This window comes from Pinus tabuliformis, chromosome 8 (assembly GCF_031772625.1).
Source record: "Pinus tabuliformis cultivar Carrire ecotype Pingquan chromosome 8, CPIR1, whole genome shotgun sequence".
Lineage (NCBI taxonomy): Eukaryota > Viridiplantae > Streptophyta > Pinopsida > Pinales > Pinaceae > Pinus > Pinus tabuliformis.
Window position 1 is genome coordinate 1,615,694,086 of NC_142294.1, and position 72,089 is coordinate 1,615,766,174.

At 38.3% G+C, this 72,089-nt stretch overlaps 1 protein-coding gene across 1 annotated transcript; it reads right to left on the bottom strand.

Moving 5' to 3' along the window:
• Positions 1-6,032: 6,032 nt before the first annotated feature.
• Positions 6,033-49,644, bottom strand: LOC149242252 (uncharacterized). The gene is made up of 2 exons (XM_089374194.1): positions 49,401-49,644; positions 6,033-6,509 (listed from the first exon to the last, which is right to left on the bottom strand). The coding sequence occupies exons 1-2, from the start codon at positions 49,599-49,601 to the stop codon at positions 6,330-6,332; spliced, it is 381 nt and encodes a 126-aa protein (XP_089230320.1). The 5' UTR covers positions 49,602-49,644; the 3' UTR covers positions 6,033-6,329.
• Positions 49,645-72,089: the final 22,445 nt, after the last annotated feature.

Genomic DNA, 72,089 nt, shown 5'->3' on the forward strand with positions numbered 1-72,089 from the left:
CAACAACAAATTTTCGGTCCTCCAGCTACTACTGCAACTTTGACCCCCAACTACTTCTGCAACTTCGATCCCCAACTATTTCTGCAACTTCGACCTAGCAGCTTCTCCTGCAACTTCGACCTAGCAGCTTCAGAAACCCTAAATCTTCTTTGCACGTGTCTGTGTGTGTGTGTGAGAGAGAGAGAGAGAGAGACCAAAAACTTTGATTCCAACTTCTTTCTTGAACTTCGCTTGCCCTTTAGACTTCTTTTCCTTATGATCGAACTTCTTTTCTTGCTTGATTGAATGTCTTGGATGTGTTCTTCAAATGAGGTCGAATGCACTTATATATAGGCTTCCAAGGGGTATGAATTGCCTTCATGAGGCCGACTTCATCTTTTGTAGGTCGACTTGTTCTCTTGTAGCCAAACTTGGTCTTGGAGGGACTTTTAACACAATTTTGACTCAAATAAATTCTTTTGACTTGATACAAAATGCCCAATAGGGTCTTTTACATATGACAATGACTCTTTTGACTTCTTGACTCTATGACAAACCCTAGAAGCACACAATGGGTGTTTTGACCTATAAATAAATTGATCTTGAACATGAAACTCATGCTATAAAATAACTAATAAAATTTTATTTTCTCTTTACATCAAATACACAATCAATAGTACATAAAATATTATGGAAACCGAACCTAGTTACAAATTTCAACAAGAGGGTTCTTTAAATTTAACCTTTGTTGTAGAATTAATGTCTTCAGCTTACTATTTTTTTGTTAGCTTTGAAAGAACAATTACAAATTTCAACAAGAGGGTTCTTTAAATTTAATCTTTGTTGTAGAATTCATGTCTTCGGCTTACTATTTTTTTGTTAACTTTGAGAGAACATTGTATAAAGGGGCTATTATAAAATGATTTATCATGTTCTTGTTATAAATCACTAGAATGTCCTCATATTGTTTTGACTTTGTAAGGGTGGAAAGTTTGTAGATCCTTGTGGTGAGGACTTGTGTGTCATATAAATGTACTCAAAAGTTTGGAATTTTGTGCGGTTTTGGGTAATCATGCCACTATTAAGACACTTTTCTCATATATTTTGTTTGTTATAAGATTGAACATGAAGTTTGTTTAGCATTTGATCAATCTATTTTTACTTTTAAGAAATAAAGTTACATTTTTTTCTCTAAAAAAGAGTATTAGAATACATGAAGTGAAATTATTCAAGATCTTAGGTGCAACAAAAGTTATAAAATGGATTTTCTAACACCCATCAAGATAACCAAGTACATTTTACTAGAATCTTCATATTTGTATACACCTACTTAACATAAAGGCATTATTAAAAAGAATTGTTATAGAAATCAGGGTGATCTCAACAGATATAAGTATTAACTCCACAAATGAACCTAGCTTTTGGACTAAATGTCATTTTAGTGCAAGGAAGTTCAAGCATATGTTAGACATTTTAAAATAAAAATATCCTTGCCACAATTGTCAAAGATTATATACTGCAAGGGAGTATTAATGTAACATGAAAACATATACATTTTTTAAGCCACAAAATTAAGAAATTAGGACCATAATCAACCATATTCAAAGTTTAGTTACTCAAATCTAGATGTTGAAGAATGGGATGAAGTCACAACAAGAAATGTTAGAGCAACTTACCAATGAAGAAATAATGATCAATAAATAAACAATGAGCAAACTCATTGAAATATAGAAGTCATCAAATGTTAAAATACAAACTTTGAAGAAGAACCAATACAATTCCAATCAAAGTATTATCAATCAATAAATCATCAAAATGGTTAAAAGGCATAGGTTCTAAAAACATGACACAAGACATAAAGATGCCTTATGGTCATCTTAGTTATAAAAGTCTATCATATTATTAAGTGAAGTAACCACAATGGATATCTATATGAGAAACTAAGTGAAGATCCTATCATATTGTAGAGAAGCTCACAATGAAAGCATAACATTTTTACGCATTTAGGACAAAGAATTTGGAAGGATAAGCAATGTCGCATTTAGGACAAAGAATTTGGAAGGATAAGCAATGTTATATATATAATGAAGGCAAAGGTCATATTTAAAAGACTTGACCAATCAATCAATGTAACTAGTCAATGCTATAAGTACATCGTCATATGGCATTGTAACATTATTCATTCAATTACGTCATGTAATATTATTATTGAATATATTTATCAATTGTCCTATATAAATTTTAACCTATTATCCTTTTTACGTTGAATATTTAGTAAAAGAACTTTGCTCATTCATATAATAATGAGTTAAATAAAAGAACTTTGCTCATTCATATAATAATGAGTTAAATAATATTTAAGTCAATATAGGGTTTATGCAAAGTTTTTGTCATTCCTTGAAAAGGACAAGAGCTTTCTTCATCAGTGCTATAAGTACATCATCATATGGCATTGTAACATTATTCATTCAATTACATCATGTAATATTATTATTGAATATATTTATCAATTGTCCTATATAAATTTTAACCTATTATCATTTTTACATTGAATATTTGGTAAAAGAACTTTGCTAATTCATATAATAATGAGTTAAATAATATTTAAGTCAATATAAGGTTTATGCAAAGATTTTGTCATTCCTTGAAAAAGACAAGAGCTCTCTTCATTTTACAATCAACATTATTTATCTATGTGAAGTTCTCTCAAGTTCTTGGTTTCTTTGTATTCAAATTCACATGGCTTAGGGATCAAATAGTCCAATAAAGAGGTTTTCATTTCGTAAAGAAAAGTACAAAGTACAAACAAAACTCTCATCCAAATGCCTTCTATTGATGACATCGAGTTCAAATCATTGCCTCTAAATTGAGTTACATGGGTCCACATCTTGGCCATTATGCTAGGACTATTCCAAAATTACATTATTTTAAGTTATATGTTCTCATGTATAAGCATGACTCAAGAAATTTTATTGCACATTTAATGCTACTTAGTCAAACTACCAATGAGAAATATGGCATAGTTGTTTTTATTTATTCATGTTTGTAAGTAGTGATGTATTCAAAATCTAATATTAATTGAATTTTTCTTCTATTTTTCTTCTATAGTTGCAGCTATGTATTTAGGGTTTTTTTAGAAGTTTGATTTTTCCATTAAAAATATATTTTCTTCAATTCAAAATATTAAAGTAGTTTCTTCCATTAAAAATATAGCTTTATTTGGATTTTTTACGAAGAAGTTATGATAATTTTAATTTGGGCAAGAAAGCCAACAAGTCCTAATTGTTGCAACAATTGTTCAATGGGAAATAGGAGATAAGAGCCCAAGTAATATGAATTATTATAAGAGAATTGTATGAGAAGATATAAATATCAAAAGGAGATGCATCTTCAACAATAAGAGTCGAAAAAAAGATGATTTCCACCTTACACAAGCTAAAAGAGATTTTGAAAAAAGAGTTGCACCATTAACTACTATGTAGATAGATTTTGTTAGTCTTAAAAAAATTGGGATACCAAAATCACTCAATAACTATGGTGCTGAATAATTGACTAAAACAACTCATTTCATTCCAGTGAAATCCATATATAAAGTGTCGACAATAACTAAGAAATCATAAGGAATGTGGTTATATTGCATGAAATCCCAAAAATATTCGTTTTTTTATGGAGACCCCAAACTCAATACAAGAACTCTCAAAGCCTTGTTCACCAATTAGTGAAACTTGCTTGGAAATCATTCAATGTCTTGCACATTATTGTCAAACTTATCCCAATATCCCGAAAGAATATCATGTATTAAAAATCAACTTCAATATTTTTTATTTATAAAATTCTTTCGTTTAATTTATGTATATATCCATGTTCTCCTTCTTCACCTTCAACTTAATGTGTTCCCACTCCAATAACTAGTGTTGCTAGGGAGTTTGTAGGCCATATATGTTTACCACATCCTAAGCTTTTCTTCCACTTTGTCATATTCTAGAATTTGTGAGGGTTGGAATCACACTTCCTCCTAGTGATATTGATGTCCACCTAATCATTGAACATTAAGAAATTTAAATGGAAACTTAAGCCCTCAAGTAATCTCACAATAGCCTCTTTGTAACTGAATATGAATTAGAAATCTCACAAAAGCGAATAAAAGATGCATTAGAGTATCCCATGCCTTGTTCAATACCCTTAGTGTCAAAAAAGTTAGTTGAGGAGAGGAGGTTTACTTTTATGCCCAACTCTTCAATTCTACTATTTGAAGCATATCCATGCCACATCCAAGATCCACTAGAAAGATTAAAACCCCTTGCCAAACCTCTTCTAATAAGAAATGGAACCATAAGCCCAATGCTAAATTTGACAATATTATAGAGTTTGACTAAAGATCAATTCCACCTACATAAACCCATCTATCATGCATTTACCATGTTCTCTTGAGGTTGACGCAAAGCTTTTCTATTATGGCTAGATCTGCCATGAGTTTTATATTTTTGAGCTTTGTTATATCCATGATGACTATGGTTCCAATGATCTAGAATACATGGATAACTTGCTCTAATCTTAAGGCATCCATGTGATCTATATTTTCCACTAATCTCTTTCAACTTTCTCAAGGCACTAACATCAATATATATATTCAAAACACAGTGGATTAGTTCAATCAACTTAACATGTGTCAAGTAGAGATCATTGAAAAGTCATAGGTTCAAGTTCAATAGTCCCTCTAAGTTAGAAGTGTGTGTTGCATTTCAACAACATTTACCCTAGAACCACCCCATTAATAAAACGTAAAGAAGCACTTGGAGGGAATGTAAACCTAGTGGTTAGGAGCATGCGTTTCCTCCTAAAAGATTACAGGTTCAAATCCGGAGGGAGGTAGAGTATGTAGAACAACATAGGCTTTAGCAATGAAATTGTTGCAAGGAGGCAGGTCCTTTATCCCACACACAAGGGGGTCTGATACACCAGTTTAGTATCTAGCTTGGCCGTAACCTTATTATTATTATAATTTTGAAGTGTAAAATATATTTTATTATTATAATTGAAGCACTTGGAGTGCATGTAAACCTAATGGTTAAGAGCACATGTTTCCTCCCAAAGGTCATGGGTTTAAATCTAACGGAGGTAGAATATGAAAAACTCCATAAACTTTAGCAATCAAATTGTTGCAAGGAGATAAATCTCTTATTCCACAAACAAGAGATCTCATACACCAAATATTACTTTCTAAATTTAATTTTATTAATTCCATATTGGTCTCATTAGTATACTCTTAGCAATATTATTATGCTTTTTTTACTATTTATAATTATAATGCTCTCGTGATATTGTTATGTTCTTTCTTTCTATTCATAATATTCTCCATGAGATTCAATAATGAAGTGAGCAGCTTATCAACAGTTCTCCAAAATCACATTAACGATTTTTTACCCAAAAAATTAAACATGGAATTAAAGAGAGGACCTACCTTCTCTCGACAATCTAATCTTGAAAATGGAGTTCACACCTCTTTCCCAGTAGAATGAACCCTGCATTACAGGTGATGAAATGATTAATCTTTAATAGAACAATTCTCGCATTATTCCAATCGCTCTTCAATTTTTAAAGAATTTTAAGAAAATACAAAATATATGTGTGTTGGAGGAAGAAATACCTGCACTTCCATTTACTCGCATAATGAATGGAATCATTGCAGCCCAGTCAAATAAATGGTAGGTGACTTTGTCCAGGATTCGAGATCAAAGATTAAAGCTGTTAGCTGACACCTGATATTTTCTTTTCTATGACAAAACTAATTATTTAGATAGGGCATATGAATGATGTACTAACACGTTCAAAACGTCAACAATATTAGGGGTTGGAAACAACTTCATGGACGTCAATAATATTAGGGGGGTTGGAAACAACTTCATGGTAGCCAACACGGTGAAATTGAGTGCAGCTTAGAGACCATCAACCTACTTTAACTTCGTTAAAAAAGACGTACAAAAATTTCTTAAAGAACTAGAGCGCTCTTCTTAAAGCACAATACTATAAGTCTATAATATAATCTAAGGTGGTTATTTGAATGCCCAAATGGTACCCTTGGCCATTAAAAACTTTGCAAGCACTGAATATTCTCTAATTTTTCAAGTTCTTTCTCACAGAAAAATTACACAATAAAATTTGATTATGGTGACCCAGGGTTCTAAGTACTTTCAAAGAACCAATAGGAATATGACTAGCACCTCAAAGTAACAGAAGAAACATAAAATAGAAATGAGAATAAGATGACTGAAATGATCATCGGTGAATCAATCCAACATTCTTCTTTGACTGGTATGCTCCAAGACCAGTTAACTTCAAAGTGCTAGTTGTCATTCTTCAGGATTTTCAGGTTCTTTATCAGGATCCTCCTCCTCCTCTTTCTGCTCCTCTTCTTCTTCATCTTCCTCAAAAGGAGGGTCGGAAGGTAATGGGGGAGGAAGAGGTGTCTTCATAGGGCTAAATTGAGGGAATATATCAGGCCGGCGACCAGGTCTTGGTCTTTCCCACTCCTGCAAAGCAATAAAAAGCCTTCTTAGAATTTACAATTCAAAGAAAATGAAATTTGTAGATAGCTACTGCCCATATATGGTTTCACTGAGAACCCACAAACAACTATTAAAATTTGATCAATGTTGACCAAGTAATGCTTCAAAACGCCAATGGCATCTTTCCAGTATACATGTAATAATCGATAACTGCATTGCACATATTCAGAGTTGGAAGTATGCAATTGAAAGGACTATAAATTGGAACTTATTGTTTTGGTGCGTGGCCATCTCTTGATCAGAGGCCACTAAAAAGCCATTGTTCAATTAAAATGATACATCACCATAAGCAATCGAATATTCAACGAGGAACAACCCACTGCCATTTAAACAACAAAACATTCAAAACATTGGCTTAAAGATTTTTTCTTCATCACATGAAACAATAGACAGGAAAAATAAAGTCAGAAATAGAAATCAAAAATATATTAATGTTACTGATTACCGAAATAGGTCGAAGGGGCTGTAAAGTACAATAAATCAAAATGGCAGTAACGGGAATGCAAGTATCATCTCCCATAAGTATGATAGAAAACCTAAAGCTGAGAGGACAAGAAGAAAAAGAAAGCCCTATATATCTAATAGAGCCAGCTATAGGTTCAAGCAAAAAGCGTAAGTAAGATGGGCTGTAGGAAGGGATCAGTCATCGTTATCAGATCAATTACTGGCAATGTCCACCCCAAGACCTTATCTGATAATGTCCTCTGTAGAGTGACTCAGACTGACGGGCTTAAATGGAATACAATGGCAATGCCAATTACTCGCATACAAAACAACATGACATCAAGTATGCAAGTTATGAGAAGGGTGGATATTGTTGTAAACTTGTATGTACAAGTGCATTCATTTGAATTATTATACGTAAAAGTATAAAATTGTAGGAAAGTGATTGAAGTTGACCAAGTCTCCAATAAAATACAATACAATAAAGTGGGTGTGTGATCACATTAGAGTAAGCCACCCAGACTAGATCAATATAAAGTACAATACAGAAAAGTACAAATATTGTATGTATTCACTGGACTAAGTCTCTTAAATTTCTCCCTGGTAAGTGGAAATAATCCCCGATTACCACCTAAATTACAATATAGAAAAGTACAAATATTATATGTGCTCACTAGACTAAGTCTCATAAATTTCTCCCTACTAAGAGGAAATTATCCCCGATTTCCACCTAACAGTGGGAAAGTATTACTCAAAAACTGATTGGGATAACCATTTACCTTCAGTGGGCAAAGTGCCTTTGTGACCCACCAAGCGAATGGTGATTTGACAACACCTAGTGGTTATGGTGCAGATGTCAAGAAATATATCTTCAGGAAGGGGAGGTTGAAAATCTGGAATTGTGACCTCCAGATGTGTGATTGAACACATTATTCTTCTATTAGATTGTCATCAAAAGTTTAACCAGAGAGGTACAGTGTACAAATGTCAACAGACTATCCATGGCTATGACTTGTTCACAACTTCGTTTGTGAACAAGTCTTATCACCAGACTTTCCATACGATATTAACATCAATAACAGGATCTCTGCATATCACTTGAAGATGTCAGGGAATATCAAATGTTGTCATACACAAGTGTAGTGTCAAGTGTAATGATTCAACAGAAGTGATGCAACTGTAATACCAAGTGGCGCCAACTACAGTGCTAAACTGTAGAGCTAACTGCAATACCCAACATAATTGTGATGCCAATATTAGTAAGATGCCAACATAACCATTATGTCATATATATTGTAATGCCATATCAGTACTGCCCATACACTGTACTTATACCGCTTAACATACCACACATTATACTGTTCCTCAATAAAACTGAGATGTCCATGTTACCATTCACATATTGTTAACATAGAATGCCATACATACAATATTGCCATACTGTCATTAGGGTTTCTCTTCAGGGTTTCAGGTGCCAAGGGGTTTACAAATATAAACTATGCCTCACCAATATGGGTTTGCCAGATTTACCATTGCATCAATGCAACGCTGCCATGTATACTAATGTGATTCTGCCCCATACATATATATATTGCTCATACACGTGACAATACTGATCTGCCTGAATATATATGTATATGATGCCATAATAACATACTTATAATAGCTGTGGGAGAACAGAGTAATGGGACTAATGCCATGAGGCTCAAATATATTGCAGAGATGACATTTATACCAAACCTAATACCGTGATCTGAAACCATACTTATTATCATGATCTGAAATCTTACAGTGATACAAATACATTACTAGGGATGCCATATGCTATTGCAGAATCATAGATAAGAGTCCTCTGCGATTACAATTTATATAGAGAGCGAGAGAGACCTGTGCGTTTACAATTGTGCCAAGAGCTTGTACAAAGAGTGATAGAGATGTGTGCAATGCCATATGAGTGAAAGTCAACATCCATGAGATGTCAAACTGAGAAATAGAATAATGTCAAGCCTGCAAGTTAATGTGATGCCAGAAAGTGAAGCCAAGGATGAGGAATTGAGGGAATCGATTCATAAGGAAACCCTCTGCAACTATCAGTTGATCCTCTGCGATGAATGATATGCATCGAACCTCCTGTGATGAGTACTGAACCTCTGCAATGAATGATATGCATCAAACCTCCTGCGATGAGTATTGAACCTCTGCAATAAACGAAGAATGAACCTCCTGAGAAGAGTATTGAAATTTGAACCTCTGCGATAAACGAAGAATGAACCTTCTATAGCGCACGAACCTCAGATCGATATTTTTCATACATTGTCGATGTAGGAGCTTTGACAAATATATAGTTGAATCTAAAGAGCAAGTGGGTGCAATCCTTTGAATTTGGCTGACATAAGTAAATTGGAAGTAAATTTAAATTCAAATTTCGTTCTTAATATTTTTCTTTGGATTCTATTTGGGGCAAAAGGATTCCCAATGGAAATTGATCCCGAAGCTGCCATATTTCAACATTCTAGGCCTAGCAATAGCAAGCAAGGCTAATTTCCCATAACCCCTCACCAATTCCAACTCGTGATATCATAGTCCATATCGACGCTCGCATTCGAAGTATGCTTCTCAACCTTTACATACACATCATTTTTAATCATTCAGTTTGGTTCATCATAACAATGACATCAAATGTCACTATTAGCGATAACAACATAATTAGTTACAGTAATCTTGGTGTTCAACATGGGGTTGTTACATGGAAGATTTCACTGAATATTCTCTAACACCATGTTAAATTTCAAACAAAGATCAAAAAAAATTGCACTTAGAAAATAACATAAACACTAGGTAGCTAGAAAACCAAAAACTCCAACGAAAACAACAACTCCTAAATACATTATTCTACAAAAAAATATTGTTGGAATACATAGAAAATACACAAATTTGAACTCTTAATCACATCTAAATTCTCTAACCAACACAGTGATGTACCCTACATCTCCTTTTATAGAATAAGAAGAACGAAAGTATAATGCATCTAGACATATGCAAAAGGAACTTAGTTTGACTATACCAAACCCTAACCAAAATCTAATCACCTAGTGTACCCTCCCACGTGGACAAGAGTGCCAAGAATGGAGCACTCCAAAAAGAGATGATTAAGTCAAAGCATGCAATAACTAGAACTCTAAACTTACAAACGATTGCATGTATCCTTGGGATCTACATCCCTCCTCCCAGAAGAGAACCTCTCATGCAATGCACCACGGATCTAGACCCTATGTTCCCTAGGGATTTGCACCCTATCTAAGAATAGACCATGTATGCAACCTCAAGTTGAATTAAAGATCAAATTGAAGATTGTTGCATCCATGCTTGAGGCATGCACACACCCTCATAACTCACACCTTCATAACAACAGCCCCCTGACCTAACCTAGAATTGTCCCATCAATAGCTCTACAAAATTCTTGAGGTGACCACTTGAACTATTATGCAATGAAGAAGAAGAATCAACCACTATGCAACCAAGTAAAAATCTAATGCAACTAGTCTCGAATACGTGGGCCTCACTCAATGTCCTTGCCAAGTCAATTTACAATAATCTACATAACCCACTTTACACTATATGCCATGCTCGAAACGAGGGGAAGTGCCTAAGGGTTTTCCAAAGATACATTTTCTGAGGAAAAAAAGGCTCGATAGGCTAGCTCAAGTAGTTAAGAGTTATGAATAACAAGTAAGAGGTCAAGGTCAAGTCCCCGAGCTAGTTACCTCTATGTATGTGGGCCTCAATCAATGTCCCTACCAGGTCAACGTACAATAGACTATGTGGCCCACTTTACATCGGGTATCATCCTTAGAATAAGGGGAAGTGCTCAAGGGTTTTCCAAGGATGTCTTTTCCAAAGGAAAAAAAACATAACAATAAAACATAAAACAACAAAAATTATCAAGGAAGGATTCTCTTAGAGAATTTTGTTCATTCACTTTTAAATTTCAAAATAATTTGATCTTTTCAAGTAATCTTCATGGAAAGTTTCAAATTCAAGGTGCCTAGGGGGTATAAATGCCAAGGCAACATTCCAATTTTCACTAATTTAGAGTCATAAGCATGTTCAAGATATTGACTGCTTGATGTGTAATATCCCAAGGGGATTTTTCAATCCTTAGGGCTTTAATTTTAACTAGGGTTTCAATAAATCAATAGTAGAACATTTCCATTCCTCCATACAACAATAGGTATCTTCCTATGAAATGCACCAATAACATAGAAGATTTATCTAATAGAATATGATCAATCACAATAGACTAGGGCTAAACAATAGATTTATCCAACCAACTTTCCATCAGTATAATTGGCCCTAACAATTTGCACAGTATTCTTTCTAGGCAAAAATATCACAACAGTAAACCTTACAACATATTGATATTGAATTTCCATGACCTTGGGTCTAGGTTAGAGTCTTAAAATCACTGATGCTACCAAACCAAGAATCTCAACCATAAACTACTTTGCATAGCAGAAATATAAAGCAGTAAATCACATATGCACAATATACATAGTTTTAAACAAAATTGTACAATAATGTACAATCACCAATCTTCGTTATATTAAACCAAATTCTGAATAATACAACAGTCTATGGTATACAAGATACAATGACAATCTTCGTTGCAGCTTCTATGTCGTATCTCGTCCTGTCGGTCCTTCGCTTCTGTATTGCTCACTAGTAGTGCCTTAGTCCATCAAGGCATCTACACATCGAGACTCCAAGAGGGCTGCCTCCTATCACTGTTGCAAGTCACGTCTACTACAATGAACACAGCTCATCAACTGCTCTCTGGGCAGGCCTAATTCCTAAGCTCCAATCTGCCAGGCTAGCAACAACTTTAGTCCATCAAAGTGTTGCACTTCGGCACTGTCCTTCACCGAACCTTCAGTTGTTCTTCGTCCTTCAAGATAGCTTGTCTAGGGCTACTTTGAGTAGACAACACACTGCCCTCCAACAACTCTATGACACCCAATCAACTCATTGTTGATTATGCTCCTAAGATGACACTTCACCACCATAGAATGTCATCCACATGGCACCAACAGGTTGTTCAACAACTGATCCAAACGCGGTCAAACCTTGACCCAATACATCCCTCCAAAATTGTTGTTGTCACCACACTGCACTGCTGCATTGTTGCGCTCTGCTTAGGGCATCACCTACAACCTTGTTCCTTCACACAACTCAGCAACCAACCCTACAAAAGATTGCGGTTTACTCTAGAGAGGGTCCTCCACCCCTACGCTCCTCCTAGCCTTGTTTGACCCCAAACATAGCTCTTAAAGGCAACCTAGCACATCGGTTGTTGTAGCTTACTTCCCCCTCAAAACTCCACCAAACAGCCCTTTAAACAACAGTCCTATGCTCCTTCAACCTTTGGCCCTTCTACCCTGCAAATGCACCCAAGAACAGCACCAAATCACGCCCAAAACAGCCCTAGGCTTCCACGCTGTCACCTACAGCAACATGAAATCTTCCACGTTGTTCCTAGGCTCCTCCACGTTGTCCCATGGCTCCTTTTGTTGCAGCTTCCTCCACGAAATTTTAGAGCTCCTCTTGGTGATGTATTGCCACAAATGGATGCCTTAGTGACTCAACTCGTCCTCAATATATAGGCTTTACTGCCTCCAATGAGTTCACATGAAGAGACAAGTCTACTTGGAATTTTCTTCAAGTCGTCCTACTTGAAAATCCAATATTTATTATGTCAACTTCAAAAATTCATATCTCTCTAACGACAACTTGGATTCAAACGTTTTTGGATGCGTTGGAATAGTCTTTCCAAGCACTATCATCCTCATCCATCACATGGCATAAATCCATCATGGTTTTGCCCCAAAAACACAATGGGTGCCAAAACCCCACACTTGGGTTCCAAACCCACAAGCTGCCTTTGTCCTCCAAACCCTGAACCCTAGGGCTTAGAGCACCTCCCAAGCTACACAATTCAACACTCCCTCTTAGCAAGGGAGGTACTTCCAAGACTAGGAAGTATCTCGTCATCATCATCACTGCTTGCAACACTTGCCCAACTCTTGGCGCTCACAATCACAGCAATCCCTGTACGGTGAACTACACCCTTCTTAGAAGTGTCGTTGTCACTACCAGAAGCAAGTTGCTTCTTCTTATCCTGTAACATATTCCACTCTTTCCATGATTCCTTCTTGGCAGTTGTAGGAGCACCCTTTCTCAACACTGACCACGCGCTCCTCTTGGGTTGCAGAGTCTTCTTCTAAATCTGCAAGCTCCCTCTCGAACTAGACTCCTTCTGAGTCTCTGGAACCTAGACCTTCTCGGAAAAGTGTACCTTCTTCTCGGGAACCTGTGCCTTCTCCTCTGAAGCCTGCACCTGCACCTACACTTTCTCCTGCTTCTCTGGAACTTGCAGTTGTTCCTGCTTCTTTCCATGATCCTCAGGCTTGGCAGTCCACCTATACAAACCATGCTCTCTAACTCTGAGTACAATCCCATTGGACTTAGAGCCTCTGAGCCCGAGTCTTGCCTTTCCATCCTGGAACAAGACCTCAAAGCCCTTCTTCTCCATCATCGAGACGAAGAACACATTATATCTGAGTCCCGATACAAACAGTGCATTCTGGACCCGCATCATACGTCCTGTCTCCATTCTGAATGGCACAACACCTGATCCTCAGATCTCCAACTGACTCTTGTCGCCCAACACCATGTGCAACTTCGAGTCCCATCCAGCTAGAGTCTCAAAAATATCTTGTGACCTTGTCATATGTTTCGTCACACCACTGTCCACATACCATCCATCCTCTTTGATAGTACTCTGCGAGAAATGAGAAATCATAGCAAAATCCTCCTCTTCATCTTCCAATCTTCTAGCGAGCTCATCCATCTCTACTTTATTGGAAATAAGGGCGACCTGCTTCCCTTTCTTTTCTCATCATCTCCCTTCTTCTTCTTCAGACATCTTGATGAAAAATGACCCATCTCGCCACAGTTGAAACACTTGACTTTACTCAAGTCCTCCTTTTTCTTACCCTTCATTCGTGATGCAAGTGCCACGTCATCATCTGAAGCTTTCTGCTTCAGTTGAAGATCCTCATCTCACAACTCTCCCTGAATGAAGTCATCCCACAGCCTATCCTAGTCTAGCAGCTTTTCCTTGGCAACGATTCCTTTGATGAAGGGCTTCCATTCCTCGATGAACCCTTTCAAGGCAATCCTTACCATATCTCCATCTGAGACAGTCACACCGATGGCAGCAAGCTCATCCTTGACCTGAGACAATCTCGTCAAATACGAGGTCACGCTTTCACCCTTTAACATCTTGGTGGACTTCAACTTATCCTCCAATACCAATACTCGGTTCTTGTTCTTATTCTGGAACAAATTCTAAAGAGACACCCACATCTCATGAGCAGTGTTCTTCCCGAATAAATGAGGTATTAGGGCATCCCTCACACCATCTAGGATGATCAGTCTCGCCCTCGCATCCAAATCTTCCCATATTTCCAGCTCCTTAGGGTCGGTTGGCTTCTTGATCTCTTTCTCAGCAAAATCCTAGATCATGTTGACCTGCAATATCAACTTGATCCTTTCCTTCCATGGACTATAGTTGGACAACCCCTCCAACCTGTCCTCATATCAGATACCTACCTGCAACTTCGACATTGTAGTGAACCCTTCACTCACAATGTGACCAACTCCCTCTCACGTTGTACTTCGCTGCACACAACTCTGATTTACTCACTTCCAAAGTAGCTCAAACACGCTCTGATACCATGTTGAATTTCCACGACCTTGGGTCTAGGTTAGAGTCTTAAAATCACTGACGCTACCAAACCAAGAATCTCAACCATAAACTACTTTGCACAGCAGAAATATAAAGCAGTAAATCACATATGCACAATATACACAATTTTAAACAAAATTGTACAATAATGTACAATCACCAATCTTCGTTATATTAAACCAAATTCTGAATAATACAACAATCTATGGTATACAAGATACAATGACAATCTTCGTTGCAACTTCTATGTCGTATCTCGTCATGTCAGTCCTTCGCTTTCATATTGTTCATTAGTAGTGCCTTAGTCCATCAAGGCATCTACACATCGAGACTCCAAGAGGGTTGCCTCATATCACTGCTGCAAGTCACGTTTGTTGCAATGAACACGGGTTCATCAATTGCTCTTTGGGTAGGCCTAATTCCCGAGCTCCAATCTGCCAGGCTAGCAACAACTTTAGTCCATCAAAGTGTTGCACTTCGGCACCATCCTTCACCCAACCTTCAGCTGCTCTTCGTCCTTCAAGATAGCTTGTCTAGGGCTACTTTGGGTAGACAACACGCTGCCCTCCAACAGCTCTATGACACCCAATCAACTAACTGTTGATTCTACTCTTAAGATGGCACTTCACCATCACGGAATGTCATCCACATGGCACCAATAGGCTTTTCAACAACTGATCCAAACACAGTCAGACCTTGACCCAATACATCCCTCCAAAATTGTTGTTGTCACGACACTGCACTATTGCACTGTTGCTCTCTGGTTAGGGCATCACCTACAGCCTTGTTCCTTCACACAACTCAGCAACCAGCCCTCCAAAAGACTGGTTTACTCTAGAGAGGGTCCTCCACCCCTACGCTGCTCCTTCTAGCTTTGTTTGACCCCAAACGCAGCTCTTAAAGGCAGCCTAGCTGCTGGCTAAGGCCTACAGCCTAGCACAGAAGTTATTGTAGCTTACTGCCCCCTCAAAACTCCACCAAACAGCCCTTTAAACAGCAGTCCTATACTCCTTCAACCTTTGGCCTTTCTGCCCTGCAAATGCACCCAAGAACAGCACCAAATCACGCCCAAGGCTTCCACGATGTCACCTATAGCAACCTGAAATCTTCCACGTTGTTCCTAGGCTCCTCCACGCTGTCCCTTGGCTCCTTTTGCTGCGGCTTCCTCCATGAAATTTCAAAGCTCCTCTTGGTGATGTATTGCCACAAATGGATGCCTTAAATGACTCAACTCGTCCTCAATATATAGGCTTTACTGCCTCCAACGAGTTCACATGAAGAGACATGTCTACTTGGAATTTTCTTCAAGTCGGCCTACTTGAAAATCCAATATTTATTATGTCAACTTCAAAAATTCATCTCTCTAATGACAACTCGGATTCAGACGATTTTCAATGCGTTGGAATCGTCTTTCCGAGCACTATCATCCTCATCCATCACATGTCATGAATCCATCATGGTTTTGCCCCAAAAACACGATGGGTGCTAAAACCCCACACTTGGGTTCCAAACCCACAAGCTGCCCTTGTGGCGCTTTGTCCTCCAAACCCTGAACCCTAGGGCTTGGAGTACCTCCCAAGCTACACAATTCAATAGATATGTCACTAGGGCCGATATACCACATATCAGGGTGACCTGTTAGAAGGTCATGTTTCCTAATGATGCCCTAACTGGGTTGTCATCTGTCTTCCCAGCTTGTCTATTGCATAATCAACAGACTGTGGAGTAATGCCCTGCTGCTACAAACACTGATCGATGCCCCAGAATTTCCTTTGCTGCCCCAGCTTCATAACTGAACCTTTGGTCCTGCGGTTCCTGCAAACTACGGTTGTGGCTACATACTAATGACTGCGGATACAAATTGTGGCTGCGGCTATGGCTGCGGCTGTGACCTCCATATCTTTTTGTCAGATGAACCTTGCTGTCAGAATCTTGCTGAATATGCTTTTAATGCTTAAGAAACCGAGTCTATTGACTTAACGAAGAAACCAGAGAAAGCTTCTTATCTAGGACTTAATCAAATTTGCTCCAAGGAATGTGTTGTAACAGAACAGTGCAGAAGAAAGACTTGTTCACCAGATGAATAATATTAGAGGGTTGCTTCCAAGATAGATCTGAGTTGCTTCAAGCTGAGTTGTTGTGCCAGAACAAGGAAAAATAGGGTGTCTAGATTCGGTGAGATGAGCTCCACCAAAACCAGACACAAGGATTAGATAGGGCAAGATCACCTCCACCAAAGTTAATCAAGAAGAAAGGGTCTTAAAACCCTCAGAACCTCAGCTCAACAAAATAGAGATATATGATCCAAATCGTGATGAAAATGTGATTCCAACTCTCCTTTATTTATAGATTCCCTCGTGGGGTTTCTCAAATGTGAGGGGTTGCAGTGCAACCCCCAATTTGAGCTTTCTGCCCTACCCGGCCGAAAATTTACCCAATGTTGCCCCAAAACATTGGATAATTGAGTTTTCCCCCTTTATCAAGACTATAGCCTATGGGGTTGGATAGGCTACTTCGGCCTCCTATGGGCAATTAATCCATAGGTGACATTACATGATGAAACACTTTAGGCATCAATGAAGGGCCTAGCTTAAACAAGACGAGTTTTCCTTCCACGCCACAACTTTCATTGACAAACAAATACCAACAACAATTTTCAAAGTCCTCCCTCCAAATAACATGCAATAAAACTAGCATCCGAACTTACACAAAAATGGAGCAGTAAAGTACCAATAATAAGCAATGCACATATTTAAAATTGGGCAAGAAAAAAATTTCCAAGTACTACAATAAAAGAAATAAGGTACTTCAAGCTACCAGCAGGATTCTGCATCCATAATACAATCCAGGTTTTGTGTTTAAATAAAATGGTGGGCCAAAGGGTCCAAATCTCTAATGCCTTACCAAGCTACCACCTTTAGATGGTGATAGAAATGTCATTCCAATCCCTTCATACATGCTAGGCACCAGAAAGAAGAAATCAAGAAACAAAATTATGTCAAGATACCTTATCTAATGGAAAGGCCTACCAATGTAAGAGGCAATATGGGAAGGACCAGACGTTGTGACTCCTACCACATCGAGTTCTATAGATGATTTGGGGCAAAGCAATTCAATGAAGGGGCACTATTGTGAATCATGATAACTAAGAAAAAGGGACTAATGATATTTCCAGCTCATAATATATTTCCAAGCCTAGAAATACATGAACAAGAATGCTCTTCCATGGCCAAGAATATTATTTCTTATCTTCTCTAAAGATAAAATTATCTTCACTAAATTAGCATTATTCTCCTCTGAGGATAGTTGTCTTATCTAAATCAAGATTCATATCGTCACATCTTCAAAATAGTATCTCAACTTAGCTTATCTCATCTAGTTGCACCAAGAGAATCAAGGTGCATTCTACAATACAGTATAAATGAGATGCATAACATACTATAACATTAATAAATTGAAACAAAAGAAAAGTTCATATCTGTAACATACATATAAATTGAAATGAAAAAAAAGTTCAGTTCTGTAACACACACACAAGGATAAAGTCCCAAGGGTTACCTCAAGTGGTCTAGGGCCAAAAGTGAAGTTCTTTGATATTGCTGCTACTTGTTGCTGATCATGGGTTCAACTCTCTTCGATTCCCTTAGGGCGAGGCCCTGTAATCAGGGCCGACAGTTTACCCCATTTACCATCTACAAAATGTGGGGAAGTACTCCGGGGTTTCCCGTGCTTTCTTTCCAAGTAAAAAAAATAAATGAAATAATATACATACACACACACTTGGATAGATCCATCTTAACCCCTGACAATAAAATAAACTAGCATATAGATGGTTTGTGTCTCGATTTCTTTTTCATCCCTCTCAATGCTTAATAGATTTGGGGTTAAGATGGATCCAATGTTGCAAACATTGGCATCGGGATAAAATCAGAAAAGATCCAGAAAACCAAAAAATCGTAAGAATCAGGAAAATATCAATAAAAATCATCAAACATTGGCAGAATTTTAAAAAATATAAAAGGTCGATAAAAAAATCACTCAAATCATGATTTTATCCGCAGTCTACAATAAAATCACTATTTTTTTGCCATTGAAAAAATCGCTGATTTTTTCAGCTGATAAACTCAACTAGGCCAAAAAATCATGATTTCACATTCTTTTCACGATAAAATCGGGATGTTTGCGACACTGGATGGATCCACACTAGTGCTATTCTTAGAATTGTTCTGATCTTAACCTGTCCTCATCTCGTCTATTCTTGGAGGATAAGAATCTATTTAAACACACTAGTACAAAGGTTGAAGGAGGTTTTCAGAGAATCCATTCTACATGAACTCTCAGAGACTTATTCCATGGCCAAGTGCAGTGTCCATACTACCTTCGAGGCTAGGCCTGATTTGGCACCCAGGCCTCATCAAAAAAGCTAATTAATATTATGTAATCATCTGCAATAATAAAATGAAGAAGGCGGCTAAACGTTCTACGATATTGACCTTTTCCACTTTGTTATCACTGGAATCCGGCCATAAAATATTTGCTGAAATTTTGGATTGTTGAAATTGTTGTTTTTAATGCAAAAAGGGATTCAGCACCCTCGAATGCCCCTACTGCAACCTGCTTTTGCTATGTTAACAATTGATATCGGCAATTCAATCAAATTCAAAATTATTCTTTCTGGATTTCAGGCCAAAAATGCCAGTTGCCCTTCCCATTATTTTAAGTGCCCAGAAAAGAGACAATTTTAAAAAGTTTAGACTATGGCCACTCCATTGACCAGATTCAGTATTGTTCCCTTGGCTGATATTTTCAGATATCTGTTAGAAAATTCCCTTTCTGTTTGGCATACTTATATTTTTGCTTTAGCTGTAACATTAGATTCTACAATTTTCAGTTCAGATTTCAGTTATAGCTTTCATTCTTCAATTATAACAGCAATATTTTCCACTTGGTTTAGTGGCAGCTATCAGGTTCAATTCACAAAAGATGCATTCATATCAGATTTCAGCCATAGGATAATCTTTCTATTTGGCTTCATAACAAGTTCTATTTGTTAGTGTAGTATCCAATAATGTTGTGAAATAAATGATATAGAACACTGAATAATCAGTTCTGAAGACTGAAATCCAACAAGAAAATGATTGATCAAAGGAAAGATCAAGAGCTCTCCTTGCCTTTCAGGTTCTTTTATTTTTAAATACGAAAGTGGCAGCAAATGTCATACCAAAACTTTGCTGCCAAGTGGATCAATTGTCATAAAAATTTCTGAGTCAAAGGTCCTTAAGCATTTTCACAGCTCCACCTAAACAAAAGTCAATTTAAAGTTTCAGAATATTTTTCTGGAGTTGAAAGAATGACTTGATTGAACTGTTTTGGGTGTTTAAGGTAAAGTCGCTCCTGAAAACTTTTTAGACCCGTCAATGGTGGGTTGGGTAGGTGAAAAAGGAGGTGGGGGGCGGTGTTATCACCCCTCCCCCACCCCACCTGGGTTCAAGTCTATACAAGGACGTGCCTGTGCTTGTGTGTGCCTATGCTTGCGAAAATGGGTAGAGCCAGGTGCAAGCCTTAAATGACTTTGGCAGAACAGATGCCCCTCACTTGTGGCTTTCTTAGCCAAACAAGATTTCTGTAGCATGGCAGGACATTTCTGTCCCAGTTTAGAACCCATAGTAGAGCACTTGCCACTTGCTCATGTTGACCCGAAGCTTGAATCAAGAAAAAAGACCTAAACTGGCCTCCTATTGGACAATATGTCACCACTCTTTCACATGGTCCCTTTTTTAAAAAAAATAAACTTTTTCCATTTTTTTATCATCCTATCTTCAATGCAGCCTTGGCTCTCCTCTCCCGCACAAAAAAGAGGGCCAAGGCAAACACAAGAGTCATAAAGAAAAAAAAAAAAAAGGTGTTTATAGACTATAGATAATTACAAAGATATACTAAGGGCATAATTTTTTGTAGTGGAGCTTCTCCTCCCGGCAGACGTGGCTAGGGTTTACCCTAGCCACTTGTTGTTCGAGCTCATGTTTGTTAGTTTTAGGTATGTTCTATGCTAGAGCAATTATTTCAATTTCTTTTCCACATTAGCAATCACATCAGCATAAAGTAAACTGCAGATAGAACATAAATATAAATCATAGAAGACAAGCCAAGACAAGAGGACACAAGATGTGGCGCTAGCCAGGGAGAAACCCCAATGTGGAGAAACCCTTGATCAATTCTTCTTTTATGTTCTTCAAAGTTCAGCAGAGAAAGTGAGAGAGATAGTACATTTACAATAGAATGTTATGTAAAAAACTAGTTAAGGTTATTAGGTTTAGTTAGACGAAAGGGCACGATCATAAGATCATGCCCTTTCCCAAAGGGTGTCCATGGCGATATATAAGCCAGGAACCACGTTGTAATCATTCATCATCTGTAATTTCATCTCTTTAATAAAATATTTATAGATATAAAATTCTGCGTATCTTAAAGTTCTCTGCTCCATTGGTATCAGAGCGGGTTCGTTATCCCCCACTTCCGTTGTGCTCGTTGTTCAGCGCCACTGCTCACGCCAATTTCTCATCGGACATACCATTCTCCACCCATACCCGTCCACTCCAACACTCTCCGCACGCTGCCGCTGTCCATTCCGTACGCTATCTGTTGCACACGCATCTGCATTCTTTTCCGCCCACCGTCTGCTGTCACTACGCCCACCGTCCGCTGACCCTAACCATACGTCTATTGATAGATTGATAGTTTCGATTTTCCCTAAACACTGTGCGAGTGTCGCTCCATTTTTGATATATATATTTAATATATATATATATATGTGTAAATTATATTAATTAACTATATATTATATAATTATTATATATAATTTATATATACATATAGTATATATTTGGAAACGATATCGGTCAAACCGTGGTTATATATATTTATAATATATATATATATATATATATAGTTATATTATATATTATATACAATACAAATAATTTAATTAATTAAATTTATTTTAATTAATTAAAAATTACATATATATATATATAGTTAATTTAATTAATTAAAAGTTATATATATATATATATATATATATATATATATATTAATTTAATTAATTAAATTTATTTTAATTAATTAAAATTTATATGCATAAAATTTATGTTAGTTAAAAAAAAAAAAAGAGGGAGGAAAAATATTTTAGCTGGCAAATAAATACACGCCCCCGCAAACCCGCTCAATGTCGACAATGACAATGGCGGATTTCCAAAAAAAGTTGTTGGATGCAGAGCATAAGATAAATAGCAACCACGATGAGGTCAATAAAATATTAAATGAATTCCATATCAAGCTTGGGGAGCAAGCTGATGAAATCAAAAATCTTCACGATACGACAAATCGAATAGAAATAAAGATGGAAAATTACCATGTTCAGACAGAAGCAGGCATCAGAGAGGTCTTAACAATGCTGAAAACTCTGTGTAAAAGGTCGAATTGTACACCCGAACAACTACTAAAAGAAGGTGAAGAGAATCAAGAACACATCTCGTCAGATTCAACAAAGTCCATAGACTCTCATGACAAAGTTGAATCCCCAAAAAAATCAGCGACACCCCACCAAGAAGCAAGTAACACAGCCTTTACAAACAAACAACTCTGGGATAACTTTACCAATCAACACCCTTTTTTCGCTCAACCAGTAGCAACATACCAGCGAAGGGCAAAAGTCGAGATGCCTAAATTCGATGGAAACGAAAAAAACAATGTTGCATGGATAAATAAAGCAGAAGAATACTTTGAGATATATGACATCAATGACGATGACGAAAAGCTCATGCATGCATCCATGAAAATGGAAGGAGAAGCATATAACTGGTATATGTGATGGAAAAAGACAACACACGTCATTAGTTGGAGAAAATTTAAAGATGCATTCTTCAAAAGATTCCAAGGTGTAAAGGAAGAAGAATTCTTTTCAAAACTCATCAAATTACGACAAAAAGGAAGTGTGGATGAATACACTCAAGAATGGGAGACCTTAGTAACACGAGTACCTGGGTTATCAGAATCTCGTCTAATTCAGTCATACATCTCGGGACTCAAAACCCATTTACAAGCAGAACTTGAGATGCATGACATTACATCTATAGAAGTAGCAAGACGAAAAGCAAAAACAGCCGAAAAGAAATCCGAACCAATATTTTGGTCAAAAGCGGAAAAAGCTTATGCAAGACGAAAGATACCCCAGTATGTGGACTCAAATAATACAAGATATGTTCCACCACATCGTCGTGAAGATGAAAAATCTAATGTGGAAATGCAAAGGATAAAAGAGGGTAAATGTAAACGCTGTGGTGAGAAGTGGGACCCCAAACATAGATGTGCTAAAGGAAAAGAACCAAAGAACCTATATAATTGTGAAGCAACCAATGATTCAAACAGTGAAGATTATGACATAGAAGACACAGAAGACGCCCCAGAATTCTCACCAGAATTAGATGATGGAAGTATTCCACAAGTGTCATTATCAGCTATGACAAGTATATCACAACCTCAGACTTTAAAGTTAAAAGGACACATAAAGAAGAACAACGTAGTGGTTTTCGTCGACTCTGGAAGCACACACAATTTTTTAGATGCAACCGTGGCAAAGAGGCTCAATATCTTTTCATTTCCCTTACCAAACATGAAAGTGATGGTAGCTAATGGTAAGAAGATTGAAAAGGTAGGGAAATGCCATAAGGTCAATTTGCAGATTCAAGACTTTAATCTAGAGTCTCCATTCTTCACGGTACCATTAGGAGGAGTAGATGTAGTCTTAGGTATCCAATGGCTACAAACTTTAGGTACTTATGCTGCCAACCATCAAGTACAATTTCTAAAATTCAAATGGGGAGGTCAGAAGTACAAGCTACACGGATTCCAAGCACCAGAAAATCAAGTTACATCATCATCCCAGATGATGAAGCTGAGTCGAAATGGAGCACCTGCTTATGTAGTACAATGTCACCAGTTGGAGATGTTATCTGCAAATATGACCAGAGAAGAGTCACCAGAGATACAAGATTTGATTCGGAAGCATGAAAAAGTATTTCAAGACCTACCTATGAAGATGTCGCCTAATAGGGAAATTGAGCATAGAATAGAAGTCAAGGTAGGGTCAGACCCCATCAACATCAAGCCATACCGATATCCACATCTCCAAAAAGCGGAAATTGAGAGATTAATCCAAGATCTTTTAAAGTGTGTGACTTTGATCATCTTGGAGTATCTGATCAAGTGGAATAACTTACCTGAAGAAAACGCTTCTTTAGAGAATGAATCATTTTGTCAACAACGTTCGTCGTTACATGTTCTTTGAGGACAAAGCATTCTTTCGAGAGGAAGGCAATGTTATGTAAAAAACTAGTTAATTTTAGGTTATTATTTAATTTTAGGTTTAGTTAGACGAAAGGGCACGATCATAAGGTCATGCCCTTTCCCAAAGGGTGTCCATGGCGATATATAAGCCAGGAACCACGTTGTAATCATTCATCATCTGTAATTTCATCTCTTTAATAAAATATTTATATATATAAAATTATGCGTATCTTAAAGTTCTCTGCTCCATAGAAGTCAATCATTTTGACTTTTGATATCGGCATGAGATCAGTTGAAGACATATTGCTTCAACTGATTATCTAAGGTGACTCGTTCACCTATCATAGTGTTGCATCTCGTCTATTTGCTGCACATTACTGTGTGACACCTTGTTGTACTATCACATGTGTTGAACCTTGATGACTGAGCTACTCTCATCTTCATGCTACTCATCATGCTGCATCTTCCATGGTCTTATTCATCATCAAGCTGCCCATGCTTATATCATCATGCTTCTTATTATGTTGCCCATGATCTCATACATCATGTTGCCTTCCTTCGGAGACAGATGCTCTGGCTGTTTCGACAGTTCCCGATAGTTCCGGCTTTTCCGGCAGTTCCAGCTTTTCTGGCATTTCCAGCTTTTCCGGCATTTCCAGCTTTTCCGACTTTTCCAGCTTTTCTGACTTTTCCAGCTTTTCCGACTTTTTTTTCCGGCGTTTCTGGCTTTTCCGACAGTACTGGCTTTTCCGGCTTTTCTCTCCTCCTACTAAAACCCAAACACAACTAGAGAGAGGAAGAGATCCAAGTGTGTGTAGAAATGGCTTGAAGTCCTCTTCTCTTTATACTAAAACGTAGAGGTTGAATAGACATGACTGTTGGGCTTCTGAGCCTACATAAGTTGTTGGCCGACTTAACAATTTGTCCATAACTTAAATAAATTCATAACTTCATAAATACTTATCGAATCGGATGATCTCTAGATCAATCCTACACCTCTCAATGAGAGGGATCCAATAAAAATATCAACTGCCATAAATAATATGACCCACATGGAGTTTGGTCCTAGTTGCCAATTTTAACACTCCATCTCAACTAGGGAGAACTCCATCCGCTAATCCATATTTCCAACTGTACTATCTCTGCTATCAGTGCCCTGCACTCCTCTGCTCATCTCTACTCAGCTCTGATAGCTCTGCTCAACTCTCTTGGCTCTGCTCTGCTCTACTCAACGCTGCTGACTCTGCTCTGCTCTGCTAGCTCTGTTGGCTCTGCTCTGCTCTGCTCAACTCTGCTGGCTCTACTCTGCTCAGCTCGGCTCTGCTGGCTTTGCTGGCTCTGCTCAGCTCTGCTGGCTCTGCTCTGCTTTGTTGGCTCTGCTCTGCTCAACTTAGCTCTGCTGAACCATGAAGAAGAAGAATTGATCGAGAATGTGTCATACCATTCTCCACTGACCTGAAGTCAGTCTCAGAGTGTGTACCACTGGTCCCAGACCAGTCCTCAACCGACCCGAAGTCAGTGTCATAGTAGGTACAACTCCTACCACTGGTCCCAGACCAATACTCTACTGACTCGAAGTCAGTCTCAGAGTATGTACCACTGGTCCCAGACCAGTCCTCAACCAACCCGAAGTCAGTGTCATAGTGGGTACAACTCCTACCACTGGTCCCAGACCAGTATCATTGATCCTAGATCAATGAAGGTCATCCTAGCATAGGGAGTACGGTAGATAAAACGATGCGTCCATCAGTACTACTATGGTCCCTATCCTCATTTCCGTGCTCATTGATCAGATGAGAGGTACTTCCCATGAGTCCCAGACTGCATGGGTAGGATGCCTCGACATGAGAACTTAATCAATCTTGTCCTGACAGGAGAACTAATCATCCTGCTACACAATCGCCATGGAGAACACATCACCCAAGCCTCACAGGAGAACTAATCATCCTGCTACACAATCGTCATGGAGAACACATCATCCAGACCTCACAGGAGAACTAATCATCCTGCTACACAATCGTCATGGAGAACACATCATCCAGACCTCACAGGAGAACTAATCATCCTGCTACACAATCGTCATGGAGAACACATCATCTAGACCTCACAGGAGAATTAATCATCCTGCTACACAATAGTCATGGAGAACACATCATCCAGACCTCACAGGAGAATTAATCATCCTACTACACAGGGGCGCGAATCATCCTGTCCCACAAGAGAGCGAATCATCTTGTCCCACAAAAGAGCGAATCATCTTGTTCACAGGAGAGCGAAATCATCCTGTGCACAAAAGAGCGTATGATCCTGTCCCACAAGAGAGCGAATCATCTTGTCCACAAGAGAGCGAATCATCCTGTCCACAGGAGAGCAAATCATCCTGTCCCAGTGTGCACCACCAAGGGAGGGTGAGTCACCCTGTGGTCGTATGTTGCTCCAGTGAGAACCACAAGCCCCCAGAGCTCCCAGAGCTCAATGTATACAACATGCAAGACCCTTGTACAAGGGTCTCTTGACGACTCCAAGTCATTCGGGAAAATCACAGATTTGATCTTTCCCCCAGGGCTTAGACAAAGTGTAGTGACCTGTACGTCATCTCATAGCGATGGAGCTTCCTTGCTCATAGACTTACCATATCCCAGATATCCCAGATAAGGTAGTATTTGATGTCTATCTGCTGGAGCAATCATCGAATTCGGGATTCCTCAATAATCGAATCCCACCTTTGGTTGTCACAGAGAATCACAGTGGTACAAACAGCTCACTTGAAGAGCTTCCCCAACCAGGCAGCTTCATACGAGATCATACTCGTAGATATGTATCCGATCTCAGCGGTGCTTATAACAACCGACTTCTGCTTCCTGCTCATCCATGATATCGAAGCATAATCCAAAGAGAAACAACACTAAGAAGTGCTCTAGTGATCCTCCACACTGCCTACCCAATCAGCATTCGAATAATCATGCAGTTTCATATTTCCGGCAGTGTATCTCAATCCATGAGAGATTGTGCCCCGAAGACATCTCAGAAGATTCTTGGCACCAATCCAGTGAGGTTCAACCAAATATGAGCTCACCATGCTAACTGCAAAACATATGTCCAGACGGAAGTTCACCAAGAACATCAACGCGAATGAGTTTATGAGATTCAGAGGCATTTCCCAAATCTGGTCCGACATCACTACCATATAACTTCTGAAAGTTAAGATCCTTGAGGTAGTCACAGGCTTGCAGTTCACCATTCCACATCTGGAATCCAACTCCCTCTTACTTCTGCAAATGAGAGGGTCTGCACCTGTTAGAAGTAGGTCATCCTCATAAGGTGTTGGTATGAGAGGTCTATCATCCACAACCTTCGGATGGTTTGGATCCGTTTCACTCCTAGTGAATCTCAGCTTTATCAGACAGCTATCGATCCTCTCATACTATGCCCGGGGTGTTTTGCTTCAAGCCATAGAGGGCTTTCTTCCACCTGCATATGCGAGATTCCTGATTATCAATCTCAGACCCCTTGGGTTGTTCCAGACCTGTGGACCTGCTACATGAGGGGAATGGTCCCCTTGTAAGATTTTCCTTCGGTACATCTCAGACATGTACTTTCATGCTCCTTTTGAATTCAGGCATCCCTGTCACCATCTGACTCACATACCTTCGGTGCTACGTGACAATGGACATGGTCCCCAGTGGACTTTCTACAATTTGATACAACCCTGAACTCAAAAACATCTTTGAAAATTATATTTCCAAAGACGTACCTTTCCATCGATAAGTGCCACCCTGAAACCTTTGACTTCCATTTTTGAGATGGACACCAGGTTCTTCTTGTGATCAGGTACATAAAAGTGATTTGGGGTTCCTTGCTTTCTTTGAAGAGTCGACCATTTCCTTGATGACCTGCATTACCTTCGGACACTCCTTCGCATAATGGCCAAACTTATTGCAACCAAGGCATCCGCCTTTCCTTCCACCCTTAGATCTGAACTTCCTTAATGAAGTGATCTTTAGATGGGCCATCAAAAACTTCCGCTACGATATTTTGATAATATGTTATGCTTCGACTTCACCCTTTGTGAACTTAGAAGAGAGATGTGGAACCAATCGATCCTTTTATCTTGTCCCTATTGTCTTTGGTGATTGCTCTTTCACTCTTGCTTGAGCATTGTCTTCACCTCAGCTCTGATACCATGTCAGTTTTAGGTATGTTCTATGCTAGAGCAATTTATTTCAATTTCTTTTCCACATTAGCAATCACATCAGCATAAAGTAAATTGCAATTAGAACATAAATATAAATTGCAGAAGACAAGCCAAGACAAGAGGACACAAGATGTGGCGCTAGCCAGGGACAAACCCCAATGTGGGGAAACCCTTGATCAATTCTTCTTTTATGTTCTTCAAAGTTCAACAGAGAAAGTGAGAGAGAGAGTACATTTACAACAAAAGTCAATCACTTTGACTTTTGATATCGACATCTAAGGTGACTCATTCACCTATCATAGTGTTGCATCTCGTCTATTTAAGCGAACAAAGTTCCTTCTACAGATTAATTAATCCAAAAGACTTGGAATGTCAAGATATCCATTTAGGATATAAATATTATATTAAATAAAAATGAATAAGAATGAATGATAAGATTTACAAATGAGAACGAGAGGCTCGCTTATATACCAAGCAAGTGTCTCTTCATGAAGAGTCATGTCCTATTAGACATGCCTCTTCAACCTAATTACTAACTTAACTAACTATTATTTATGATTATTATCTTTTACATTGTATTTATATTGTTTATATATTTTATTTGTTACATTGCCTCCTTCCTCAAAAAGCTTTGTCCTCAAAGCTTGTCGATGAAAAAAAGCTTGATCTCTTTTTCGGCTTTGAAAGTCTTTCTGTTTTGGAATAATATATGATCTTCTTAGTGACAAACAAAATTGTCGCACCGAGAAGGGATCAGACCATCCCAGATTAATCTTTTGTATAGCATTCTGATCACTGGAATTTTGTGACGACTTGTTAGCATAAGACTGGATTGAGATTACATCACTATTATTCGGAACATCAATTTGTTGTTTCGGTTCTGACTTGTTCAAATATGTAGCATGGTTGATTCGTCTGTTCTCATGATTCGGATGCCGATATGGAACCTTTTTTGTTTGATTTTTCCTTACTGGGCATGCGACAATTTTTATATTTTCTTCTGGCGAAGATGTTGAGTTTGTTATGAAACATTCATTGGGGATGTTCATCGTTTGAATTGCAACATCCACGTGTGTCTTTTCTTCAACTTGTTTGTCTTCTTCCTGAGTTGTGACATTCACTGAATCGGTATGTGTTGTTTTGTCATCAACTTGAATTCCTACATTTGATGCTTCCTTCTTGATAAGTTGTTGTACCTGGTTTTCTAATGACTTCTTATCCTTCTTTAGTATCTTAATTTGCGTCAGCAATTTTTCACTATGGTTTTTAAGTCGAGAAACTTCTTCATTTTTGTCAATAGTGATTTTGTCAATTTCATTTTGCATATTTTGTAATACTTTTTTACCTTCTTGAGAAATTACTTTTGAAATATCCGATATATCTTCTGGCGTTACTAAATTAGGTTTCAGTGTAACATCTTGGAGCGTTATTTTCTTCTTCTTGTAAGAAAATGTTAAAAACTTTTTCTTAGTATTTAGAATAAAGGAACCTAGAGTTTTCATCCATGGTGATCCCAAAACAATGTCACTATCGTTAAAAGATAGGGTTTGCACGGTGAATTGTGAGGTAAAAGTATAATCTCCAATATTTAGGTGTAAATTGCTTATATCGTATTGTTTGCCAAAAAAAATTGTTTCAACTATATTTGATTCAGGAATCACCAATTGATTAGCACATTTAGGACTAACATAATTACTTCTTTCAGTAGGACTGATAGAGATTATGATGTCTCTTCTTGCGAGTGATCCTTTGATGTTAAATAGTGTGCGAACACATGTACTACGGGTTTCAGGAAACCTTTCATTACTAGTCTCCATTTTTTCCTTGATGTTTTTACGTAAACAATATGTCAACTGGAGCTATTTTTATTATAAAATATCACTTATTTCTCCTATATATATTTTTCAAATATTCTCCTCTTCTTCTTCTTTTTTTGGTTCGCTCTTTTAATAAAAAATTTATATAATAATAATTTATATATATTATAAAATTATAATTATATAAAATTTATATATACTTTTTTGAGACCCACTTTTCCTTTTATATGTAACTATATAAGGCTTATATAGTATCCTTTTTATAATTATAATAATATTTTTTTCTCGGAAAACTTGGATGAGACGTGACTCTTGGTACGGTCACAATCTTTAGATTTGAACGATTAAAATTATTTAGATCACACTTTTTTTCTCCAATGTTATCAAAATATCTTTTACTTTGAAAATACCATGGGCTATTACCATGGGTTGTTTTTAAAACCTCTTGTAAAAAGTAATATTTACCTTTCACGTAAGAGCTTTTGTATTCTTGTTTCTTTAACTTTTAAAATACCATGGGCTATTACCATGGGTTGTTTTTAAAACCTCCGTTAAAATGTTCTCCACGTAAAAAGTAAAACGTATTCCTTTTGTTTTTTGTTTTTCTTTTTTTTCCTTTAACTTTTTAAAATACCATGGGTTGTTTTTAAAACCACGGGCTTCTCCACGTAAAAAGCTTTAAATATACTTGGTATGAGATTTTGTATCCGTTTTGTTTTTTGTTTTTTTACTTTTTATTTTCTTCTTCTTTTTTTAATTTATTTACTTATATTTTTTTTGGTTAATTTTTTTTTTAATGGCCAAAGGCCTAAAAAATGGAGAATCTCCCAATATATAGCGAAACGCTTCAATTATGACAGCAACAAGGTTGATGATAGGTTGATAGCCAAAGGCCTGGTGATCAGCCAAACGTGGCTCTGATACCAAATGAAGCGAACAAAGTTCCTTCTACAGATTAATTACTCCAAAAGACTTGGAATGTCAAGATATCCATTTAGGATATAAATATAATATTAAATAAAAATGAATAAGAATGAATGATAAGATTTACAAATGAGAACGAGAGGCTCACTTATATACCAAGCAAGTGTCTCTTCATGAAGAGTCATGTCCTATTAGACATGCCTCTTCAACCTAATTACTAATTTAACTAACTATTATTTATGATTATTATCTTTTACATTATATTTATATTGTTTATATATTTTATTTGTTACATCTATTTGCAGCACATTACCGTGTGACACCTTGTTGTACTGTCACGTGTTGAACCTTGATGACTGAGCTGCTGTCATCTTCATGTTGCTCATCATCAAGCTACCCATGCTCATATCATCATGTTGCTTATTATGCTACCCATGATCTCATACATCATGATGCCTTCCTTCGGAGACAGATGCTCCCGCTGTTTCGGCAGTTCCCGTTAGTTCCGGCTTTTCCGGCCGTTCAGACAGTTCCGACATTTCCGGCATTTCCAGCTTTTCCGGCTTTTTTGGCTTTTTTGGCTTTTTCGATATTTCCAGCTTTTCTGGCGTTTCCAGTAGTTCCGGCTATTCCGACAGTTCCCGCTTTTCCGACAGTTCCGACTTTTCAGACATTTCTGGTTTTTCTGGCAGTTCCGACTTTTCCGACTTTTCCTTAGGATCTCTCCTCCTACTAAAACCCAAAGACAAGTACAGAGAGGAAGAGATCCAAGTGTGTGTAGAAATGACTTGAAGTCCTCTTCTAATTATACTAAAACATAAAGGTTGAATAGACATGACTGTTGGGCTTCTGAGCCTACATAAGTTGCTGGCCGACTTAACAATTTGTCCATAACATAAATAAATTCATAACTTCATATACTTATCAAAATCGGATGATATTTAGATCAATCCTACACCTCTCAATGAGAGGGATCCAATAAAAATATCAGCTGCCATAAATAATATGACCCACATGGAGTTTGGCCCTAGTTGCCAATTTTAACAATGTTATGTCTGCTCAACCTGCAACCTCAGCACATTTCCATGGCACCATCAGGGACCTCATCCTCCTCTACAGCCAAAATGAGCCACAGATCTCCCTCTAGTGTGGAGTCCGCATCAGATCTCAAAGATGGTGCTCCTATAGGTCATTCCTTCAAACATGTTGTGCAGAAAGAGCCTTCTGCTCGCCTTCCCTCTTTTTGGTGGACGAAACCCCTGCCATTTCCATTCCCATGGGAAGTGACGCTGAAATACGAAGTAGAATATCTCAATTCCAACAGCTTGGTTTGTCGATTTAATGGGTTTTGGCCTCCGCTAGCATATCTACATGATTGGATCTCAAAATACTGAGCAGTGATTAAAAAGGATGTCTTCATCCAGCCCTGTGAGAAGGGATTCTATATTGTTGAGTTTGACATTGCTAGAAATAGAGATCTGGTTCTTAATACAGGTCCGTGGTTTTGGGGTAGCTCAATTCTATGTATGAAGCTTTGGTCTCCCTCTTTCAATGTTCTTGTCTAAGTCCCCTCTTGGAAAGTTCCATTTTGCCTCTCTAGAAACCCAAATGTGTAGCATAGCAACATATGTAGGAATTTGCATGGAAATGGATTTCAATAAAGGGTTCCCAATAAAAATTATTTTGATAGGTAAAAACTATTCCTAGACCCAGAAATTGTATCATGAGAGAGTCTCTTTGCGATGTAGAACTTGTTTTGAAACAAGTCACATTGCAGCTCAATGCCCTAACAGGTTTAGGAAGAAGAAAAAGCATCACAAGTAAATCGCCTGGTTCAATCACATCCAGTACCTCAAGAAAATCAACACGAACAGGTAACCCCAAAACTGAAGACAGAAAAACCAATCCCACATGATTCAGGGAAACAAGTACAAGGTACATCAAGTCCTCGACAAATGTGAGTTAGGCAGATCAGGCCGAAGACGCTGAACCTATAGTACAAGAAAAATCATTAGCTCAAGATAATCTAAGTTTGCTAAGTTACCAAAAAGGTCCCTCCAAAACCCCAAAAACGTCGTTCAAAATTTCGGAAACAGAAATGACACTGAGACAGCACTGAAACGTTTCAGTTTTTTTGGAAATGCAGGATCCCGTTCCTGAAACATTTTAGTTTTTTTGGAAACGTAGAATCCTATTTCTGAAGCATTTCAGTATTTTTGGAAACGCGGGATCTTATTTCTGAAATGTTCCAAGCATTTTCAAGGGTTTTGGATCCATTTCCAAAGTTTTCTGACTTGGTTACGATGTTGAATGCCACGTCTCATATGACTTTGTTTGATGAAGAGGCACCAATAATTGCATCTTCAAGTGGACATGGCAGCAATGCTCCCACTCATGGAGAGGATCCAAATCAACATCTTAATTACGTGGATGAAGACATATTTGATGATATGTAAAATTTATTTATGATGATGTTTTAAACTTTTGAACAATGAACATTGAATACCAAAATATATCATATGATAGTAGACTGCCAGTCATAGTTCATTGAATACCATAATATATCATATGATAGTAGACTGCCAGTCATAGTTCATTTAGCATTATTAATTTTGGTAATGATGTTGATGATTGAAATTGGAAACAGAAACTTGATGATATGTTGAATGTTATAATAATCATTAATGATGATGACAATCTTTAAACTTTATGCTGAATTGATGATGATGATATGTTTATGTTGAATTCATGATGATGACTATGTAATTTTAAATATAGAATCTAGATTCTAAAAGATGAATGGTAATATGTGTAGAAAATCCATGAATTTCTGATCTGCTAATATGAGCAATCTGAAATAAAATTTCTTCTCACATAAACACAAAATTTCTCTACTAGATGCAGCGGAATAGGAACAGAAATAAATCAGTCACACAATAGCAAAACACAATATTTTTTATAGGGAACCCAACTGAGAAATCCCTCTGCTTGCTTGATAATTTTATTGATAGAAAGTTAGAAACTGAGCAATTGATCTCTTACAAATACCATTGTTTTAGCCTGAAAAACACACTTGTCTTTCTTGCTTGATCTAAGATTGAAACCCTTGCAAGGTTGTTGATCTTTGCTGCCCTCTATCAATCTGTGCACAAGTTTCTCTTGCACACTCTGCCTCTCACAAGCTCCATGCACAAACTCGTGCTTCCTATTGCTTGGTCTCACCAACTCGTGCTCACCAAAACAATGAATAACTTGTGCCTTCGTTCCTCCTTTTAAAGGCAATATGAATGGTTAAGATTAGTGAATTTTCTAATTAAGGAATGATTGTGTGATTAATTGAGTTAGCATGAGTTAACTACTCATGCAACTCATCCTATTTCAAGTCAACCACTTGAAACTCAATCACTTGTGTTTTTTGTTAATCAGCTCACACTAGAAAATCAAAAACTCGACTTTCAATTTCAACAAATCAGTTAGCTGCATCCTAATGCGTCCTAATTTTTAGGGGTTGATTCCTAAATTATAAGAACTCGTCCTAATTTATAGGGAATCTCTTAAATTTTAGGAACTCGAGTCATGCACAAGAAGGAACACGTTCTGGCTCCTATGATTAAGGCACAAATCAAAGAACCATTTTCTCGCTAATATTTTGAACACTCCCTCTTAGCGAGGAAGGTGTTCGTGGAAGAACCTCGTCCACTTGGATCTGTCTTCAACTGTACCAAGTTCTTGTTGTCGTATTTGCTCCCTCTAAACTAGAAGGTTTCCCTGCTTTCTTTTGCGGAACCTGCTTTGAAGACCTGTTCTTTCCCACCATGTTCTGCGAATCCATAATTTGCCACTATCAATGATCACAGCTCCTTTTGTGTCATTAAACTTTGGCCAAACAGTTTTCCCTCTAGCTGCTCCTTTGTCAATCAAGGATGCAACACATAGGGACTTCTTTTAGTTGTTCACAACTCTGTTTGTGAACAGCTCTTTGGTTGCCCACTTTTGCCTTCCCTTGTTGCTCTGATGAAGACAAGTCAAAGGCACGGAGGCTGCCCACTTTCATTGTATAATGTCCTCCTTCAACAGTAGACTAGGGTTGAATATTAAGCCCTCTTGGTTGCTTCCTGATGCTGGAAGATTCAACTCTCTTTTGATCTCCCTTAACCAAATCCTCTGCCAACTTGGCTCGCACTCTCCCTATACTAGAAGTCTCTGACTGAGTGGCTACCTCCACTCGCCCTACGCTATGGTCTTCATCATCATCATCATATTGATCAGCCCAACTTCCAACTAGCTTAGACTAAAACTGAGATACTGGTTGAGGCTCCATCTTGAGAGCTCAACCACCACTTCTCTACTTGTGCCCTCCCTACCTTGCTGTTCAAGGTTGCACTTGTCTCTAACTACAAATTGTTGAGATTGTTCATCCTCACACCTATATGCTTCTTACATCTAGAAGCTAAGTGTTGGAGATACGCCGTACCTCTGCTGAAGATAATATCATATCCCTTGTCCTCGAGGGTAGCTACCAAAACAAGATTTTGCCTCAATCCTAGAACATAAAGAACATCTCTGAGATGAAGGGAATTCCCTGACTCCCTCTGAAAGTTGATAGTACCAACTCCTCTAACTGCATATTGACCATCATCTCAAAGCTCAATCTGAAACTATGTGTCTTTCTTCTTCAGTGGCTAAAACTCTTCGTGTTCTCTGTCATGTGGAAGAAAGCTCCTGAATCAATATAGTTGGAGAAATCCTTCTCGAACTAGGCAGAAAAGTCATCTACCTCTGCTGATGCAACAGCATGATCCTTCGCAGCCCCCTTCTTCTTACGAGGAAACTTAGAAGCATATTGTCCAAACTCATGGCAATGAAAGCACTTGATCTTGCTTAGATACTTCTTCTTGCCCTTCTGACTGGACTCGACCTCTCCTTGGTCCTTCTTGCCCTTGGCCTTGCTGCTCTTGCCTGCCAGGGCACAGTGCTCCCCATTCTTTGTCATAATTGATCTCCCTTCTATGGTTCCTCTTCGGATCTCTTCCTGTATGTAGTCAGTCCAAAACCTTTCCCAATTTGGAAAGTTCTCTCTCCCACTAACAACATCCTGGAACCCTTTCCATGACTTGTGAAGTCCAAGTAAGGCAAAACTCACAAGACCATGATCAGATACAACCACGCCCACCCCACCTAGTTCATCTCGTACATGAGTGAACCTTGTCAAATATGGGACGATGGGCTCATCCTTGCTCATACAGATGCTCCTCAACTTAAGAGCAAGCTTCCTGGTATCACTGGTACTCTGTGAAAATTCCCTTGAAATGCAACAACTGGAATTAATTCTCATAACTGATTAACAGTTTATTAATTTTCTGATTAATAACGAATTAATTGCACTGAAATTTCTTCACCAAAGAAAGTACTATGAAAGCAAAAATAGGAACTAAGAAATTCTAGCACACACACACAAATATTAACACCATTATTTTTGGACAAATGTCCCCGAAAAAACCCATTGTGGGAAAACCAATGCAGCAACTGAAGGTTTATTTTATTATGCAGCAATGAAAATCTGAGTGCAATCTTTGGAAGCCCAGCTGGCTATCCAATCAACGAGATCTAATGAAGATATTTGGAGAGAAGTTCTCTCCCTCCACAAGCAGACCCTGGATTCTGAAAACTAATCGTCCAACCTTTGCGGAAGCCCTCGCTAATTCTGATCGATCCACGCAGTTGTGCTAGGAAAACTCGCACGATCCTCGCGTCTATAATAGGAAAACTCGCGCAACCGTAACTGCAACCCGTCAGAAAATTTCACGCGACCCTTGCAGTTGATCTAGATTAACTGCGCTTTGGAATACTTAAATCACTCGCTTCTACCTCTTCCGAATCTACAAATCCTCCTCCGAATCACGACCTCTGCCCCTCTAACACTCTGCTACATGATCTCTGACTTGATCACTCCTACTGAATCACCTGCACCAGAGAATCAATCTATCTAGATCATTGAGTACCTACAACTGGTCTCACACTCTCAACTACTTCTCACTTTCAAGTGTTCTCCAAAGTGTATCATCCATCTACCTATCGACTTCTTATAATCTCTAGTTGAGACTTCAATGGCCATGATTAAAACTTAATCAATGGTTTAGATTATCTCTAAGTCGATCTGTGTGAGTTTCTAGATAGTTCACACCTTTCTCAATTAATTCTATTAATTAACCCCTTTTTCGTAAGTTAGGCTTAGAAAAATTTCAATTGTGGTTAATTAATTTAATTGAGCCATCTCTAGGTGGAATTTAGAAAAAACGATTCTGGGTTTTGGAGAACTCATGTGTTTTAGCCTCTCCACAAAGTTTTGAAACTAGAACACCTCCAATGCTACAAAAACTAACACTCCCTCTTAGCAAGGAAGGTGTTCAAGTGTTGAATTGCTCCAACACTCTGTCTCTGCATCATCCTCCGCCTGCCACTGCCCACCAACTACTGCGTAACTCTGATGTTGCATCTGTGTTGCTATTGAGACTACTATCTTGCTGCCAACTCTACATCTACACTTCAACTCCCTCTCAATTGTTGTTGTTGCTGTTGCAACTAAGAAGCATCCAAAATACTTAATCAACTGTGTTTCTATGTTGCAACTATTTCCTGAGTATCTGACTGCTACTAGCCTCTACCTTGTCCACAGGGGAATCTACATTGTTGTTGATTTTGCACTGCTATCAACACTGCCCTGCGCTCCTCAACATCTGACTACAACTAGTCTTAACTATCACTTTGAAACTGACTACAACCACTAACACTAATCCTCCTGCTACTGAATATTGTGGGCCCTTGTAGCAAGGTAATGATCCATGAGGAAGACACCATTTGATGCTCACCTCGATGGACCCTAGCCAAACCTCTGCAACTGTGAACCCTGATCTACTCATACTGCTACTTTGTTGTTATCTTCGCATTGTTGCTGCAACTACTGCAATAATGAGTCTGATCTCCCTAAATCTTGAAGCACTAGCTTCCACAGGGATGCTCCCTCTGAGTCTCGATCTCTCTATGGGAAATCTCTTTGCTCCCTTTTGGTAACTTGCATTATCCTCCTGCACTGGAAACTGGACTGCATAGCTCTGCGCTAGGAATCTCCCGGTTGGAACTACACCTGCATACTGCAACTGGGCAATTCGCACAGGCTACATCTAGCTCTACAACTATCTCATGTGTACTGACTGCAACTAGATTTGCAGTGGTCATCTGAATCACTGATTGCACCTGCTAACACTGAATCCTGCTACTATGATACTGTGGGCCCTTGTAGCAAAGGTGATGATCCTGTTGAAACAACTGGGACTGATCTAACTAATCTCCTAGCTAATTTTGCACTGGACCCTACCCATTATGGCACACTAGAGTCTCATACTTTGTCTCCTCCTGAATCTAGTGCCCCACTATCTGATTTTGAGCCTTGTCCCTGGCTGAGACCCTTCTCGCTTTGCAACTCACACTAGACAACTCGTACTGCCTTTGGCACTTGTCCCAACAACTAGAAGTCAATCTGTTGTCCAGATCTGCATTCTGGCAAACTTGCATGACCTCTTCTAGAAATCTCGAAAAGCTGCAAGAATTTGAATAACTCAAATCACTGGGAAATAACCAGGAATCTTCTCCCTTTCCTGCTTGGCTTCCTGCACTGCTACTCGCACTCCCTTCTGGAATGCACAATTCTGCTAACTGTTATCACCACCTGCAACTGGAAAATTTGGATTTCTAAAGCTAGAAACCCTCTGAGAGAAAACGTCCTCTGTGTGTGCACTTTATCTTCCACCCGACACTGATTCTACTCTAGAAACTACTGCAAAACCTCTGTGCTTAGACAAGAATCTGCTTTGCAAAAATCTGAGTTTCTTTTGCTCTGCCTACAATGCACTCACGGCTTTTTATGTACTCGTGTGATTGTTCAATCTTAACTCGCACAATCCACGCATTTGTACAGGAAATCTCACGAGACTCTCGCCGCTGATCTAAGCTAACCCATGCGGCCCTCCAAAAAATTCGTTCTGCAGCTCCCTTTAAACCGCAAATTTTTCCTTTCACCCTTAAGCTTCCTGTCCATCAAATATGCTTTGATAACATGTAAAAAATTCTCTTGAAATGCAGCAACTGGAATTAATTCTCCTAATTGATTAACAGTTTATTAATTTTCTAATTAAATACCAAATTAATCACACTGCAATTTCTTCACCAAACAAAGTATTGTGGAAACAAAAATAGGAACTGAGAAATTGCTAGCACACACAAAAATATTGACAACTTCTTTTTGGACAAATGTCCCCGGAAAAACCAATGTGGGAAAACCGGTGCAGCCGCTGAGGATTTATTTTATTATGCAGCAGTGAAAATCTAAGTGCAATCTTTGGAAGCCCAGTTGGCTATCCAATCAACAAGATCTGACAGAAAATATTTGGAGAGAAGGTTCTCTCCCTCCACAAGCAAACATCAGCCTCTGAAAACTGGCCATCCAACCTCTGCGCGGGCCCTTGCAGCTTTTGATCGATCCTTGGCGCTGTGTTGGGAAAACGCACACGATCCTCACAACTGTAATGGTAAAACCTGCGCGACTATAACTGCGACCCATCAGGAAATTATGCCCGGCCCTTGCGGCTAATCTAGATTAGCTACGTTGTGGAATACTTCAATCACTCGATTCTACATATTCTGGATCTAGAAATCCTCCTCCGAATCACGACCTCTGCCCCTCTAACACTTTGCTACATGATCTCTGACTTGATCACTCCTACTGAATCACCTGCACCGGAGAATCAATCTATCTAGATCATTGAGTACCTACAACTGGTCTCACACTCTCAACTTCTTCTCACTTTCAAGTGTTCTCCAAAGTGTATCATCCATCTACCTATCGACTTCTTATAATCTCTAGTTGAAACTTCAACAGCCATGATTAAAACTTAATCAATGATTGAGATTATCTCTAAGTCAATCTGTGTGAGTTCTCAGATAATTCATGCCTTTCTCAATTAATTCTATTAATTAAACCCTTTTTCCTAAGTTAGACCTAGGAAAATTTCAATTATGGTCAATTAATTTAATTGAACCATCTCCAGATGGAATTTGCAAAAACGATTTTGGGTTTTGGAGAACTCATGTCTTTTAGCCAATGTTGCGAAAATCATGATAATCGGAAAACTGCGATTTCCAAAATTTAACGATAAAATCACGCAATAAATATACGTATTTTTTTCGGCGATTTTTTGAAATAATTGCGATTTTTTCATAAAAATCGCGATTCGAAGTGAAATAATCGTGGACCATGCGGGCAGCGCGTTTAAAAAGACTAAAACATGATTTTTGGAAAATCATTTGCACAAACAACGGCAGCGATGAGGTTTTGGAGCGACCTAGCAAATTTCTTTGTTGTTTGGGAGGTCAATCAGCTGATTGGAGGAGAAAAACGGATTGAGAGCTAAGGAGGAGAAGAATTTTCTCCATCAAACTGGTATGGGCACCAAACCTTTGTGTTTTGTAATTTTGTTTGGTTTTTTTTTTATGTTTTTGGTTGGGTTTGAAATCTGGATAACCCATTGTTTATCAAAAGAATTAAATGGGTTATCAAATATTTTTGAATTGATTTGATGGGGTTTTTTATTTTTCATTTTGTTTGTTAAAAACTTAAATTGTCAAAAATTCCATATGTTTTGTCATGTTACTCATGTATGTAATTTTTTTTAGTTTTTGTAAATTGTAAATTTGTAACTTGTAAATTGTAATCCTTATTTTGCCATAGGTTCACCATTCAACTTCAAAGTTCAAAGTTCAAAGTTCAAAGTCAAACTTCAAACTTCATCTTACAAATTTAAAACTCAAAAATCCAGAGTTCAACCGAGTTACAAACATGCCAAGGAAATTGGACCCTCTGTGGGAATTTGGTGAACCTGATGGAGGGTTTGATAAAATGAACTTGTCTTGCAAGTTGTGTGGGCAGCATATGTCAAGGGGGTTTTACAGATTGAAGTATCACCTTGCACAAATCCCTGGATTTGATGTAGGGCCTTGCTCAAATACAAATCCTGAAATCATCCGAAAAGCCATGAGATCATTGGAAAATTTAGAGCACAATAGAGACGCCAAAGCAGAAATGAAGAAGCAACTAAAAAAGGTTGTGTTAGGCTCAGGTGAACAAGGAAGTGGCACTGGTTCTACTTCAGCATCAATATCTACAACCAACCCGGTAGCTGCCTCATCATTTTTTGTTCCTAGAACCACGCCTGGTTCACAGCCATCTATCACTTCAATGCTTAAAAACACTGAGAAAGAACAAGCTGACAAGTTGTTGGCCAAATTTATCCTTTGGAGTGATATTCCTTTCAGCGTTGCAAGGAATAATCCATTTTTCCAGCCTGTTGTTGATGTTATTGCAATTGTTGACCTAGGGTACAAAATCCCTTCTTATGATGACTTTAGAGGTCGGATTCTTCAAAATGAAAAGGTTGACTGCACCAAAAGATTGGAGGAGTTTAGGGCATCATGGGCACAAACAGGATGCACTGTGATGTCAGATGGTTGGACCGACCAAAGATGCATCTTCACATATCAAAGATGCAAAAACTTTATGTGATCTGCTGGATGTATTTATTTTGGAGGTGGGTGCAGAACATGTTGTCCAAGTCATAACGGACAACGCTGCAAATTATGTTGTCGCTGACATGATGCTTATGGAGAGGCATCCTACTTTATTTTGGACAGCTTGTGCTACACATTGTATTGATTTGATGTTGGAGGACATAAGGAAAATTTCAATTGTCAAAGATATTGTTGAGTCATCAAAAAGCATTACAAAATTTATATATAATCATACATCTGTGCTTAGCTTGATGAGAAAATTCACCAACAACAAAGAGTTGGTGCGCCCTGCCATTACACGGTTTGCCACTAGTTTTATATCTCTTCAATCCCTCTTGAATTCTATGTGGGATGTGAAGAGAATGTTTCTTTCAGAGGAGTGGCGTGCTTTGACAATGAGCCGCAAACCAGAGGGAGAGGCCATATGCAGAGTAGTTTCATACCAGGAAGACTTCTGGGCGGGAGTGCAGGAGGTGTGCACTGTTACTAAACCTTTGGTAAAGGTTCTTCGATTAGTTGATGGTGAGAAGCCTGCAATGGGCTATTTGTATGAGGCCATGAACAGGGTGAAAGAATCCATTCGAGCCTACTATGATGATAGGGGAGATGACGGGTTTCAGAGACAACTCCTCTTATGGGAAGTGATTGATGAACAATGGAACAACACACTCCATCATCCCATTCATGCAGCAGGGGTCTACCTGAACCCCGCATTTTCTTACCCATGTGGGTTTGTATTTGATGCTGAGATCATGGATGGATTCTTAACCTGTGTTCAGAGGATGGTGCGATCTCCAGCAGAACGTACAGAAATCTCCAAAGAAATTGAGACATACAAGATGGCAGGTGGCACATTTGGCTTTGACATGGCTGTGACTGATAGGACGACTAAAATGCCAGGTATTTTTTAGTTTGTTTCAAATTTCATTGTCTCTTCAAGTTCATAACTTCATACTTTGCTTCAACTTTCAAATTTCATTTTTTTTCTTATGTTTATTTAAAATTTTATTTGTAATTTTGTTGTAGATGCATGGTGGAGAATGTATGGTGCCAGGGTACCCCTTCTGCAAAAGCTTGCCATTCGAATCCTCAGCCAAACATGTAGCTCCTCAAGATGCGAGCGCAACTGGAGTGTATTTGAAAAAATACACAACAAGAAGCGCAACAAGTTAAAACTTAACACTTAAAATATTGCAAATTTCCAAATAATTTTTTAAATTCATTAAACAATATTTTTTTTTATAATTATTATTTCATGATCTTTGTACAGGTTGGAGTCCCAGCGACTTAATGACATGGTCTACGTCTACTACAATCTTCGATTGTGGGTGAGGCAACTTGAGAGGACACCTGATGTGGAGGCCATCTCATTGGATGGGATTGACACCAATGATGCATGGAGGGTTGAGGCCGAGAGGCCTCTCATGGAGTCTGTTGATGATTGGTTAGAGCAGGAGGTAGTGGAGGGGGAGGAGGAAAGAAGAGGAGGCGGAGCAACAGGAGGAGGAGGTGACACCACCTACTCGGGCTACCCCTGCCACTAATAGAGGACATGGTCTACCTCCTATAGCTCCTAGTTCTTCAGCTTCTAGAGCACAGCAGAGTCCACTGCCAACTCCACCGGCATCTACATCTAGAGGGAAAGGGAAAGCTATTGCATTTTCTCGCAAGAGGGGCAAAGGAAATCATTAGTATTAGACTTTACTTATTTGGTTCATTTCATTGTATATGACATTATGACTCATGATATACATTATTATATTTTTTGTTGATATTTTGAGGCTGAGTTGGGAGTCATGAGTCGGGACTTACTATTCAGGACATGATTCACTGTTATGTGTGATGTAGCACTAGAAATGATATTAAACATCTTATATATTAGTTCTTTTATCATATTTATGTGTCAATGTATTTATTTTATGTTATAGATGCTTTAGATATTAAAAAAATTGAAAAAAAATGAATATTTTTGTATGTTACGATTTTTTTCCCAATTTTTACGATTTTTTCCCCTCGCCGATTAAATCCCGATAATGATTACTACAACATTGCTTTTAAGTTTTAGCCTCTCCACAATGTTTCGAGATTAGAACACCTCTGATGCTACAAAAACTAACATATTTTGATAAAACTTCAGGATTGTATTGTACATCTCATACACTCTCTTCTTCTCATGGATGTGAGGCACTATATGATCTTTGGCCTTTCTAAAATGATCCTCTTTTCCTTGATATCATTATTATTATGTTGGGCCAATTGTTGGGGGTCTTGAGTTGGTGCTATCGCATGCTTCATATACTCCCCCACCCCATTATCTCCCAGCACTATCATGATCCTCCCTTTCCAAGCTATGAAGTTCGATGCACCCTCTAGACAGTGATCTGCTCTCAACCCTTGGTAAGCCATACCGCCTCCCCTAGGAGCTCTCTAAAACCTACCCACTAACAGCCTTGTAAACCTTCACAAGAACTGTACTTAGGGCCTCTAAAAGTCTCTCCTAGCAGACCAAAATTCCTTCTCTGATCTGCACTTAAGCCTCCTTTTGAAACCTACTAGCAGCCCTCCTCACTGCTCTTAAGATGCCAAACAAATCTTTGTCCAACCTGGACTATCACCCTGCAAAATACATCAACTTAGAATGGCATATACACCTCTTGAAGACTCCTCCTTCCAGTTGTCTGAAACCCTCGGCTTGTGCACTATTCTTCTGGGATCTTGGCCCTGGTTAGGACCGCCTGTAGTAGCTGCTACAGCCCTTCAACTCTACCTCAGATTCACTCCAGAACTGTGCTATCCTCTCTTCTAATCAAGCCATCTCCTGTGTTGCCTTCTGTGGTAATTCGGCCACTGTTCCAGCTGTTTGAACTTTGTAAGGCCTAACGGCCCTCCAAAAACTCAGCCTCAGGAGCTTGACCTCCTTCCAATCCTTGCACATAATTGCTGCCTATTTCTTAAGAGATGTAGTACTCCAAAACAACCTTCAAACATCTGCCAGCTCTGCCCTAAACTCAGTCTATCTCAAGGCACCTAAAAGACCCAGAACTCACGTCCTTCTTCTCTTGAACAGATGCCTATAGTGGTTGCGGCTACCTCAGACAATAGCCCCTTCTCTATGAAGAATTTGCTCTTTTGATGTGCTATCTATACTCTGATCCAAGCTCTGATAGCATGTAGAAAATCCACGAAATTCTGATATGCTAATATGAGCAATCTGAAATAAAATTTCTTCTCACAAAAACACAGAATTTCTCTACTAGATACAGCGGAATAAGCACATAAATAAATCAGTCACACAGTAGCAAAACACAATATTTTTTATAGGGAACCCAACTAGCAAAACCCTCTGCTTGCTTGAAAATTTTATTGATAGAAACTGAGCAATTGATCCTTTACAAATACCACTGTTTCAATCTGAAAAACACACTTGTCTTTCATGCTTGATCTAAGCTTGAAACCTTTGCAAGACTGTTGATGTTTGCTACCCTCTATCAATTTGTGCACAAGTTTCTCTTCCACACTCTGCCTCTCACAAGCTCCATGCACAAACTCGTGCTTCCTATTGCTTGGTCTCACCAAATCGTGCTCACCAAAACAATGAATAACTTGTGCCTTCGTTCCTCCTTTTAAAGGCAATTCGAATGGTTAAAATTAGTGAGTTTTCTAATTAAGGAATGATTTTGTGATTGATTGAGTTAGCATGAGTTAACTGCTCATGCAACTCGTCCTATTTCAAGTCAACCACTTGAAACTCAATCACTTGTGTTTTTCCTCAATCAACTCACACTAGAAAATCAAGAACTCGACTTTCAATTTCAACACATCAGTTAACTGCATCCTGACTCATCCTAATTTTTAGGGGTTGATTCCTAAACTATAAGACCTCATCCTAATCTATAGGGAATCTCTTAATTTTTAGGAACTCGAGTCATGCACAAGAAGAAAGACGTTATGGCTCCTATGATTAAGGCACAAATCAAGGAACCCTTTCCTCGCTAATATTTTCAACCATATGAAATTTTTATTTTGTCATGTATATATGTGTGTGTGTGTGTGTGTGTCTTGTTTCCTTCTCGTATCATATCTGATTTTTTTGAAAATTCGCCATTATCCATTTCAAACCCCATTTCCGTATCCATTCCCATATCTGTTTCAGTGCAATTTAGTGCTATACAGACAGCCATAAACATTTAGTTTGTATAACACATTCTCACCATAGCTGGCTAAGTTGATACGATGAATGTTTTGGTAAGTTCCATTGTTGAGTCTAGTGGCAGTAGGTGCTATTCATTCTCATACTCTTAGATGCTGCCAAGAGGTAATGTTTTACCAGTTGAATTTATCATATGTGGCAAACACACTCGATAGTTCACATGAAGACCAAACCTACCACTTTCCTGAAACGGTTTCTTTGATTTCAAGCACAGGGTAGCATGTGTTCCAAATTAGAGTGTTTTACTCATTCAAAATTTGTTTTCAAGGTGGCATTTTCCATTCTCTGGTGGATTTCAACCCCCAAAATATTTTGCAATGTACTTTCATGGAGTCAATTCCAGTAAATAGCACTGTTACTCTTGGGGGAACGTTAGACATTTCTGATTTTGATTCATTTTTGGTGTAGAATGTATCTTACAATTAGAAGCATAAACATCTACTCCACTAATTTTGAATTTGAGAAGCACACGCCTTATTTGTTTGTAAATGCAAAATATAGGTTAGTCTTTGTGAAGATTTTATAGTAATGTAGGTTCTAGAATATTTCTTGTTATGAGCTAGTGCTTTTTGACATTATACTAAGGCATTGGCAGGAAAGCTATGAAGAAGAAAGGATTATAAGTTGCACTTGAAAAAAGCAGTTTATGCTCACAGGATTTTAGACCTAAGGCTCTGGAGTCTGTAGAGAGTGTTAGGTATTGTGTTTTACCTGACAGTTTGTGGTTATGTTTGAATACGTAAGTCTGTAATGAATTTGTAACTTTAGATTATTCATTTTTTCAGAGATCTAAAGATCTTCCATGGAAAAGAAAGTAAAAAATGTATTACTTTGAAAATCTCAAGCAAAAGAATTGTCAGCATATGCCTTTGAGAATTCCTGAAAAAATTATATTTTTGTAATTGTCTTTTTTTCAACAAGAACTGTTAGATAGATTATAGTATGCAAAAAATGTTGAGACTGGTGTCAATCATCAGAAGTACAAAAGGATCAGATCAATAGAGATAATGATATTTCCAGGGTCTAAAGCTGAGGCTTGACAGTCCCTGTTCAAAAGTTACTGACCTCTTTACATTGCAAAATTTTGTGCATGAGTATATTCGCACAAACTGGTTACATAACAAGAGATAAAAACAATACATAATTAAACTAGATTGTGGGCCCAATTTCTTGTCGCCGTTGGTTGAGATGGGCCATGGCATCAAAATTTGTTTTCAAAGTGGAATTTTCCATTCTCTGGTGGATTTCAACCCCCAAAATATTTTGCAATGTACTTTCAAAGTTTCTTGGAGTCAATTCCAGTAAATAGCATTGTTACACTTGGGGGAACGTTAGACATTTCTGATTTTGATTCATTTTTGGTGTAGACTGTATTTTACAATTAGAAGCATAAACATCTTCTACTCCACTAATTTTGAATTTGAGAAGCACACACTTTATTTGTTTGTAAATGCAAAATATAGGTTAGTCTTTGTGAAGATTTTATAGTAATGTAGATTCTAGAATATTTCTTGTTATGAGCTAGTGCTTTTTGACGTTATAATAAAGGCTTGGCAGGACAGCTACGAAAAAGAGAAGATTACAAGTTACACTTGAAAAAGGTTGTTTATGCTCACTTGCGGTTTATTGTGTTTTACCTGACAGTTTGTAGTATGTTTGAATAAGTTCGTAATGAATTTGTGTTTATGGTTTAGATTATTCATTTTTTCAGAGATCTAAAGATCTTCCATGGAAAAGAAAGTAAAAAAAATATTACTTTGAAAATCTCAAGCAAAAGAATTGTCAGCATATGCCTTCGAGAATTCCTGAAAAATCTATATTTTTGTAATTGTCTTCTTTTTTTTCAACAAGAACTGGTAGATAGATTATATTATGCAAAAAATGTTGAGACTAGTGTCAATCATCAGAAGTACAAAAGGATCTCATCAATAGAGATAATGATATTTCCAGGGTCTAAAGCTGAGGCTTGACAGCCCCTGTTGAAAAGTTACTGACCTCTTTACATTCCAAAATTCCGTGCACCGGTATATTCGCGCAGACTTGTTACATAACCAGAGATAAAAACAATACATAAATTAAACTAGATTGCGGGCACGACTTCTTGTCACCAATGGTTGAGATGCTGTTGAGGATTTCTTCTTCTTTCTTACTTTTGTGCAAACTTCTTTTGGAGTAGTTGGAGTCCTTGCCGGTTCTTGCAGACGAGGTAGCACAACATCACCACGAGGAAAGTCGTACAGGCTCAGTTATGGTGTTCAAAATATGGATCCTCTTCCCATTGATGTTATGTGACAATCAAGTGTGACTTCAAGATGTTAATGTAGGGATCCAAACAAAAAAGAACCTTAAGGCACAGATTGCCCTCCATAAATCACACTTTTACCCAACAAGGATTAGGTCTAATCGCAGAGAACCATCAACCTAAGTTACTATTTTTCACGTAATTTCCCCCAGAAGCCCACCAAGCTGTGGTCCAGTATTAAGTGGGTGCACTAACCACCACGGTGACTCAGATTCGTATACCAGCGAGCATTCCGCACTCGACAAGGGGTTGTGTTAAAGCATAAAATGTACTGGTCTATGCAGTTGGTGTGCCTGTTCTAGACGATCCAGGGTTTATAGTTGTGTTTTAACTTTTATTGGCAAAAAATAAATAATAGATAAATATCCCCCAAAAAGATCCATAAAATCTTAGAATATGCCCCTGGATATTCACCCAAACAGGCATAAAATGTTAGCCATTACTAGTGTCATCCTAAATATCCAAAACTGCCAATGAGGACTTGGTTTACCGGTGAGATTGATGGAATATTGAACCATCTACCAAGATTCCGTTCATTCACCTCTGGGATGGCCCATCCCAATGGCATGTCAATAAAGAATGAGATCTGGACTAATCTGATGAATTAAGTACCCCTCAGACCTCACACTTAAGCCACAGGAAGTCCATGTTATGCAGCGCAGTCCCCGAACCTCCAGGGTGTTTCTGGAAAACCCTTCCATAAACAAATCCAAAAGGCAAAATAATAATAATAAAAATTAAGAACACAACCTTTTGAATTATAAATTTATCATCTCCCAAACATCTAAACTATTAAGACAACAGTGTTTTCTCAAAGTTAAACCTGCAAATCAGTTTAGATTAAAATTACTTCTCTCAATCATATCCAACAAGAAGAAAAAAGTTAGTCACAAATACAATGTGAATAGAAAATTAAACCCATAAAACGTGTAAAGGAGTATTGCAGGAAATTTTCGGATGAAATGTTTAAACGGCATTTTAGGACTGATATGAAAACTCATTTTCGTCTGAGTAGAAGGAAACCCAATGTCAAAGGAACATGTAGAATTTTAGATAAATTACTTAAGTGGCAATTTAGAACTGATCTGAAAAATCATTTTCATCTCGATAGAAGGAAACCCAGTGAGAAATATAGCTCGATTTTAGGGAAGCAAATCAATTAAAAGCTGTCTGTGAAGATAACTAACTTACGAGGGGAAAATCCAGGGGAGAACGCTTTGTCATTTTCTCTTCGTCTGGCGCCATACGAACTACCAACCTTCTCCTCAAAGTAATACCTCTTCTCTGCTGTAATCTCCTGAGCGCTACCGCCGGAGCTGTGGGACTGTAAGTATATGAAGGTTTTTGAAGACATGTAGACGGAAAGGGGGAGCAGGAAAGTGATGAAGCCATGGCTATGGCTGGGAAAGGGAATAATTTTGCTCTAATCTTCGACTCTTATAGCCATATCAAATTCCAGCATATTCATATTTGTTTTTCATAGTTGGACCTTTTGGCCAATGTTACCATTAAATTCAAAGAGTAGGTGAGCGAGGTCTGTGCCTCCTTAAGAGGAGAATGGTTTTTGTTTTGTTTTTTTGGGAATAGGAAAAATGAAGTTACTTGACATAGATTTATTCAATTTCTGGGGTTGGAGTCTGTCTTAAAACAGTTTATGTTTAGTTAGGAACTCGTTTTTTTTTACATAAGGAAATAGGTTAACAAAGGAATTATGATAAGTTTTTTCACCTGTTGAAAAAATATTTATTAAATTTTAAAGTGTATAAACTTGTTGTTGTACTATAGAAATATTGTTGTAGGTGTTTTTAATTATTTATATGTTTTAAAATTTTTGGTTTGTAAAATATGTTTTTTTGTTAAACTTTGATCTTTGTTGTTTAAAATGAGATTTTGATTGCATATATAGATTTAGTACCTTCAAAAATCCCAAATCCCTAGGGCACTCAAATTGTGAAGAGTTCACAAATCAAACTTGTGATTCCAACAAATCTTTGTTAGATATGGGCGAATTAGATCGGAAAATATGTTAGATACCCTCCAAAATGTTTAACGGATAGACTACATCTATTGTTGTATTTTAGGGTGTATCGCTTAAAATAATTTATTATGTTTATGAGGAAGTTAATTTTGACTTTTACAATATATTTTTAGATTTAAAACTATTATATCGTTTCTTTACATTCGATAAAAATGAATTTTTAGCTAATTAAAAATAGTTTCAAAGCATATCTAAAAGGGTGATTTCATCCCCCATCAATGTCCCCCAAGATACCCAATATCTTTATTTAGTCATCGTTGAGTCTACCAATGAAAGGGTCACGTGGAATCAAGAATCAACATCACTTAACTCCAAAGATAAAGTGAGGATTATGATACCATTACACTTTAACCTCATGTCTAAGATTATAGGAAAATCACGTTACTTGAAACAAGATTTATTAAACTTCAAAGTGCGTAAACATATCATTATATCCCCCACGAGTGTAGCCCATTATATCATTATATTATGAGTTCCCTGGTTCAATTCCCCCCAACTAACTCATCTTCAAGTTAGGGGCAATGTCGTGAACCTAGGGGATATAGTGGTAGTAGACGGAATCAACCTAGTGTCATACAAGTATGAGACCACCCCAGTTGTCAATTCCACTAGTTATAGAGAGAGAGAATACATATCATTTATTTCAAGAAAATCGTGCCACTTGAAATGATTCATTGTCAATTCGTAAGGAGGTAAACTTTTAGTCTTACCAAATATCTATTGGTATTGGACCATTACATTGTTTCCTTACTTCAACAAAGACAAACTCTTGGTTAATTAAAAGTAGCTTAAAGTCATATCTAGGACCAAAAGGGCAATTTCATCCTTTATCAATGGCCCCAAGATACTCAATATCTCTATTTAATCATCATTAAGACTACCAAAGGAAGGGTCGTGTGGTATCAAATGTAACATACCCTCCTAATCCTAGCCCACAATATCGGCTAAAAGGAGGTGGTTACTATGTTGGCCCAAAATCCAAGGTAGCATTATGGAAATGGGGTCTAAATTTTTTGTTTTCTTCTACCCTTGCAAAACTAAAAAAAAAACCAATGACACCGCTAGAATCGTCTCGTCGAGACAATTCTAGCGATATAAAATTTGTCTCAATCTGACTTTTGGATCAATAGATATGACCTGTTAAATAATGCCATGGCATCCGGCATGCCACGTGGCGCCCACGTGGTTGACACAAGCCACCTGTCAATGGCCAAATCGCTCATACACCACGTCACAAACTGACCTTTCTCGATGATTCATAAGGCTCAACAGAGGTTTTGACTTAACAAGCACAGGTGTGGCCCACCCTTGCCGCCTCACCCTGGGACTTCAATATTGGCATTACTTTTATGCTCTTTGTCCCAACCTGCTGGGATGATGAGGACCGGGATAACATGGAGTTCCAGAGGACGTGGCGGCCTTAACGAAAACACTGGGTGATGTAAGTAAACATGTGTCGATAGATCGTTCCATGACAAAAATGGGAACTTTCATGTTCCCCAGAGTCTATCTCCCGGAAGGAACAAAGGTGTGCTCCAAGAAACAACCCAGGCTGACAAGGCATCAGGATTACGTGGAGGCAGAATACGAATGCCCAATAAGGACCACCGAGAGTGACCATATGACTATTGATTTGTCCTAGCACTTAATGGAGTAGCGAGACTAAGATGACGTGTCATGGAGGACCATGGTCACGAGCCTTGGTCGCATGTGGCACAATGTAAAGCATAGCAATGCTGAAGTTGAAAACACCAAATCTACATGTTACAATCAAAAGACGTCATCAAAGGAAACTCTGCGAAGGGATATCGTGGTAATGTAACACTTAAACCCGCGCTCTTATATGAGCACCTTCCCTGTTCCAAAATCATGATTAAAACATGTATGAAGGGGATTAAATCCCACATTTGGGTGAATGGAGCACTTGCGATATATGTGTGTGTGTGTGTGTGTAATCCCACATATGCATGAACGTTATCCTTCTCGAGCTTGGATAATGAACAAGGCTTAATAGCCAATTCTGTAAGCAGTACAATAAACAGAACATGGATTTTCCCATTTATAATCACTAAGACCCATCAGACAAATTTCAAGTTCGTCGCAACTTAGAGGCCTACAAGCCTCTTAGGCTAATATAAATAAACATAAATCAAGCCCATCTTATCTCAAAGATCTCCTAGTCTCTTGGGCCATTAATAAACATATAACAAACTCATGAAAGTGAACAAAAATCATACAATGCACAAATTCCTACTGGGAAACACATTCCACAGGTAGACAGGAGATCCCAATCCCCATTCGATTCACGGGCAGGAATCACACATTTGAGCACTACATTCAACATCTCTACAGGCCTATAACCCACACAACATTTATATAGATGACATATATAAGAACCAACACTCCTCAACATTAGCATGCCATTATGTTGATGCAAATAATAGAGACAACATAATACTAGTCACAAGCACAACATAAGATTATACTTATCTTATAAAAGTTTTGGCAACTGAGAGTGGGACTCTAACTCTCCACCCAACCATAGACAACTTGTAGCCAAGTATTTCTTACACCTGTCACCCCTGAGTCAGATTCCAAAGCTTGAGGTAGAGTGCTTTCAGAGGAGGTTTAAACCAATAATATCAGCTGAAATAGGGTGCCTCGAGGCTACCTCGCCTCTACCCATCAGCTATCAAAACCAAGAGAACACGACGAACCATTTCATGGGCATACAACCTCCTTCTACTCGGAAGATTAAATCAGTATCATCAGTTGCAACAAAGTGTCTCAAGACCACACTACCTTCACCCACCATCTATTCAAAGATTTCACATCAGACAGGGAATGCTTTCTTTTATATAGAGGGACTTATATTATAGCATCCAAATATCTCTAGGGATTTAGTCACAAAGAGTCTTAATTCAAATATGGAGAGAGAGATACATAGTTAATGAGATGAAGGATTTATCAGCCATGTTACCTTTGAAGGAATAAGAGTGCACATCCCAACAGTTCAGTGGGATCTTCCACCTGTGTTTTCAACCCAATTCCGATGGAACTACCATTAGGTGTTATCAACCCACTAGACCTATGTGCCTCCACCTTTCAAAGGTTATCAACTATCAAGGTATTTGTTGGATTTGTCAGCTTTCTAAGGCACAACCATTACTCTGTGATTATCGGTTAGCAAGCCCCATGGGTTTCTCAACTGGCTATCATTAAAGTTCTTCTTCTCCCTGAATTCTATCAATTCTCGAATATTCTCTGCCCTCTCAATGATGTGCTTGATCCTCAGGAGCCTCTCGGCCTCCTATTTTCCTTCAGTGTCTCCTCTACGGCTCTATGTTCTTATACAAAAATTCTAGACTATGCAGTCTCTATAGATGCCTCGTGCCTGAGAGAGAGAGAGAGAGAGAGAGAGTGCATGTATCCATTTATTCTTCTGAAATTCATATCCAATACCAACAGGTCAATTTCATCCCCTATGAGTGGCCCCAAGATACTCCATATCTCTATTTAGTCATCATAAAGGCTACCATAGGAAGTGTCATGTGGTATCAAGAATCAACATCACTTAACTCTATATATAAGTCGGGATTATGATACTCGATTACAATTTAACCTCATCTCCAATATTATTACAAATATTAATCACATTATTGCTAATTTTAAAAATAGTTATATTCTTTGTTGTTTGAGTTGTGGTTTTGTGTTAAATGTATGCACGTGTTTAGTGTTAAATGTGTGCAAGTGTATAGTTCAAGGAGTTAGATCAGTTAGTTTCCACCAATATTGTTGGGTATTTGGTTGGTCCCATGTCTGTAGATTTTTTATTTGAACCCCCCTAAATGATGCACACTAACCTACGAAAACAAATTTACTAAGATGTCATTCACAAATATGAAAAAAACATGATTTTGATTTCATCTATCATAGGTAAATGAGAGGAGAAGTTGTTGTCCTCTCCAATTGGATTCAAATCTTAATTGTGACATGTGTTTTTTCATGAGTCAATTGTTAATTGAGCTCTATGTAAGTTGACTGACAATTTAACCTCAAGGGTTAGCTCAACCAGCCATAAACCAAATAGGAGATCTCTGGGGAGATTGTAGCTTTGACTCTCTTAAACCCCTCAAAGTTAATCTTTGTCATTAGGGGTGATGATTTACCCCATTTTCCATCCATGAATTATGGGGAGTATCCATAAAGTTTTTTTTAAATGTTTTTTTCTCCATTAAGGGTTTACACACTAAGGCTTAGATATATGTTTTTAAGTATAGAGGAAGGAAGAAGAGAATTTCAATGGCGATGGCACTACCTTTTCATTTTGAAATGTCCTTCTAAAGCAAAGTTGTTTATGTGGTGTTTATCAATGAATAAAGTATTAACTTTGGATAACTTACATAAGAGGAATTAAAAGGGGAATTGGGAGGGCCCTAACATATTTGCTCTTTGTAAAATTAGTGAGGAGACAAATGGTTATTTGATCAAGGGTTGTGACTATTCAAAACAAGTGTTAGTGTGAAATTTCTTGGAAGGTGTACCAAAAACACTTCACTTAAGTCACTAGTGACAAGTGACCCTAACAACAATTTGTGGTTGCTTACGATTCAAATCTGCAATAAAAAGTGAAAAACATGCAACAAAAACATATATGATCCAGAATAGCAAACATCAATAAAGATATCTAATGCAATAACCCAAATGGAAAGACTTTAATTGAATAAATTCTTTATTAATAACACCTGGTGAAGGAGATCTACAAAAAGGGTCTGTAAATCCCCCTCCGTGGGATGGGTCCTTTGATGTCCTTGATGCTTCAGTAATCGATCTTCTCTCTCAATGTGTGAAAAACCCAAAACAATGTGAAGAACTCAAATGGGAGCTCAAAAGAAAAGAGATGATAATGGTGACGATGATAATGATCATGGTGAAGAATGAATGGAAAACCCTCCTATTTATAACAAAGTATTGAGTTAATCTCGAAAATGGAGAATAATAAAATAATATTGACCAAATCAAGATCTAACCATTATAAATGCTTTATTATATTTTTTGGAGAGAAAAAAGATATTCAAAATGGTCAAATATCTTTATTTAGAAATAATTAACAAATAAAATGATTTATTAATTATTTAATGAGGATTAAGAATGGTGTGAAGTTGAAATAATGATTAAATAGTGATTTCTTTAATTATTCCGAGGGGATTTAGTCAAATGTGACAATGAATAATTATTTAAACAATGATTTTGTAGAAATTCTCACTTGTAGATCACCTCATAATGCAATAGACTAAAGCAAAATACTTGATCTACTTCTACAACCAATTTAGCGGAAGCTTAATCGAACATGAGCAACATCAATAAGAACACATATAACTGATATGGAGAAATCAATCACACATAACACAGAAGAATTTACCCAGGGAAAGCCTCAGCCTAAAACCCCAACTCTGTATTATCATACAAGTGGAAATATAGCCAATATTACAAAAAGAATCAGCTCAAAAGCTATCCTGCTCTCTCTGCAATACCTCTGCTGCTCATAGACAGTCAAAGGCCTCTATCTAACCTCTGGTCTGCCCTCCAAGCCTCCTATTTCTTTGCACAATTTTGATTGGGGTCCAATGCAGCCACTTGTGTGAATTGGCCTCTTCACACACTCACCAACCTCTGATCCAACTACGCAGTCTTGAAGGAGATAAATCCTCATCCATGGATGAGCTTCCTTTATAGGAAAAATTTCATCCAACTGATAGTACATTGTCCCTTCTTTGATCTCAACTGGGTCTCTGTCTGAACTGACATGCATGAGTTATTCATGAGAGAATCTTCAGTTATCTAAAGTGCAGTAGTTATATGGAAGCATGCATTAACTAACTGAACTTACTTAATTTAAACAAACTGTTTAAATCAATTATAACTGGACTTGACTCAGTTAACTGAGCCAACTAATTACATCTCAAATTAGAACTCATCCTTATCTCTTTAATTGATGGATAAATTCCTCAATTAATAGAGAAACCGTTGCATGTCCTCACATAGACTTCATGTTTGATTTTTCACAACTAATTAACTCATGGAGAATTAATTAATTTATTTTCAAACAGCTGTTAAGTTCAAATTCGAATTTTACTTCATATTTTTAGTCCAGGGACTGACTAAAATAGAAGTCCATCCTGAACTGCTAAAAATAGCAATTCTATTTTTTGCACTTCCATTTTTCATTCCTTGTTGCCCAATCCAGCACTGGTACTCAAACTACTATTTATAGCAGTGTTATTTTTAGCACTTCTATTTTTAGCATTTCTTGTTGCTATTTTCAACAAATAATTATTTCTAGAGAAAATATTAAATAAATAATGATTTATCTAATTATTCTCATGGGTGTTTTTTTTTTTTTTTTAATTAGAAAATAATTTAATAAAAGTGGTTTACTAAATTATTTTTCACAGTGAAAGTGATTTTACTATGGTAAAATTAATCCTACATGGTGTATTTCGATCCACCTAGTTAGAAATAGCTAGGTGATCATTTTTTGGTGATAACAGATTGTCCCCCAATGTATGAGTGTTAGGAGCAAATTGTATGGCCGAAATACATTGTAGGTTACACTTCCATGAGACACCAAAGGGGAGTCAAAAAGAGAGAGAGATAATTGAAGCAACGCAAGGACTGACAAAAATGGAGGGGGCGAGACCTACTAAAGTGATAGAAGTCTCCTTTTATGTGGGATTACATGATCTCAAATAAGGTGGAATAGGCATACCCATACCCGATGAGATAACTACGCACAAATAATAATGATGAGCCCAACAATGTGGGGTTGAGCTACAAAGTACATGATACATGATACACTGGCATCAATGGGTTAGAAAATAATACAATGGACCCCATATACATAATGCGCATGGAGAAACATAGGTTAGGACTGAATACAATAACATTTGAGTACATGAGACATAATGCCCCTTAAGTTACCATGGTGAGTGGGGATCACAACCAAAGAAGCCTTGATGAACAAGAAAGGGCTCTGAATATCTGAATGGATCATTTGAAGGAGACATGCATGTTGTGGGCACTGCAAGCGGCTAAAACTGAACCTATCACATCTGCGGAACTGCATCTGAGGCTGGATCAACATTTGTGGTCATCCAGGCATGTGGGGGGCTACTTGAAGGGCCACCCCCTCACGAGGTCTGGAACATCTCACACATACCTGAGAATCATTGGGACAATCGTCTGGATCACCGAACCGTCAAGTGTACGAATCTCAATCGTGCGATAAGGAGCTGGTGTCAAGCACATGAGAAACAACCAAGTCAAAGGGAAATGATGATTCCCTTTGCTTGATCTGAGGTACCGAACAAAGATGGAAGTTGGAACTAAGGTACACCACCCTCTAGACCACTCTTCTAGAATAAATGTGTTGAGGTCGATAGGAGAGTCCCCACCAGAGTTAAGGCAATGAGGAATCCTTAATAAAGGCACGAGGAATCATAGTAGAAGGATTGATGGACTGATACCAGGGATGATAATGGAAGGAAACAAAATGAGTGGTTGACTGGCGATTTGCCTTGTTAGAGCATAATAAGTATGGTTGACCTGGCAGTGACTGACTCGATTCTGAAGGGGATGGTCAATCACTCAAAAGGGGGTTTCGTCAAAGACGGAGCAGTGGAGTTGTAGGCCAAATATGAATATAATGGGATGGATGCAACACGACGATGTATGGAATACTGTAACTAGACTCAAAGGGACTCAGAACAGATTCCATAGATACAAGTGTGACTCATCTTGGATGCTCTAAACAAGGGTGACTCGATGATGTTTCCACATGTGGGAGGCCCAGAGGGGACCATAAAAGCATGAGTAAATGATGGCTACTCATGACGAAAATCGACACGTGAGTCAACCAGTGCAAAGGTAAAATGGTACCAGAGTATCGAGGCATATAGGTGAGTTTGTTGATCGCCATTATGTACCAGGGAGTCGTGCAAAGGGCATGACAATTCAGATCAGTGACCTAGAGAGGCTTGAGACATGAGCTACAATCGCAATAGTGTTGCGGATCTTGGGTAGTCATGCCTTCCACCATATCATTGGGGGGGAATGGTGCTAGTGGAGAGTGTGCTGGGAGGGACCTACTATGGGTGGGCCCATATGATGTTGTCGTCGTTGAAATGACAATTGAAACTATGTAGATGGAGGACCAATGATAACTATTTGTTTGGCACAATATTATGCTCACTCTTCTTTGAGAAGATCCCCACTATTCGACCTTACGTACAGATCCGTGATGGGGGCCCACAGGAGCCTAGGATGCACCACTGGGGTTAGCTACTGTAACGAGGTGGAGGGGGAGTCGGATGAGTGTTTCAACTTGTTTTTTTTTTTTTTTGCTTATTGGGACCAGATGCCACTGTACATAGATGACTATCCATATAGTAGCATGAACTATCAAGGGGATCTTGACTTACCACTTTCGTCGGGATGAGCATGGGGTCTAGATGGTAAGTGAAAACTGTATATATTTTATGCATTTATAGTTTAATAAATATGTGGATATGGTATTGATTTATAAACTTTGTGGTATGCATATATAGCATCAATGAGCCCGGTAGGATACATGGGACGAGTCGTAGTGTCGGGGGTTACAGATCAGGGTGGGGCCACATCACAACAGAGATCTGGGAGTGAGGCTCTACTAGAGGATCTTTGATGTAGATTTGACGTGTTACTAACCAGGGTGACAGAGCGTGGGTGGAATGAGCTAGAAGGTCGGTATACAAATGGGTGTGCATGTTTTCCCTCACAGTGATGAGGAATCATGTGACACATTGTTATGGTCAGTCAGGTAGTACGAGATCTACGGGCCAGGGGGATGGAGCCATTGGCTCGGGATCCTCCAGATGATAGTGATTAGGCATAGGGACATGTAGGTCCCCATTTTTGTTTTATGATAACATGTGAATGAGCATGTCAGATCTATTTATACTAGTGGACTCAAAGCGCTAGATTACGATACATATTTATGATTATGCATCTTTTGGTGATGATTGTGGTTTGCCATTTGTTTATGGATGTCTTCTTGTATGTGCATGTGATAAATTCCAATCTAGGATGTTATTTGCAATGGTATCTGCATAGTGATTCTAGGCTCTAGGAACATGATAGAATGAAATGGATTCAAATTCACACACCAAAAGCTTAACTCATAGATATTTTCTAAAAAGGATAGGATTATGCACATGATAAACGTCATTCGATTGCATGACAAGTAGCAAGGAATCAAGACAAACATGAAGGTGAAGGATGTGATGATCAAGGGCATCGACGAACAAACCTATCACAACATCATATTTGACCTTGTTATTGGTGGCAGATAAGATGCAAACATCGTTGGAGTGGACTAACGAATGCAAGGGGGTAAAAATGGCTCAAGCTACCGAGGCTAGATTCTTGGTGAAGCGACTCGCACCATTGGCATAACTGATATAAGATGTGGAAAATGGATCCATTTGAAGGGCAGAATAAGAAAGTGAATCGGTGAGACAATGACAAAGGACATTGTCAACACCGTGACGATAAAGATTGTCGCCGATGAGGAGGTAGTGAGGGGCTTGATGTCGAATACGTTATCGATCATAACGAGTGAGATGAGGGGCGAATTTCTGAGTTCACATATAGGTAAGGATAATGTTGGACTCCACAACATATTGATCATGGGTGTGCTACGGAAGGAAGTACCCACGATGGTGCATGTCATCCCAAGGATAATCAAGAGTGGTCATGGCTTCCATGATGTCTTCATCAGAATGAAAGATGGGAGTACTGGAGGAAGAGGGACCACATGAAGAAGAAGAGTTACCTTAGGCAACTTCATGAGATACAAGGTTCACATAGGCATTGTCAAGGGTGGGAGACATATGACAAGTAGATGGAATATCTACTGATGTTGAGACCGGGGTGTTCGCCAAATAAGGTTCAACAGAATCACAATAGGAGACATTAAGGGATATCCATCATCTCGACATCGGGGGGAGGGATCATAATGGGTGTTTGAGAGACCTCTTGTTCAGGTGTAGGAGTGGGACCAAAATCCACAGGTAGAGGAGAGGTGGACTCACTATGAGCGACCTCTAATTCACGAAGCAGTTGCAGAGTATCACAAAAATTCTCGAGACGGGGACAATGATGAGAATAATGGCCAAAATTATCACACAAAGCACATGGGTGATTCGTGCGTAATGATTTGTTCTTCTTAACTGACTTAGGTAAGGTGACATGGACCTTAGGAATGTCAGAATCAAGGAAGATATCGAAGACCACATTCTTGACATGAGAGAGTTCAGGGCAATTATTGGTGGAATGACCAACAATATCACACAAAATGCATGGAGGAATAGGATTTGGTGGCTTAGGAGGAGCTGGAGTTGTTGGGGGTGGTTTGTCTTTAGTTCCCTTTTTTTGGCTTTTCTCCCTTCGCCAGATGCTTTCGCAATATGAGTAGGTTCCTATTGAGGTTGATGTGGAATTGAAGCAAAGGCAGGGGTAGGAACAATAGGTTGGACTGGGGTCAAAGCACTATAAGGTTTGAGTTGATTGGTTGGAGTGTTTGCGAGAGGATCAATGTATCAAACTAGGATCCCCAAGGCAATGTTGGGTAAACTCAACGTAGCCATGACAGGTGTAGAATAAACTCTAGAGGGTGGAAATAAGAACGGTATCTGACCAAAAGGGTAATGGCCTGGGGGAACTGCTCTGAGATGGTTAAGGCTTGGGGGAATGGTTCCAGGGGAGAGATGCTAGCAAAAGGAAAAGGTCCTTAAGGAGTAGTACCAGAAATTTGGGTTGAGTTAGGAACAACAATTGTGGAGGTGTTGGCTATTGTGAAGGCATACTAAGCTGTTTGTGGGCAGCCTGTGATGCTTATAGCATGAAGACTCTGGATGCACTAGGCTTAGAAGGAGTAGGTAGTGGACCATAATAAGCACCAATCATAGTGAAATCTTTGTAGACTCCAGGACAAACATTGGTGAAGGACAAGACAGTCTTATTGTCAGTCATGGATGAGATGTTGGATTGAGGTGAAGTCTGGGATTTGGGATCATAGTACGTCAACTAATCAATGGTGACAATATTTCCATTATGGGGAAAGCACATCTTACGGTGAACCACAGATGCGACAACTGACATAACATAGGTATAACTACAACCCAAAAGGATGTTATAGTCTAAGGGAGCATCGATGACTTCAATGTTAATAGAGACAATCTTGTCGGAAATTTTGATTGGATAGTTGTGATATAAACCAAGGGGTTGTGACAGATGATCGTCCCAAGCATGGAGAGTGATGGTGGATGGGGATAGGTCTAGGGAAACAAGTCGCTTTCAAACACTAGCATCCATCACACAAGTGGAGGTGCCTTCGTCTATGATACACCACTGAACAATGGCATTTCTTATGGACGTTGGTATTTGAAATGCAACGGATGAAGGTAGGGGAGGAATTTCGAACTTGTCATCATGAAAGATAATCATATGATCATCTTGGGGGTCCACGACACCGAAAGCAGAGAGTAGAGCTTTCCGTTGGGATGGGTATGTATGGAGGACTTCCAGTGTTGACATGGTAGCAAGAGACTGCGCAAAGTCATCTACTATCTTATAGGTATGGGCGGCTTTAGCAGAAGCAATGTTTCGACGTAATGGTCCTTTGGGGATCTTGGGAATAACCTTGACCTTAGGTGGAGGGATTTATAAGGTACCATTGGATGACGATAGAGGCTCAGTGGAAACTTAGGGTTGGGACTCAGTCACTGACTTAGCAGATGGCTTGTCGTATTGGCGTGATCGAGTCTGAAGGTTGACTTGCTCGGTATTGACCTCATCAGAATTCATCATAAGAATCTGATAATCATGGTGGCTAGATGGTGCTGAGAATCCTGACCTAGTGTAGGTTGGGAAACAATATATCCTTGGTGAGGAAAAGGATTGGTAAGCATTGTCGGTTGAGATGAAGTAGGAGGGGGAGGAGGAGCGATGGGTTGCAGTCCTCAAGAAGCAACTGCTTGAGCTTCCCATACTTGACGCATTTGAGGTAAAAGGGGACACTCATGAGTATAATGGCCATATATGCCGCAACAGGCACAAGGTTTGTTCGTACGAAGACCCTTGTTTTTCTTAGGTTGTCCACCCAATTGCTTGGTTGCAGGATTAGGCTAAGGACCCTGAGGTGCATTGGGTGGTGGACCCTAGCTACCTTGATTACCTTGAGATTGTTGGTTCTAGTTACCCTTCCCCTTGTTCCTTTTCTTGGGGTTGGGGGAATTGGGTCTGCTCTGTTGAGCATACACTTGACCTTGTGGAGGAGGTGGTTGTTGCGGTAGAGGGGGAATAGGCATGGGGGGTTGGGACGTTGGTGCCGGAGGGGCTGGAATGTCAGGCGGTGCATATGGATAATAAGGAGAAGGGGAAACATTGGGATAAATAGGTGATGCAACAACTGGCCTTGACATCTGTTGATGCGGATGGGGATATGCATATGGCATGCTGGGACCTGGATAAGAGTTGCCATGTGGAGGATTGGGGGAGGGATAAATGTAAGAGGAACTGGTCCCTCCCTGAGGTGGACCATAACTCATCAGAGGTGGAGCATATGGTTGAGGGTGTGAAATGGTTTTAACTATGTCATTTGCAACATGAGATGCCCTCGATGCATTAGCAACACCAGACCGAGACAGATCAGGGATGACAATGTAAACATAACCCGACTAGGCATAGATCAGATCAAATTTTAAGGTTACTTGGACCCCATCTTCCTCAGACTAGGGTAAGTGTGATGCGACATCTTTAGCAATGGGGGCCAAAAGAGATCTAAGTAACCGATCCATATAAGCGTGATCATCAAATTTAGGAGCTCTACAAATGCTCCTCGTTATACACCATTCTTGAACATGGTCAGATAGGCGAGTGGCATAAGTTTGACGAAAAGAAGTCAACAGTTTGGTACCAGTGTCATAACAAAGAGATAACTGGAAATAGGCAAAAAAAAGCTTTGGCAAGAGTCGCAAAATTGGAATGAGTGACTCTGGGTTAATTAATATACCGCTTAGCAGCAGCTCTAGTAAGTGTGCATTGGAACAGACGAAGATGAATGGAGTCCCTAGTTATAGAATTTGATGAACACCAAATGTGGAATGAGCGAACATGATTAGTGGGATCTTCTCCAAGGTTGCCTTAAAACTTTGGGATGTATGAAGGGAGTTTAGTAGGCATAGAGGGCCAAGTGGGATCATGGAGAAGGAGATTGTTGATGAGCTGGCTAAAATCGAGGAGACTCAAACCAGCCATAAAAGGAAGCAATGGAGTAGGAGTGACCACACCGGTGGGGGTTCCACTGGTGGGGTTACCCTAGTTGGTACCTAGGTTACCACCCTGGTTTTCCACACCCACATTGGTGCCTGACATGGTGGTGGTATAGGGTTGAGAAGACGTAGAATCAAAGGAAGAACTAGAAGAATCACTAAAATAATAATCAAAATGATGACTCGATGGAGCACTGGGAGGATGTACTCTAACTCGATGGGGAGGAATAATATGTCCTAACAGGAACTGAGGGTGAAGACCTTGAAGTCTTTACAACAAACGCTTAGGAGGTGCAATGATGTCAAGGCAATAATGACCCTAAGGACTAAAGGGTGATTATAGGAATAAAGAGCAACAAACAATAAGCAAACACCTAGTGAAGTGGTGTCAAGTGTAAATTAACTATACTGATGATGTTACTCTAATACAAGCAAACGTGTCCTATCAAAGAAAAAGACCTCTAGCTTATAGGTGGTATAAATCCTCAAACGATCCTAGATCTACTGCTTCATATGTCCTTCCAAAGAACTTCTTACTTAACGAAATCTCATCCATGCAAGCAGAGCTATCTAGAGAAAGGTAGGGCAGAGAACTAACTGCTTCCCAAAGCCAGTCCTATAGGGTGTTTTCCTAATATTGATCACTATGGTTACCTTTGTCCCATGGGGGTGGTCGAGTCTTGAGCTTCTTGGTAGTCAGCCAACGCACGAGATTCCCTACCATGGGTTGGGTAGCCCCAAGGAGAACCACTCGCATGATGACATAGCCTAACCCCTCTAAATCAGGTTTTTGATGCACTCCGGCTTTGGACTGTGGGATGGTGAAGGATTTTAAACTCCTTAATATGTCAACTTCTATGTCTCAATAAAAGTGATCAATGGGCGCTATTGGAAGCCTATCCCACCGATCCTACACCTACACTACAAAGATTGTTTGGCCTTGGTTCCCAAATGGGATTAATCTATGTGTGTTGAGTTATTAAGGTGTAGTGTTTCAAGTCTTGGCTTGGTGGTGTTAATCAAGCTCACGTTCACTTAGGATGTGAGTGTGTGAAAATAATGTGTCAAGTGGATGAGTTAATTGAGCATGTTTTATGATGTCATGTGTTGCTGAAAAATAAATCTGAAAATAACAGAAAAAAAAAAACAGCCAATCAAGCACACAAACCCCCACCCACAAAGGTTATCAATTAGCTAAGCAAGAGAAGGTAAACAAGCTACTCAAAGACACATGAAAATGTCTAAAATACCTAATGTCAAGGGACTGAGATCTAGAGGCACTAATTTGTTGTAAATGGAGAGACAAACAACAAAAAGCAGAGGTGAAAAATGTTGCAAAGGATAGGTGTGAAGCTCCAAAACCTAGAATGCACAAGGGGATCCTAAGGGAGAAGGAAAACCTAAACTCTAAAGGGAGAAAAGGTAAAAGAAGCCTATCAAAAAGTGTTGAAAATTAATGGATCAAACTCTGAAAATCAGTGGTTGAAAATGTTGAAACCCTAGACTCCTCACTCATCCAATCTTTTCCTAACACTATGGAGGTGTACTCTAAACCCTAGGGGGTTTTTTCCTTCCTCAAAGAGAAAAATTAAGTGTATATAGGACTAGGCGAGACTAAAAATAAAGGTGAAGTAGCCTTCTGAATCTGCAGACAATACTCTTGGCAAATCTAAAAAAAATATGATATATATATTTTAAATATATATATATCTATATATATATATATATATATATATATATATATATATATATATATATATATATATATATATATATATATATATATATATATATATATATATATATATATATTATATTATTATTATTTATTTTTATTTTTAGAAAAAATGCCAAAACGTAGGTACTAACCTTGAACAGTGGAAAACACAATTTTTGGGCCAAATAGTGCGAACGCATATCAGGGGTTGAAAAGTGCGTTTTTCTCCCCGGACTCTCGGTCAGTAGATCTCGCACAGATTTTTCTGTCTCCTGCTGTGACCCGTGGAAAGAACCAGAAAACCACCAAAATCCGAAAATTTGAGAAAAAAATAAATAATACTAAAAATAGAAATTGAGAGGCTAAAAATAGTTGTAGAAAACCTTAAAATTTACCAAAACTGTAGTCACACAAGAACATTGTTATTACAACAGTGGAGTCGCTATTTGTTAGTGTGAAATTTCTTGGAAGGTGTACCAAAAACAATTCACTTAAGTCACTAGGTGACAAGTGACCCTAACAACAATTTGTCGCTGCTTACGATTCAAATATGCAATAAAAGTGAAAAAACAGCAACAAAAACATATATGATCCATAATAAAAAACAACAATAAAGATATCCAATGCAATAACCCAAATGGAGAGACTTTAATTGAATAAATTCTTTATTGATAGCACCCGGTGAAGGAGATCTACAAAAAGGGTCTGTAAATCCCCCTCCGTGGGATGGGTCCTTTGATGTCCTTGATGCTTCAGTAATCGATCTTGTCTCTCAATGTGTGAAAAATCCAAAACAGTGTGAAGAACTCAAATGGGAGCTCAAAGGAAAAGAGACGATAATGGTGACGATGATAATGATCATGGTGAAGAATGAATAGAAAACCCTCATATTTATAACAAAGTACTAAGTTCTCGAAAATGGAGAATAATAAACTAATATTGACCAAATCAAGATCTAATCGTAAGGAATACTTTATTATATTTTTTGGAGAGGGAAAATATATTCAAAATGGTCAAATGTATTTATTTAGAAATAATTAACAAATAAAATGATTTATTAATTATTTCGTGAGGATTAAGAATGGTGTAAAATTGAAATATTTATTAAATAGTGATTTAACAATTATTCCAATAATATAAATAACGAATAATAAATAAATAATGATTTATTTAATTATTCGTGGAAGATTTAGTGAAATGTGATAAGGAATAATTATTTAAACAATAATTTAATATGTTAGATTTTAGGCTTCTGTGGAAGTTTTTTGCAGTGGTATGATCCGGATTATCCACAGTTTTGTGTTCATTCTGTCGACGTTTCAAACCCCAAAGAGGGTCCATCATCAGGACTAATAGAATATGAATGGACCCTCTTTCATTCATATTCTATTAGTCCTGATGATGGACCCTCTTTGGGGTTTGAAACGTCGACAGAATGAACACAAAACTGTGGATAATCCGGATCATACCACTGCAATAATTTAATAATTATTCCTAGAGAAAATTGAATAAATAATGATTTATCTAATTATTCTCATGGGTTTTTTTTTTAAATTTTATTTTAATCATAAAATAATTTAATAAAAGTGGTTTACTAAATTATTTTCCACGGTGAAAGTGATTTACTATGGTAAAATTAATCCTACATGGTGTATTTCGATCCACCTAGTTAGAAATGGCTAGGTGATCATTTTTTGGTGATAACAACAAGTATGGCTAGAAGTGGAGGTTCTAATAGAATTGGAAAATGTCTAGTCGGTGGATTTTATTAAAGTAGGTTTGAGTATTGTGCAAGGAATCCACAAACAAAGACTTTTAAGGCTCTTCCACTAATAGTGGCCTCTCGAATATGGTTGGATAGGAACCTTTCAATTTTTGAAGAAAAATGCATTCCTCCAATAAAGTATGTAGCCAATGGGTTTAGCACATTGAGTCATTTTCCACGAGATAAAGAAGAAAATTTAGTGAAAGTAGTGGATATAAAAAAAAATTGATAAGAGTTTTAGTGTGGCTTTAGTTGGGTTTTTTTGATGGGACACCACAAGGGGATCTTGTTGTATGTGGAGAGGGGGAGATACTACTCTTTGAAGAGAATTATTCCATTAAGTTTAGGGCAAGAATGGGGGAAGGGAAAATAATTATGCAAAAATGATGGCACTAAAACCAGTATTGCCATTGGCAAATGGAAAAGAAATTAACAATTTATAGGTGTTTGGCAAATTCTCAAGTTATCATTAGATGGGTAAAAGATGACTAAATATATCTTGATGTGTTTCTAAATTTTGTCTTGGAAGAGGCCAAATCTTTGAGTGTGTTTTTTACCATCTCGCTCTGTTGGCATTATGAGACAAGTGTTGTCCTTGATGGCAAACTACACTGATGACAAATCATAATGCAGAAGGTCAGCAACAAGGAATTGATGATCAGACTATAAGAAGAAGAGAAAATTCATATACGCAGGTTCATCAAGCCCAAGTCGCGTGTACACGCAGGTTGGTTTCATTAAAAGCGCGGGTATGTGGAAAACTCATTTTGGTCCGTGGCGGTTATTCCTTGGAAGTTGTGCCTATGGTTTTGGACCTTGGTGTCTCGACGGACGTGTTGATCCCTAGTTTTGAAGCTGTTGGTATTGGATTTCTATGGTTTTGGCTCTTGGTATTGAACAAGGCCTAAGGCTATATAAGGAGAAGAAGATCATTAGGCAAATGTATCTGAAAAGTCTTGAATATCTGATGAAATATTAGATCCAGTACGCAGGTTATTGGTTGATGAGGTATTGCTTGATCTGAGCTAAGGAGAGATCTCACCGGTTGATGGAGAACTAGATCTAAGGAGAGATCGGGATCAAATGGTTTGAAATGAACTATCTTTATATGGTTGATTATCCGTATTTCTAGATCTGCATACTGACGCAATGTTATGTTCTGGGTATAACTGAAATCTGGTACAGCTGCAAGTTATGAAAAATTATTTTTAGATCTGTACGCAGGTTGTCTTCGGTAAAACCGCGTGTATACGCGGGTTGCCTTCATTGTAGTAGCGTATATATTTTGGAGCTTGATTTTTGGGTTGCAGCTGGATCTGACTGTTATTGCAGAGTTCTGTAGTCTGCTCTGTGTTCTAGTGACTGGGTTTGACAGGGTTTCAGTGGTTCAGTGATTCAAAGATTGATGATGCTAGTATTGGTTGTTTTATGATTTGTGAATGAATCATGGTCTTCAGATTGTAATGTTGTGCTTCAGGAGTATCCAGTGTGAAAATTGATGAAAAGTGGTACCTGAAGGAAAGAAGATTGTAGGCCAGCACCTACGTACTAGTATCTTAGCTAGTACAAGAGAAAAGGGGGTTGGAGCTCCCTTCCAAGAAAGTTTGGAGAACGAGAGAAGGTTGAAGCCTTCTGCAGGTTGTAGCCTGCGTACTGGTATAAGGCTGCACTAGTACAAAATATTGTAAACTGAAGTTCTTATTAAAGAAAGATAGAGACGACTTGCAGCAGGTGGTTTTCACCCACATTGGGTTTCCACCTTATATCATGGTGTTCATGTGTGTGGCTTTTGTGTGATGATCTGTTCTGTTATACTGCATCTGTTTACTCTTAATATGGTGAATAATGACTTGATGCACTTAACTGAAGATAAACTAACTGAATTATAAGTTTTCTGGTTATACGTTGTTTTCTTTAGACACAGTAGCGTGTACACGCTGGTTCACTTAACTGAAGTAGCGTATATGTTTCTGAGCATTGAAAAAGTTTTATTAATCTGATAATACTGATTCACCCCCCCCTCTCAGTATTATTTCCAACAATTGGTATCAGAGCAGGTCCTTCAGAGAAGCTTGATCGCTTGAAGGTAGATCGTTCATCACGAGCAACTACGAGAGAGAAGCATCAATCAGGCCACCGGTTTTTGATGGGACAAACTTCAATTATTGGAAGGTAAGAGTTACTGCCTATCTTCAATCTCTTGGTACAGAAGTTTGGGACATCGTAGAAACAGGCTACGCTTTTCCTTCAGCTACTCCTACAGATGCAGCTGAGAAAAAGAAGTATGAAACAAATGCAAAAGCAGTCAGTACCCTATTAGGATGTATATCCCAAACGGAATTCATGAAGGTAATGCACTACAAATCCGCAAAAGAGATATGGGACAAAATTGTCACGAGCTATGAAGGAGATGAACAGGTAAAGCGTGCTAAACTTCAAACTCTCAGGATTCAGTATGAGACTCTCAAGATGTATAATGATGAAAGTGTGGCTAACTATTTTCTTCGGGTAGATGAGATTGTTAATTGTATGAAAAATTTGGGTGAAGAAATAAAAGAGGCTATAGTGGTTGAAAAGGTTCTAAGATCATTGTCCCCCAAGTTTGAATCTAAAGTATCTGCAATAGAAGAAAAGGAAAATCTACGAATTCTTACTATGTCTCAGCTACATGGAATTCTAACTGCTTATGAAATGAGAAAGGGAGGTCCATCAGACAGAAGAGAAGCTACTTTCAAAGCATCAGGCAAAGAAGATTATTATGAAGCAAGCCACGTCCCAGAAGAAGAGGAAGAAGAATCAAATTTTGTCAGAAATCTTCAAAGGGGTTCTGGAAGGTTCAGAGGTAAGTTACCTTTTAAATGCTTTTCTTGTGGAAGAGTAGGTCATTATGCTGCAAAATGTCCTTATAAGGATAAAGGAAAGGAACCTGCTAGATGGAACAAGAAACAGAGTGCAAATAAGAAAAGCTACTACACTCATGAAGATAGTGATGGTCTATCGAATAGTGATGAAGATGAACGAGGTAATGAATATAAGTTGTTAATGGCATTTGAAGATGATGATTATATGGATGCTATAGATGTGGCTAACCTTTATGATGAAATTACTAGACTCAAGAGATGTGTAGAAGAAAAGAATATGATCATTGATACTCTACAATTTCAAATTGATGAAAAGGAAAAACATCTTGAAAAACTAGAAGGTGAAATTGTTGGTCTTAGAAAAGAGATTGAGAAAACAAAAGCTATTAATCTTAAATTTGTTAAAGGATCTGAAACCTTGGATGAGATTATCAATGTGCAGCGATCTCCTCTGATCAAGACAGGTCTTGGATATAATGGAGAAACATCTCAAGCCTCTACCTCTAAAAGTTATCTTGATGCAGCAAGGAAAAGCGAGCAAAGGCCAAATAAAAGTAATCAGGTGAATCAGGGACAGTTTACCTCAAGAACAAATAAAGACCATCAAGAAATTTGGGGACAAACTGCCTTAAGGACAAACAGAAGCTACAATCAGCCACAGGTAAAATCTTCCCAATTTGCTCCAAGAATAAATAGAAGCTACAATCGGTTGGATGATAGATCTGATTATCGCAGAAGTTTCTTTAATGGCCAATGCTTTTCTTGCCATAACTTCGGTCACAAAGCAGCTCAATGTGTTGCATACAAGACAATCATGACTAGAGAAGCTCAAAAGCAAGGGAGAATGACTGAAACCATGAAAAGGACTTATAACAACTTTTCGGTTCTTGAAAATGAAGTTGAATGCTCTATTTGTAATAACTTTGGTCATGAAGACTCTGAATGCAGGAGCAGGTTCCGGAAGACAATTCAGAAGGAGCAAAACTCAAATGTCAGAACATGGAGAATAAAGGAACCACAACCAGAAAGATGTGGGATAGCCTTTTATGCAGAAGGTCAAGAAAGTCTATGGTACATTGACAGCGGATGTTCGAAGCATATGACAGGGGACAAAGAAAAGCTTGAGTCATATACCGCATTATAAAAGGGGAAGAAAGTTTCTTTTGGAAACGATATCTCTGCAGCCATAAAAGGAAAAGGTGTGGCTCCATTGAAAGAGAAGGTCAAAGCTGGAAATGTTTTGTATGTTGATGGATTGAAGCATAATCTTCTGAGTGTCAGTCAGATGTGCGATCAAGGAACAGAGGTAATATTTAGATCAAATGGATGTCGTGTTCGTGATCTTGATACAGGTAAAACAGTGATCAAAGGAAGAAGGACTCCAAATAATCTATACATATTTGAAGAAGGACCACAACAATGCTATTTGAGCAAGGATGATGAACACTGGCTATGGCATCGAAGGTTGGGGCATCTAAGCTTTTCACAAATAAGGAAAGCATGCAAATATCAGGCAGTTCGTGGTCTTCCAGATATCAAAATTCCAGACAACACTATATGCAAATCTTGTCAGTTTGGAAAGCAAACCAGAACTAACTTTCCAGAGAAGGAAGGATCAGCTAGCATGCCTCTTGAGCTAGTACATACAGATACATGTGGTCCATTCAGAAAAAGAACACCTCGAGGAGAAGAATACTTGATATTATTCATTGACGATTTCTCCAGGTTTGTCTGGTTAGGACTTATGAAGCACAAAGATGAAGCATTCGAAAAATTCAAATCCTTCAAAGCCTTGGTTGAAAATGAATCAGGACACAAAATTAAGTGCCTCAGATCTGACAGAGGTGGGGAGTTTACCTCAAACGAATTTTTCGATTTCTGTGAAGAACATGGGATAAGAAGAGAATTCTCTACAGCTAGAACTCCTTAGCAAAATGGGGTGGTGGAAAGAATGAACAGAACAATCCAACAAATGGCTCGTGCTATGCTTGATGAATCAGGTACTCCCGCAACTTTTTGGGGTGAAGCTGCACATGCTGCGGTTATTATTCTTAACAAAACAAATGTCCGAGTAAACAGCACACAAACACCTCATGAGCTCTGGAGTGGTGAGACTCCTTCGGTGAAGC

Coding starts and splice junctions, on each gene's coding strand:
- LOC149242252 (XM_089374194.1), bottom strand. CDS start 49,601: ATGGCTTCATCACTTTCCTGCTCCCCCTTTCCGTCTACATGTCTTCAA. Junction 6,510..49,400: donor CTCCCCTGGATTTTCCCCTC/GTAAGTTAGTTA, acceptor ATTGCTTTGCAG/GAGTGGGAAAGACCAAGACC.